At 51.6% G+C, this 61903-nt stretch overlaps 3 protein-coding genes across 10 annotated transcripts; 1 reads left to right on the forward strand and 2 right to left on the reverse strand.

Annotated features, from left to right (window-relative positions):
* Positions 1-7516: 7516 nt before the first annotated feature.
* Positions 7517-23040, reverse strand: HADHB (hydroxyacyl-CoA dehydrogenase trifunctional multienzyme complex subunit beta). Of its 6 annotated transcripts, none has more exons than XM_080616552.1 (16): positions 22928-23040; positions 21292-21374; positions 20887-20928; positions 18957-19053; positions 18303-18347; positions 16713-16812; positions 15417-15504; positions 14683-14870; positions 13493-13673; positions 12452-12573; positions 10888-10967; positions 10751-10798; positions 10276-10363; positions 9351-9425; positions 8717-8881; positions 7517-7637 (listed from the first exon to the last, which is right to left on the reverse strand). In XM_080616552.1, the coding sequence occupies exons 2-16, from the start codon at positions 21356-21358 to the stop codon at positions 7557-7559; spliced, it is 1467 nt and encodes a 488-aa protein (XP_080472678.1). In that variant the 5' UTR covers positions 21359-21374; positions 22928-23040; the 3' UTR covers positions 7517-7556. The 6 variants fall into 6 exon arrangements, with proteins under 6 accessions (XP_080472678.1, XP_080472677.1, XP_080472679.1 ...); XM_080616551.1 differs by lacking the exon at positions 22928-23040 and adding an exon at positions 22800-22849; XM_080616553.1 differs by lacking the exon at positions 22928-23040 and adding an exon at positions 22800-22837 and having other exon boundaries at positions 21292-21449.
* HADHA (hydroxyacyl-CoA dehydrogenase trifunctional multienzyme complex subunit alpha) lies at positions 23012-51923 on the forward strand. Of its 3 annotated transcripts, XM_080616549.1 has the most exons (20): positions 23012-23218; positions 27769-27810; positions 27899-27969; positions 28752-28885; positions 31108-31246; positions 32278-32397; positions 32482-32584; positions 36318-36440; positions 37093-37211; positions 38060-38116; positions 41788-41897; positions 42209-42343; positions 44203-44374; positions 45084-45170; positions 46839-46979; positions 48250-48318; positions 48695-48890; positions 49748-49862; positions 50123-50268; positions 51311-51923. In XM_080616549.1, exons 1-20 carry the CDS (start codon positions 23131-23133, stop codon positions 51454-51456), a joined length of 2313 nt encoding a protein of 770 aa, XP_080472675.1. In that variant the 5' UTR covers positions 23012-23130; the 3' UTR covers positions 51457-51923. The 3 variants fall into 3 exon arrangements, 2 of the variants coding, with proteins under 2 accessions (XP_080472675.1, XP_080472676.1); XR_013956687.1 differs by lacking the exon at positions 49748-49862 and having other exon boundaries at positions 51311-51449; XM_080616550.1 differs by lacking the exons at positions 27769-27810; positions 27899-27969 and having other exon boundaries at positions 23134-23218.
* Positions 51924-52954: 1031 nt separating this feature from the next.
* Positions 52955-59790, reverse strand: GAREM2 (GRB2 associated regulator of MAPK1 subtype 2; the record flags this gene model as incomplete). The annotated part of the gene is made up of 7 exons (XM_080615622.1): positions 52955-53819; positions 53927-54090; positions 54857-55972; positions 56724-56854; positions 57641-57679; positions 58257-58397; positions 59679-59790. 7 exons carry the CDS (start codon positions 59788-59790, stop codon positions 52955-52957), a joined length of 2568 nt encoding a protein of 855 aa, XP_080471748.1.
* Positions 59791-61903: the final 2113 nt, after the last annotated feature.

A 61903-nucleotide genomic window follows, 5' to 3' on the forward strand; every position in this document is an offset into this window, starting at 1 on the left:
CATGCCTGATTTCTGGAGAGGAGAATCATAGCATCATAGAATCAACTAGGTTGGAAAACACCTTTCAGATCATGAAGTCCAACCATTACCCCCGGACTGCCAAGACCACCACTAAATCATATTGCTGAGGGCTCCATCTACACGTTTTTTGAACATTGTTTTTGGTTTTTTTTGCTGAGAGATGGTGATTCCACCATTTCCCTTGGCAGGCTGTTCCAATGCCTCCATTGACCACCCTCTCTGAAGAAATTGTTCCTAATATTCAATCTAAACCTCCCGTGGCACAGTTTGAGGCTGTTTCCTCTTGTCCTGTCACTTGCTACTTTGGAGAGGAGAGCTGCCTCCTTTCAGGCAGTTGTAGAGAGCAATAAGGTGCCCCTTAAGCTTTCTCTTCTCCAGACTAAACAAACCCAGATCCCTCAGCTGTTCCCCATCACACTTGTGCTCCAGACCCTTCACCGGCAATGTTGCCCTTCTCTGGACCTGCTCCAGCACCTCAATGTCTCTTTTGTAGTGAGGGGCCCAGAACTGAATACAGGATTTGAGGTGCAGCCTCACCAGTGCTGAGTACAGGGGTATGATCACTGCCCTGGCCCTGCTGCCACACTATTTGCTGATACAGGCCAGGAAGCCATTGGCCAACTTGGCTGCCTGGGCACAAGCAGCTCATGTTCAGCAGCTGCCAGTCAGCACCCCCAGGTTCTTTTCCGCTGAGCAGCTTCCCAGCCACTCTTCCCCAAGCCTGTAATGTTGCGGGAGGTTGTTGTGACCCAAATGCAGGACCCAGGACTTTGCCTTAATGAACATGAAGATGGCTGCTGTGACTTTTAAAGACTGAGGCAAAGGCAGCATTAAGTACTTCAGCCTTTTCCTCATTCTCAGGATCCAGTAGAGGGTGGAGGTTCTCCTTGGCCCTCCTTTTATTGCTAATATATTTCAAAAAGTACTTTTGATTATTTTTTATGGCAGTGGCCATATTTTTGCCCCAACTTTGACTGCTGAGCCCAGTGCCGTGCGGCTCAGTCCACTCAGGCCACCTATCCTGGTTCTATCCCCTCCCAGCTTCATGCTTGTTGGCCCATTACCAATGCTGTTTTAGGCTCAGATGCCCAAAACAGCATTGCAGAGCTACAATAGCAGACATTAACTCCAGCCCAGCTGGACCCTCAACTAGCACACAGGCACACTTTGAATCATCAAATCCTAGAACGGTTTGGGTTGGAAGGAACATTAAAGCTCATCTAGTTCCAACCCCATGCCATGGGAGGGAACACCTTCCACTAGACCAGGTTGCTCAAAGCCCCATCCAACCTGGCCTTGAACACTTAACCAGGCTTTGAAGTCCCAGCATGGCTTCATACTTCTTCAAGAAAAAGGAAAAAAGGCACATGCCTTTGTGTTAGTGCAGAAAGAGGACTATTAAGTGTATTTCTGGAATAACTCGAGATTGCTTTCTTCCTAGCAAGCAAATAAGGGAAGCAGTAAGGCTGGCAGCATGACCTACAGCAGGACTGCCTGCATTCTGCTTCATGGGAACAGCCCCCTCAAGAGTGGTTTCCCCATCCCTGCCCCAGGGGAGCCGGGCTCTGGAAGAGCTTGTGCCTTTGAGAGGCTGTGCAAGGGACCAGAGCACTTTGGGTGGTGAAATTTAGACTGTAGGAGGGGCTGGGAGAGGTGAATCCCACCATCACTCCATGGCGGGGGGAAGGAAAAATTCTCCCCCTAGCCTTGGGAACAGGGCAGGGTGTCCCACAACTGCCCCTCGTTAGTTACCCCAGTGCTGCCACACTCCCTAATGAGCGGGACAGGAGGCAGGCACCACTGCCCAAGCTGCCCACGCCACCAGCCCAAGGACTGCACCCCAGCACCCATTGCTTCTGCACCCCTGTTAGAGATGACAGAGCGCATGCCACTGAAAAGATTATCATCAGTGATGCTCCCCAAATTATCCGTTTCAGCTTCCTGGGCTATAGGAGCGCCTGCAGGGCTGCCTTCCACCTCTCCTCTGGCCCAGGCACGTCCCTGCCCAGCCGCCTGTCTCCGGAGCCCAGAAGCAAACGTCAGCAGGATGTAGGTGCCTGCCCCGTTCCGCAGCCGCCTCGGCTCCCTGCCCCGGCACGCTCTGCTCGGGGCGAGCGCGCCCATCCTGGCCCACCGTGGGACTGGGTCGTGTTCGGGGTGGGCAGGACCAGCGCTGGGTGCGGAAGCGTTCCCCAGCTCGCAGCAGGGAAGGGGCTCTGCGAGGGATCTGACCCCAGAGCAGGGAGCAGGTCCCTCCCCACCCAGCAGTGCAGCCAGTTCCTGAAACCAGGCTTTGCTCCCCTGAAGGCATCAGTCTACCCCTGAATAGCCCCAGATCCCTCTTCCTTCCCCGCAGGTTCCTGCAGTGACCCCACCGCCTCCTCCCTACCCTCCCAGTTCAACTCCTGCAGCCCACACGGGTCCCCTAAGCTTCTTCAAACAGGCCGGCAAGCAAAGGCTGTTTCCTGCATCCCAGACTCAGAGCAGGGACCATTCATCCTAAACCCCCTTTTTCCCTTCCGTGTCATCTCTCAGGAGATGGTAAAACCCATGAAATATTATGCAGAAGACAGACAAGATCCCTACTTTATGCCGATCCCTTACCACCCCTCACCACCTCCCCCCCAAAGCTTAACTATCAAGGTCCTACCATCTGCCTCCGGTGCTCAGCAGCTCCCAGACTGGAATCAGCCTGTCGGAAGCCCTGCTTTTATACAGCCCAGGTTTATGACATGGTTTCCTTCTTTTTTATAATGGAGATAGCAAGAAGTCTCCCAATTTACTGGAAACCACGCCATTTTCACAAGAGTGCAAAAATGAAACTTGTCAGCTGCTTGGAGCTGAGCAAAACAGCATGGGTGGAGGCTGGAGTGACAGCGGCCCAGAGGAGAAGAACGTGAGCAATTTGACATTAAAGCAACTTCCAGTGCCTAAAAGGGGGAACAAGAAATCTGGAGAGGGGCTTTTGACAAGGGCTGTAGGGACAGGACAAGGGGGAATGGCTTTAACCTGACAGAGGGGAGATTGAGATGAGATCTTAGGCAGAAGTTCTTCCCTGTGAGGGTGCTGAGGCCCTGGCACAGGTTGCCCAGAGAAGCTGTGGCTGCCCCATCCCTGGCAGTGTTCAAGGCCAGGTTGGACGGGGCTTGGAGCAACCTGGTCGAGTGGAAGGTGTCCCTGCCCGTGGCAGGGGGCTGGAACTTGATGAGCTTTTAGATGAGCTTCCAACCCAAATCATTCCAAGATCCCAACTAGTCAGCATCCCCTCCATGTGTTTTGTGCTGGTTTTGCACCACAGCCATTCGAGGCACTCAATGGGCTCCCATGGGTGAGGTCTCTGCAGCAGAAGAGGGTTCCTCTGCCCCTGCGGGACCCCTCCTATAGGCTGCCCAAGGCAAGTGATCTCTTGCTCCAGGCTTGGCTGAGTGCAGGTCAGGCCCTGGTGGCAGTCTGTGCTTTTCTGTATCCCTCTGACTGCCCGGTGGGATATGCTGCAGCCCCACTCACACTGGTCTAGGAGCACTGGAAGCCCCCTGAGGCTGGTTCCTGCAGGAAGACCTGCCAAAGCAGCACCTCTTGGCATCCTCCATCTTCAAGAGAGCTTTGGAGGATAAAGTCTTCACCTAGGAAGAGAGAAGTGAGGCTTTTTGTGTGAAAACACATGAGCCTGAGGAGCCAATTCAGTTTTGTGGGCTGTCTGAGCCCTTTCCAGGAAGATATTTTATTTCTGGGAAACAGAATGCCATTTTCACAAGCCAAGGTGAAAAACAAAGTAAACTTTCAATCTGCCCATGGTCTGCACTAAGATAAGGAGAGAGCAAACTCTGCCCTGTCCCTCGGCTCAACCGAGCTGCTTGCTCAACTCCACCACGTTTTCCAGCACAGGAAGCACGCATAGATAGTGTCAGTACCAGGATGCAGGGTGCCAGACTACGGGGGGTCCACAGGATGCAGCCAGATCCTTGGACCTCATGAGACTTGGGAGACCACAGCAGGGTAGTGTAGGAGGAAGGAGTGCTTGCCCCCTCTTCTTCCCTGGAGAATCAGGTCCTGGAGATGGATCCTGCCCCTCAGCTCACAGCCAGCCCTTTGCACCAGTACAGAAGTTTAGGGCCAGGAAAATACCAGGGCAGAGGAGGCTGCAGACTCCCTGTCCTGGGCTGTGGCGCGGTGGGTTTGGGCTTTCAGCCCTTTTCTAGGTCCTCAGTGTGGGGACCCCTCTGTACTTAACCAGGACACTGTTTATTGAGACCAGCTCTGTGCTGGCCTCTGCTGCCCTGCTCCTGCCAGCCCCAGGGCACCGAGGAGACAGGTTTCCCCTACAGAGCAACTTGGGAGCTTGTCACCCTATGCCCTATGCCACAGACAGAGAGAGAGACAGACTGGAGGGTCACTCCTGCGGCTGGGCTGCCTCACGGTTGCAGCAGGATCTGGGGGGGGCTGGTAGGGTGCCCCCAGTGTGCCAGAGCCGATAGGACCCCATGGGAGCCGGCAGCCACCCTTCAACTTGTGCCACCCAGGGCCCGGTGGCCACCTCTTCTAACCAGCTTTGGGCTTCTCCAGGGGGGACACAGTCACCTCAAGGCACCCTCCAGCGCCACTCCTGTATCAAGTGCTCAGTCCCAGCTGCTGCTTTGTCCTTCGATGGCATCATCTCTCCTCCTGCAGTCTCCAGGACATCCACAGTGACACTGTCTTCACTCTGAGGAGAGGTGATGGTGACCACCATCCACCCAGGGAACCAGTGACACCCCCCCCAATCCACATCTGGTGTGGGGATGCTCACGGCCAACGATGCTCAGCAGCTCCTCGAGCTCCTGCTGCAGCCGCAGTTGCAGCAGCTCCCGCAGCAGCTCCCGGCGCCGGCTCCGCGGGGTCACCCCCATGCGCCGCAGGGTCCCCTCCGTCAGCCGCAGCAGGACCCGGCCCGAGACGTCGTGCTCATGTGCCAGCTCCACCAGCTCCCCGGTCCCGCTGCGCGCAGCCAGCCAGGCGCCCGCCTCCGCCACCGTCCATTGCGCCACCGGGCACTGCTTCTCCTCTGACTCCTGCAGCGGGAGGACAGGGTGAGCTGGGATGTTCCTTCATCCTCTGGCCTCTCCCCCATGGGAACTACAGGGTCAAGCTGCCTCCTCCATATAATCACAGGATGGTTTGCGTTGGGAGGGACCTTAAAGCTCATCCAGTTCCAACCCCCCCTGCCACAGGCAGGGACACCTTCCACTAGACCAGACTGCTCCAAGCCCCGTCCAACCTGGCCTTGAACACTGCCAGGGATGGGGCAGCCACGGCTGCTCTGGGCAACCTGTGCCAGGGCCTCACCACCCTCACAGGGAAGAACTTCTGCCTAAGAGCTCATCTCAATCTCCCCTCTGTCAGTTTAAAGTCATGCCCCCTTGTCCTGTCCCTAGAGGCCCTTGTTCTCCACATGTGTCCATACGACAGTCCCCTCTACCCACTCTGAACATGACCCTCAGTCCCATCCCTGCACTGATGCTGATGGCTGCACCTGCATCCCCATCCTCCACCCATGGGGATCCCCCATCCTCCACTGTGCACTGTGGGGGTCCCCCAGCCACAGGTATCTTTGGGGTGTCTCCTGCCCCCCAAGCCCCTGCCCATGCTCACCTCAGCCATCGGGCATCCCTCCAGTGATGCCTCAGCACCATCCTGCACCCCAGTGTCCATGCAGAGTAGCAGGCAGGGCACAGGGGAAGCTCAGGCTCCCTGCAAACAGGGCTTCATCAGACAGGATGCCTGTGACTTGCCCCCCAAATCCTGCCAGCCAAATACCCCCCTCAGTTCCCCACCACGGCAAAGCACCCTATGCCATTGTCCCTGCCCACCACTGCAGGTGGTGTAGCACCCACCAGGGGCATGCAGGTGAGGGTGTTCATCCTCCTCCATGCCACCTGCTCCGTGCCCCCCAGCAGAAGGAGGCTGCTCACCAGGGTGCCAGTGAGGGACCGTGGCAAATCCCCACAGCCCATCCCAACACATGGGCATGCAGAGCCCGGCACACCCAGGAAGTGAGATCAGCCCTGGCTTGCCCATTTCACCCACACTGTGAGCCCAAAGGGGACACAGCAGCACGGCACAGCTTCCCCAGCCCAGCCAGGGCCCCTTCCCCTTCCTCACCCCTTCCTCCTCACCACCTTCCACCTCACACCTCCACTCCAGGTCAGTGCCAAACACACGGAGAGCGAAAGAAACCTTTGCCCTGGCCCTCCTTCAGCAGGCACAGCCCTATGCATGCCCCAGCAGCCCAGCTCTGCCTGGCATGCAGCACTCCTGGGCTGCGAGTGGCTCCCCAACACAGGTAACAGAGGGTCAGACCCCCCCCTGGTTGGAGAAGAGAAGAGCTGGGGTCCATCTGCACCAAGGGCCAGAGAAGGAGCTCTGTAAAGGTATTCTCCATGTCCCCTCTCCCAGCTCTCTGCAGCCAACCCGCCCCGTTTGCCCCAGCACCTTCTCTGCACAGACGGGACGGACACAACAGAGCGGCTTCGCCTATGATGAGAATGGTGGTGGCAGTGAGGGTCCTGGTGCGTGGTGAGGAGGCAGGAGAGACACTGGGAGAGCAAGCGGAGGAGCAGGATGAACCTCCAGGATGAGTCACAGCCTGAAGACCAGCAGCCCTGCCCCACTGAACATGCAGGAACCCAGCCACCGCCTGCGACAGGCCACAGCACAGCCCCAGAGGTGGATTAAATCCTCCAAAAGAACTATGGAAATGAGCCTCTATGGAATAGGCAACATCCAAACAGGGCCACAGAGCTGCTTGGGCTGCCCCAGGACACAGCAACACACATTCACCTGAGCCATGGAAACATTTCACACCGTATCGGCTCACCTCCCAGCCCAAGCAGCACACAAGCCTTGGCTCCCTGCGGCAACCCCATTCACAGCTCTTCCCCAGCACAGCCACAGCACTCCCCTGGACTGGTAGTAGGGAAATCACCCCCCATGCACCCACTGCTGCAGATAGGCTGGTGTCCACATCAGCAAAGCAAGCAGCTACATGAGGTTATGTTATCTTGAAAGACACACACAGAAGGGAACAGGCCCCTTCACACCTCAACCAGGCAGTTCCTGATTGCCTCCTTTACCCACCATCCATGCAGCTACCACTTGCTCCCACAGCCACCTCCCAGTACAGGATTCCCACTGCAGCACGAGATTTCCAACCAGGAAGAAGCCAGAACCATCCAAGGTCACACCTGTCCCTTATCTCAGGTGTGCCTCCCCCACTGCTGAATCTCAACCGCGTCAGATGCTGGCAGGGTGAGATCAAGGTGCTATGAGAAGCAAGTCACCAAAATACCCTCAAAAGCATCTCCTCTTATGATTCACTGAGTCAGAGTTCAGAGCTGCCATCTCCCATTTCGGAAAGGGGTCACCTCAGAGCACATCCCCCACAGAAACCATCCCCAACCTGTGTCAGGTGAGGGAAGGAAGTCAAAAAGCCAGACTGTTTTATTTCATGATTTATTGTGGTTAACATCAGAGACACTCATTCGTTCAGAAGTGATTTGCTAATTCCAATGCTGTCCGGACATCACGCAGCAAACCTCCTCCTTCAAAACCAGGTCAGCCAACTCAGCCTGAACCCGTTCCTGAAAACAGTTGTTACTCCCCACATTAATTCCACCTCAGCCCACCGACCTCCAGTACCTTCCATTCTCCTTATTCCCAAATTCAATTCTCCATACATGGTTTTGGAATCGTCCCTCTTCTCCATGGTGGGAGAAATCCTGCTTACTAAAGAGTTGCATGAGGAATCACAGAGGTTACAAGGAGCCACAAGAGGCTAAAAGCTACCTTAACTTTTACTCTCCTGGAAGTGGAATATTTCTTAGAGTGCATTCATTAGCTGAAAATTACCAGCTGAGTAGCTAGAAGGGATTTATTTATAAAGGCCACCAAAAACCCTTTCTGAGAAGGATTGTAGGATGTTTTATTAGTGCATTGAAATGGCATTGCCAGGCACAGAATGGATGAATACCCACTCAGCAGCCCCTCGTCTCACTACTGAGGGTAAAGCTCCACTAACATCGCATGGCCCTGGAAGGAGAGAGAAAGAGAGGGAATGGTCACAGAAAAGACTAATCATCACAGACATGCTTGCGATGGGAGATGCCATCTCCCGAGCACCTTAACATAAAAGGGGAGATGAAAATCCAGCACTGGCTCACTGAGAGGATTCTGCCAACAGCAGTTTGATGGCTTTGGGACAGCAGAGCTGCTCCAGGCTGGGCAAGGAACTGGAGTACCCCCCAGACAATGCATCAGGCTGTCCCAAGGGCCAGGCTAGGAACGCCAGGACTCTTGGGATACAGAGCACCAGCTATGCCAGGTCCCTGTGGAAGTGCCACCAGTCACTGCAGCCTGCACCAGGCTCCCATTAAAAGGCCCAGAAGCTGTAGGTAGAGTCTCACCCCCATTTTTCTAGTTAAGTTCTTTCTTCTCAAGGTGAGAAGAATGACATTCACAAACCCCAACTGATGATTCTGAGCTGGGCTGGAGAGTCTCTAAAGAGGAATGAGGCAGAGGGAGCCCACTGAACAGAGCCAGAGGGTGTCAGGGACACCCAGTGCCACCTGGTGTGCCAAGACAGGATTTCACAGCACCACCAGGATCAGAAATGTGGCTATCTCTCCAGTGGGAACAGTGCCTGACCCCAGAGCATCATTACCTGCCCTCCTGCTGCACAGGCAGCAACCAGGCCGTACTGTCCTCCCTCCTTCTTCAACCTGTGGGCAGCAGTAATGACCAGCCGGCAGCCAGTGGCAGCGAAAGGATGGCCCAGTGAGAGGGAACCGCCCCAGGTATTGAACTTCTCCAGAGGAGGGGCTCCAACCTGTGAGGACACAGAGGGACACACACCATCACCTTCCTGCATGGAGACTGCTTGACCTACTCCTGACACCACCAAACCTCCGACATCCCAGGCTGCCCTACAAAGTGTCCGTTGCCATGTATAAGTGTCTGAAGACAGGACAAAGCTGTGCTAAAGGCTTTGCCACCTCACCTGTGGCCCAGCACGGATACTCCAAACTCTCAGAAAGCATGCAGGAGGACTGGCCCCCTCCCACTGTCTTTAATTCCCATCTCCAATAATTTCTATTATGACTTTAGACCTCCACCTCCTGCCGACAATGGGAATGCCATCACTCCCAGAGAAACTGCTCACATCGGGATTTGCTAACTCAGAGGGGACACAACAAAAGCCGTGCTTTGCAGCACCACACACCCTGCCGCAACAAGGGACTCAATAAATCCTAAAGTTAAACTAAACTGAAGATAAAAGTGTCCCGATTGTGTCTTACCTTTGACTTCCTGCCCATGTAGTTTTGTGCAAACCAGTCTGAATCCATAGCCTTCAGGTTAGCCAGGATCTGCCCCTGAGAGAGAGGGAGCGCAATAGTAACAAGGAGAACGGGCAGGCTCTGAAGAAAACCTATGGACCCCGCTACCAAGCGGGAGATATCCCAGGACTTGCTACAACCACTAAACTAACACAGCCAAATAAAGGCTCAGCCTGTTAATGTCAGCTCAACCTTTGCTAGAGAAAGATGCCATCCAGTAAATGAGCCACCTCACCATGGTAACACAGATTCCCAATCCAGTTAGCAGGTGATGTGGTTTCTTTCATCCAAGGGTCCTGGGGAAGTACAACTCTTTTTGTTTATATATTATTTTAGAAGAATCTGTATTCCTTTGGTGACTTCAAGCAACAAAAGCCACTCTTAGCATGGATTGTGTCCACATAAAATGTTATATATTTAAAATATATACAGTACTTCTCTTCAGACATCAGTGTAGAATTACACCTATGTACGTTTAGTGAAGGTCTTATCAAGAGCTTTCACCAACACGAAAGCAGCCACTTACAGAACAGCTTTTTTACAGCTGGAGGTATCCTTAGTGCTCCAGCTGTACCAGCTGTATTGTCGTGGTTTAAAAGCCCAGCTGGTAACTCAGAACCATGCAGCCACTCACTCACCCCCTCCTCCTTTCTCCCCCTGCTTCCGGAGGGATGGGGAGGAGAATCGAAAGCATGTAACTCCCACAGGTTGAGACAAGAACATATACCAGTAACTAAAGGTATAACACAAACCACTACTGCTGCCACAGTAATGATAAGGGAAATAACAAGGGAAGAGAATACAACAGCTCAGCACCCGACAACCGATACCCAGCCTGACCCGAACAGTGATCGGATGGGTAGTGCTTCTAGTGCTCGGTACTTACAGCAAAAGCTTCATGGAATTCAAACACATCGATATCAGCCATGGTCAGACCCGCCTTCTCCAGCACTTTGGGAGTAGCGTAGGTTGGACTGAAGAAGAGTTAAGAAGCAGAAGTCTTACATCAATATGTTTGATCGCATCATCGCTCCCTTTTTCCACAGCAACCCATGTTACATTCCTTAGATCCATGGTACAACTCTCTGCTTGTCTAACCAAAACACAACCCCAAGTAACCACTGCTAGTAACACCACAGAGATGCCTCCCAGCACATCAGGGTGGGTATGTCTGCCACAGCTGCTCTCCCACATTCACTACCCCCCCACACAAGTCACACCTAGCACACCAGCTCTCACACCTCTGCCAGAGCCTGAAGATTAACATCTCATGAGACACTTCACAAAAGAAAAGACATAATGACAAGTCAAGGCTGCTGGGCTAGTACAAACTGTTAGGCCTTTTGAACATCGGCACCTACCCCAGTAGCAGCTGGTCCTTTGGATCTTGGGACACATACACGAAATCCCTACACAGGAGAAATTCTATTAGTAACAGAAAGAGGAGATAGAAGCGAGAGCGGACTTCAGAGGCTATGCAGAGCAGGCCCTTTATTACCTTAGGTAGGCCTTTGGTTTGTAGCCCAGTGCCAGAGCCTTCTCCTCAGACATAAGCAGAACTGCCGAAGCACCATCCGTCTGAAAGAGGCAGACAAGAGTGAGGTATCTGCCTGACAAACAAGCACACCCTGCACCCAAAGGGAGCCTGACAGCCCTTCTGTAGAGCAGCTGGTAGGACAGGACCTGATGTTACCAGGGCTTCCAGGACATCCCCCTGTGTCTCCATGACTGAGTTGACAGATGGGTGTGTGGATGGAACACAACATTGGCACGCACATTGCTGAAGCGCTTCCTTACAGTCAAAACCCATACAGAGGTGCCTAAAAGCCTTTGCCAGTCTTATGGACAAGTTGGTCACCCCACCCACCTATCCACCTGGCTCCATCCCAAACCTAGAATGTAGTTCTGGGATGATACAAGATGTCACAGGCTCACCACGTTGCAAAAAATGAACATCACAGCTTTGGCACACAGTGGCCAAATTAATTTCTGGGATAACAACCTCAGCTGCCTACAGACTGGCAGCAAGAGCACACCAACAGCATTTCAGCCGTTTCTACATCAAGGCTGCAGCCTCATCAGGCTTATGCAAGTCCCCAGAACCACTAAGGAGTAAATAGCAAGCTGCTGAAAGGGCCCCAGCAGTAGTTACTTTCTTCTTTTTAAGTGTTGATCAGAAACTGTGAAACAGCCTTTTAAACACATAGAAATCTGAGAGGGCTGCATGCAGGAACAATGTAGTCACCTCAAGACCTCAGCTGGAGACTTTCAGTGGCAACCACCTTCTGCTGAGTCTCAGGAACTGGGGGGCTCAGAAACACCTCACCTGTCTGTCACAACTACCTTAAACTTCTAAAAAAAACTTCCTTTAAAAATGCTAAGGAGAGAAAAAGAAGCATATGTGGAAGAGAGCTCATCATAATGGAGAAGGATCTGGGGAGACCTTAGAACAGCTTCCAGTGCCTAAATTGGCTGACAAGAAACATGGAGAGGGACTTTTTATATGGACCGGTAGGGATAGGACAAGGGGGAATGGCTTTAACCTGACAGAGGGAAGATTTAGATGAGATCTTAGGCAGAAGCTCTTCCCTGTGAGGGTGGTGAGGCGCTGGCACAGGTTGCCCAGAGAAGCTGTGGCTGCTCCATCCCTGGCAGTGTTCAAGGCCAGGCTGGACAGGGCTTGGAGCAACCTGGTCTAGTGGAAAGTGTCCCTGCTCGTGGCAGGGGTTTGGAACTGGATGAGCTTTAAGGTCTCTTCCAACTCAAATCACTCTATGATTTAAAAATAAAAAAAAAAAAAAAAAAAAGATTGCCTCATGAAAACTGATTCATCAAAAATGTATGCTGAATCCTCATGAGGCAGCTACAGAAAGCAAACAGGTTAAGACAGACCAAAGCTTCTGGGGTTTAGTTACTCATTTAAAAACAAAAAAATCCAAGTTCACCAAAGGAGAAAATTCTTTCCCACAGGTTACAGCAGCTTGATCTACATGCCTGTGTGAGGCAGAGGGTAACCTGGAGAGTTTTCCCCCTAGGCTAACAGCGATGGGAACATGCATTACCAGGAAGGAGGAGTTAGCAGGTGTGACGGTTCCGTAGGGCTTGACAAAAGCTGGCTTCAGCTTGCCCATCTGCTCCAATGAGGAAGGACGGATCCCGTTATCTTTGGTAACTGTTTCTTTGCCTGTTGACAAAAAATAAAAAGCATTATTTCAACTATGAAAGTCAGCAACACACATGAATTTGCACATCAAATGTGTGTGTCATTGTGTCTGTGGCAGGGGAATTCAGAAAATTGCTTTTTATGACAAGTGGGAGAAGGGAAAAAAAAAGGAAAGTCCATTAATCAATTTATGGTATTACCATAAATTCCCAATTTTAGTATAAAGATCATAACCAACAGTCTACAAAAGTAAGGTCTTTCTAGGAAACTAATTATGGTGCAAAAGCGCCCCAAATGAGCAGGTATCATAGAATCACAGAATGGTTTGGGTTGGAAGAGACCCTAAAGCTCATTCAGTTCCAATCCCCTACAATGGGCAGTGACACCTTCCACTAGACCAGGTTGCTCCAAGCCTTGTCCAACCTGGCCTTGAACACTGCCAGGGATGGGCAGCCACAGTTTCTCTGGGCAACCTGTGCCAGGGCCTCACCAATCTCACAGTGAGGATCTTCTTCCTAATATGAGGAATTTGAACCAACTGGGTAGGAAGTTGGTCTCAGCTCTTCCTACCCAGTCCCTGATTCAGTAGACTGAGATTTTACTGGATTTTCTATTTGTTGTTTATAGCTTGGCATATAAAGATGGGTTCTCTCGCCTGACTGGAAGAGCAGGGGGATTCTTGGTTCCACTATCCTGATTTTCCATGCTCTATCACCCCATCAGCATGGATACGAGGTGAGTGCGACAAAATTTAGATGCGTAAGGATATGTTTAGATATGTGCGTTTAGAAACATGCTCTTATGTCAGTAGTTTTCCTGGGAGAAACAGCAGAGAGTTAAAATCCATATTGGATACACAGAACATTATGAATCTCCTTTTCTAAATAAAGTATTTCTTCATTGGACTAGTGCATGCTAGCAATGAAATGTGCAGTTTTACCTGGCACTTTGAAGGGTACCACATCCACTAGCATCCCTCCATCCTGGGCTTTCTTAGCTAGTGTGTGTGAACGGAGGGCATATTCATCCTGCTCCAAACGGGATATGGCAAAGGCAGCAGCCAAACGATCAGCAGAGTGCCCCATGGTCTCGCTGGTGGAGAACTCTGCCACAGCTGGAAGCTACAGAACAGAAAAATTAAAGTTAGCAATCATAAACACCCATCCCTGGGCAGTTATATGGAGTTCAAATGTTGGCTGATCATAGAATCCTAGAATACCAGGTGGGAAGGGACCAGACATTTCTGGCTAAGGTGAAACACCACATCCTGAGATCTTAAAACTCCTTGTCAAATACCTCCTTGAGCAAAACCAGGTGATTTCAGCTTAGTTTTTATTCTTCCAGCAGCACACAAGAAATCCCTGCATGCATTTAAGCCTGCAATTTTTATATCTACTCGGACTTTGGATCTCTGCTGTGTGTACATTGTGCTTCCTGCGCTCCTGCTAAAGGCAGCCCAGACACAAGCAGTCTTATTGTGGTGAGGAGGGAAGCGCTTTCCCTTCCCATCTTCACCATGTTGTAATTCACCTCTCTCATGACCTCTGAGACAGAAAAGAGTGGCTCCCTCTGTAGCAGAGTCCTGACACCAATTAACCATCAGACTCCTGTGCCCAAATATGGGAGCTAAACACATGCAGTACCTGGCAGGACTTGGCCAGGAACAGTAGTCATAAAGGCATATTTAAGGTGCATTAATCAAACAGTTTTATTAATACACTGAGGATATTCCTCTCTGATATTAAGCACATTACCTCTATTACCTAATAAAGTTCTTCTGACCCTTTAGGACCCCTGTAAAAGTTTTATATTTATGGGGAAAAGCTTCTGCTTCTTTAGTTTCCCAGCACAGTTTGTCTAGGAGTTGAAGAAGGAAGGAGGTTTTGAAAGATGGTAGGCTTACTGAAGACCAACATGTAAGAAGACAAAGACAGGAATGCTATGAGATGCATTAATCAACTGCAGGTTTAACCCAAAGTACAGGACAAAGATCCAATACAGGCAAACCACAGGCAACCACCTTTTTAAATCCTCTCTGCTGGGGCTAAATAAATTACCTAAGCCAACCTGTTTTGCACCTCCATGAGAAACAGTTTAGCTGAGTATCTTAATGCCTGAAAAAAAGATTACCTCAGGAGCAAAGTAGTCGGGGCGAATTTTGGAAATCAGGGCGAGCTTTTGGCCCAAGGTCTTGGCTCGGTTAAGAGTCAGCATTGTCTTCCTCATCTTCCTACTGTGCCGAATGGGAACATCTGACATTAACTCCACACCCCCTGCTACAACGACATCGCACTGTCCAGCTGCAATCATACCCACGCCTGCAGAACGAGACAGAGTTGCCTGTGAGAGCTGCAGGGAGAAGTGACACTGACCCATTAATGCCTTGGATAATACATTTTATTTCCTTTAGCCTCTGGCTTTGGCCAGGTTATACAACTCTGCTTCAGTGACTGAACGGGCTGCACAGACATTTTCTGAATCATACTACTTTTGAAACTTTGCTTCCACTTCTGTCTGTCACACAGAGCAGTTGGGAGAAGAACACACCCAGCATTCTGAGACCAGGTCTCAATTTATTTTTCTCTGTTTAGATGAAAGGTGAACTTCCAGATCATGATGCAGCCTTTGCCTCCCAAGCTATCACCGTCACTGAGCAGGGACTACTGCTGAATGCAAAAGCTATGAAGCTGCTGGCAGGTCTACAGCAGACATCCAATTCATAGAATATTTTGTTGGTTTTTGAACAAAAAAGCATTCTTCAGATGCTTACTTATACACATGAAGCACTGCAAGTTAGATGCAGGATGTAGAGGAGTTGCTGAGCTCCTCCTCAAACCCACAGCTTGTTCTTCCAGCCAACATACCTGTGGTCATAGCCTGGTTTGAAGAAATGCAAGCCATGGTGACTGTATGGGCTGGAGTTTTGTCAGAGAAACCAGCTCCCAAGGCAGCCTATGAGCAACAAAGACTGGCTGTTAAAACCTGCACCTTTTGCTCCACAGGTCAGAGCTACCTTCTGCCCAGCAACACACCTTTCCAGACTAAGCTGAAAATAAGCACATTGAAGTTTCATTCAGCCAGTCCCTGCAGCCGCTCATTCCCTCCCCAGATGCTGGGAACAGGAGGAGATGGCAGCTGCCCAGGCTCTCAATTGCATTATGCAGATAGTCGCTGCCCCCCCCACTAATAAAGAGACAAACTAATCACAACTTCACACCACACAGTTTGAATTTTCCAACTACTTGACATCATTTTTGCTTCAGCTTATTTGCTTAAGGCAACACGTGAAAGGATTTTACATCCCTCAGTACAAGGCACCGTGAGTCATTTTGCACAGAACAGAAAACATTTCCTACAGTTCAGAATGCAGCATCTTACTTGACCCAACTGAGAGCACAGCCGCGCACTGCAGAACTGCTCCCAGCAAGACCTGCCTCAGCTGAGACGTGGCCAACTAGTTTAAAGTTCAACAGTTGTTCCCAAGTTAAAATTATACCGCAGCCTCATCTGACTGGCACATGACCAAAGCAAGTATTTGCATATACAAGGGTAAAATGGAACTGGAGAGCTTCACAATGGCCTCTTTACAGCCCAGGTTACATCATGGTTTTGTCCAGTTGCAGAGAACAACAGCAGAGGTTCGAGGTTACAGAAAAATCACATGCCACCTCTGTAACATTACTTCAGGGGAGTATAATATGCATGTATAATATGTGAATTTTGTTTTCTGACTGCCAACGAAAAGAGCAGCTAAGCTACTCCCTTTCAAATCACTCAAGAGCCTCATCTAATGGCCAAGTAAAATAAATAAATACCAAAATACCACAGTAAAGCAATCTATCACAGCACACTCTGGCCCTTCCAAGTACCTCAGGCAAGGCAGCATTTGAGTCCCATTGGTAGTTAAAAGCTGAGTGATCAACAGTCCTTAACAAAACCTTCCCCTTCAGGGAAGAATCAAGCATTAAAATATATTGGTCTAAGGCAGATTTCAACAGGAGACAGGATCCCACACAGTTATTTGACAGACAGAGCTGCCCAAGTCTCAAATCACATTTAAATGAACAATAATACTGGAATTTTCTTTTTTGCAAGCATTTGTCATCTTCATACTAGCAGCAGCAATCAGAATCACAGGGGAAATGCTGCACATAACCCACCTCTCTGGCCACGTTACTTGTTTTCACCTCCTGGATAACTGTGCCATAAACAATGTAGTCCACAATATCCCTTGGGACACTGGTCCGGTTCAGTAACCCCCTAAGAAGATTACAACAAACAATATTTGCATCACATAAGCAATAAACTTATCGCAGCCCTCAGACATCCCCTTTCCAGCAGCTTAGCTGGAGAACAGTGCAACAACAGAGCCACGTCAGGAGGAAATCCTGTGTTTATCTGTACTTAATGAAAATGTAACTGACTACAGACTGCAAGTAATCATGGCAATAATATCACTACAAATGATTACAGAATTTTATGAAAACAACTACACTACACCCTCGCCCCTCCCTAAAATGGTTGTTAGTATTTTCCCCAATTTGGGGTATTCTGACATCAAAATTAAAGGAAGAGGGCTTTAAGAGATAATAAAGCAAATTAACTTTGATGTAGGAACACATAAAACTGCAATAAAGGTGCACAGAAAAAATAAGCAATGTGAAAAGTATTAGAAAACATATTGTATGATTTGACAGAAGAACTCAACAAACAGGCCAGCACAGCAAATCCCACTGCCAGCAGCGATTTGAGGCCCCTAGGATTCAAACTTGTTTTCATGTACTACATGTTCTACTACTTGTTTTCATGTACTACAAAATACCAAAGAAAGATGAAACTAAAGGCACTCGAAACCTAGACTCCTAGAATGGTTTGGGTTAGAAGGGACCTAAAAGGTCACCTAGTCCAACTCTCCTGCCACAGGCAGGAATACCTTCCACTAGACCAGGATGCTCCAAGCCCTGTCCAACCTGGTGTTGAACACTGTCAGGGATGGGGCAGGCACAGCTTCTCTGGGCACCCTGTGCCAGGGCCTCACCACCCTCACAGGGAAGAGCTTCTGCCTAAGAGCTCATGTAAATCTCCCCTTGGTCAGTTTAAAGCCACTCCCCTTTTTCCTGCAGCACACTAAAACCCCATCATCCAGGGCACAGGCCTCACATGTGACTAACACAGTGCCTGTTAACCAAATCAGCATTTTCCTTGGGCCTCGAAATCTCCTTCCCCATGCACCCAGTAAAGCCTCCTCTCATTTTAACAGCACTTTGCCTTGCTCCCCAACCAACCAAACTCACAGCTAATGGCCTACAGGTTTTGTCAAATCACTCCAGAATGGAAGAGACAGGCAAGATTATAGAATCTGCTTGTTATTCTTGTTGCCATTTAGTTTTCTCTAAATGGCAGGGGTTTTTTTCAGGTTGTTTTTCCCATGAGTTATAAGTACACCTCAACAGACAGTAGCTATGATCTCTGTATTTAGGAAACTACAGAGTTCAAATTAACTAAAATTTGCCAAGTAGGAGAACAATATCAACTCTTTGTAACAAGACACTTTAGAGCACAAGTCTGTTGTAAGCCCTACTGCTTAAGCTACCTATGAAGGTTGTGGTGGACCATGAAAAATGAAGTGCCTGGATGGTTTTGTTTAGAGACAAAGCTAGAGCCTTGGCTTTCAAATCTGTTGAAGCTACTGTACCAACACTGGGACCCCAACGAGTTTTCTGGGCCCTTCAACTATTTTATTTACTTACTGCAGTGCTGCTCTTGCTAGGTCATGTGGCATAAGATCCACGTACCTGGAAGTTAGAGGAGAACATACTTAGGGGTGTCAGAAACCAATTCAGAGGTCTACTTCACTGCAGTAAGCACACATCAGCAGCAAAGAGCCAGTGACATGCCAGAAATGCTCTACTGCACTCATAATCAAACAGTTCATAACCCAGGTTGTGAAGACTCTATATAGGCCACCAGGTAATTGCTGTACTAAAAACATTGAAAAACAGCACTAACAGAATAAATACTCTGTCCATCCTAAGAGCTAGGTCTGGTCTTAATTCAGTTAGGAATCTGGTGGCATAACAGTCTAGGAAGAGTCTACAGCAGACTCTGCACATGTCCTGCAATTCTGTGAAATGCATTGCTTTATCTGCTATAGATTCATCAACAGCTTCTTCTAGACATGCAGCATAAATCCTCACTCAGAACTCATACACATGGACAATCTTCTTCAGACCATGTTTTTTCATTAGCCTAAGCTGGAATAACCACAGCAGCCTGACTTACTGCCTCCTCAATACCTTTAGGCATAATAACTACATTAAAATGAACAAGTCAGCCAACTCTTTTCACAGAAAAGAATATACTATTAATCAAGTCAGCATTTATCTTCTTATTTTCATACTTACGTGGTGCCAGACTGCAAAAATGGAATACGGACACCCTCCACCACAACAATATTCTTCACACCATTTTTGGCTAAGGTCTTCTTACTCTTAGGCTGGACTAGTAAGAGAAAAGCAATGTTAACAAGAATACCAGCAAGCTTAAATTAAGACCCTGTAAAAAGTACTACAAAACTAGGGAAATTAGTCTCTTTTGGTGAGTAAGCCATTAGCAGAATAGGTAGGTCACCTGGCTGTAATCTTGTCTCTGGCTAATTATGTAATCTGTGAAAAAAGATTTAACAGCATTCCCCATCAGCAGATGGTACATCCCTCATCAGCAGATTCATCTGCAGCTACACTGACGCAACGGTACTGCTCTCTAGGCACCTAACTCCCAGTCTCTGCTACCACTGACAAGAATAATGCATGAAGCAACACCTCTGAAAATGTTGCACAGCTTACAGTACAAATGACGCAGGCCGAATTCAAAGTCTGAATAAGATCTCTTGCTTGGGGAGTAGCAAGAACTGCAAAGGGCAACCTACCTTCCACAGTAACCACCTATGTGCGTGCTCTTGCTGCATGGTAAAGGTGAGAAGGTGAGATGATTCAAGGGAAATCAAAATACAGCTCAAGAAGTTAACTAACTTTCACTCTCAGAGGAAAGCATTAAAAAGAGTAGTGTGTATAGTTGCTGTGGGTAACTTGCTACTTCTCCATAAGGTGTCCAAGCACCTCAGGTTCAAGTTAAAGCATGTCACGACACAGTGTTGCTCAACAGGCCACTGCCAGAACTCTTCTGGAGTGATAATTAACAAGGAGTTTAATGAGAATGTACTAATGCAATCAGGCCTGCATATCTTAGCGAGCGTATATGGCAGCATGGGGGCAGTTTCTTTTCCAAGCAGGAAAAGGATGGAGACACATAAAAGCAAATTAAGTGCAGCTAAATACTTTGCTTAAGGAAGTGAGGATGGAACTCTGACACTGCTCTTGGTTCTCTGTGTAAAGCCAAGAAGACGATGGGGAGCTACTGTCTAGGCCTGTTTCCAAAACCCACCCAGCTTAGAGTATGTCACCTGAGCAACAACCCCCAGTGAACCCCAGAATGCTGGATCACCCCAGCCACTAGCTAAGGGCCACAGCTAAAAACCTGTGTAACCGCGTGTGCTGAGCAGCTCTGACAAAACCTGAGCCTCTTACTGGTCTTGCTGGAGTCCAAAGCTAATTCCACAAGCTTCTCCTTGTCATGGACAATCTCCTCCCCTCTGGGTAAGTGATCTGCTTGTGCCCAGACGGATTTTACACTCTGAGCTTAGCATCTCAGTTTAAGTTCTAGAAATAGCAAACTGACAGGTGATGATGGGGCTGAGCTCTGGACTGGGCAGAGCTGCTGAGAATGAGCAGTATGCAGAGGCTGAGAGTATTCTGCTGCAAACAACAGTTTACCTGCAATTTTACTTATTTGCAGCTTTTGTGGAGCACTAAGACTACTTACAGAATCATAGAATGGTTTGGGTTGGAAAAGACCTTAAAGCTCATCCAGTTCCAACCCCCCCTGCCTTAGGCAGGGACACCTTCCACTAGAGCAGGTTGCTCCAAGCCTTGTCCAACCTGGCCTTGAACACTGCCAGGGATGGGGCAGCCACAGCTCCTCTGGGCAACCTGTGACAGGGCCTCATCACTCTAGCAGGGAAGAACTTCTGCCTAATCTCTAACCTAAATCTCCTTTCTGTCAGTTTAAAGCCATTCCCCCTTGTCCCATTGCTATGCACCCTTGCCAAAGCACCTCCCCAGTTTTCTTGTCGGCCCCTGGTCCTCCCGGAGCCTTAAGGCAGTCTGCACTGCACTTCTGAGATTTAGGTAGAATGAGACTCTGAAAAAGGACGCAGCTTTAAAAATCATCTCCTCTAGCACAGACCCACTGAGATTCCTGGTGGTTTAACTTTACCTGCTGCTTGTAACGGCAAAGAACAGCTGAGTGATCGAACAACTGAAAAACGAGAAACAAAAAAATAGGGCATGTCAAACCTGAAACGTTTAAAAACATTTCTAGTTTCTGTAAGAACTGTTCGAAACATATGATAAGGTCATAGTAAGACAACTGCACCTAAACACCCCTGAGGTATTTTTTAGTTTGCTCACAAAACTAAGACAGTTCATATTACATGATGTTCCTCCCACACCTAATGTGGGAACTGACAAATATGACAACACTGAATTACTTTTAAAGAAGTCATCTCTATGATGACAACAGAACAGAGATTCAGATACAGCATCTGTCCCAACCCCAACACTTAAACCAGAACTGTATGACCTCCCAAGTCAAGCTTTCCATAAATGTAAAGATACTTACAGCCCCTGGCAGCCCATGCTGAGGAAGCAGGGAGGTTCCTGATGGCGTAGGTCAGCATGCAACTCATTTTGCTATCTAGAGAGCTGGAGAAAGGCTGGTATTAGTCCAATCTGGTCAATTCAGAATAGTTTCAAACAATCTGCCTGCTTCACACAGAGCTAAAAAGTGAAGAAACAGAAGACACTCTGAGGGCAGCAGCTGGGAGAATTACTTCCTTCTGCACTTTCTGAATGCACGAAGAGCCTGGCTTATGACCGTGGCCTTCAAATGTTCCTGTAAATAGTCACCTCCACAGTGACCCAGCACTATATGAACAGCAGCTGGCGCAGTTTTCAATTCCCCTCCCAGTAACTGTTTCACCTCTTCTCTACTGGAAAATTGTCCAAGTGCCTGGCTAATCTTACTGCCAGTGTGACTCTCCTGACACGCTCTCCTTGGCACATTATGCCACTACCCCTCGTTTTAACCTCAATAACTTCTGCTGTGTATCCCCACGGGAAGCAGAATGAGTTGGTACCTTTTCCCAAAGCTCATTCCAAAATAGAGTTTTTCCTACAAAAAGATCCTTATCTGAAGTTCATCAGCAGAGATCTAGAAAACAGACTTTCTCACTGCCATCCTTCTCTGGATCAGTTCTCTGCCACAGCACTCTTCCTCCACATGTGCCAGGCTTCCTCCCCACACCATGCTGAAGATTTTCAGAGAATCACAGAATGGTTTGCATTAGAAAGGACCTTAAAGCTCATCCAGTTCCAACCCCCTGCCACAGGGGGCAGGGACACCTTCCACTGGACCAGGATGCTCCAAGACCCGTCCAACCTGGCCTTGAACACTGCCAGGGATGGGGCAGCCACAGCTTCTCTGGGCACCCTGTGCCAGGGCCTCACCACCCTCACAGGGAACAACTTCTTCCTAAAATCTTATCTCAATCTTCCCTCTGTCAGGTTAAAGCCATTCCCCTTGTCCTGTCCCTACAGGCCCTTGTCTAAAGCCCCTCTCCAGCTTTCTTGTCAGCCGCTCTGGGCACTAGAAGCTGCTCTAAGGTCTTCCTGGAGCCTTCTCTTCTCCAGGTTGAACAAACCCAAATCTCTGCCCAACCAACAGAACTGGTCCTCTCCAGGTTCCCAAACCAGACGCACTACCGCACAGCCGCTCTCCTCGCAGTGCTCTCGCTGACCTCCCCCGTCCCACGCTCTGTCCCCCGCGCTCTCAGAAGCCAGCTGCTCCCCAGCATCCCGAAGCGCCCTCCACACGCAAAAGGAACCTGGCCAAGGCTTTCCACCCCACGCAGAGCCCGGACCCACGACGCACCCACTCCTCAGCCACGAACACCCCACTCACTCACCGGACACCCCGAAACTCAGCAACAACCACACATACACACCTGTCCCTCACATACAGCACAGCTACAGCCCCCTCCACCGGGGGCGGGGACACACAACATCACACGATACCACACAACAACACATTTGACCCAATCCCCGACCGCCCCACACACACACGCTCACCTCCGCCCGCACTACCACTACCACCACCACCGCGCCGCCACTCACTAAGGACCCCGCGCTCGCCCCACCCTCTGGCCAGCACACCAGCCACCCGCCTGAGGAATTCCACCTATCCCATAGCCCCTTACCCGAGCTCTCCCGCCCGCCGTTCCCGCTCGGTACATAACAGAAACGTCCGAGACCAAGCGCTGAGCGGCGAAGAGAGAGGAAGGTGGGAGCCGGCGGTGGCGGAGCGGACAGGCAGCTCCTAAGGCAGCCGCGGGCAGGGCGGGGACGGCGCGGCCAAGCCCCAGAGCGGCCTCTCCCTCATTCGACCTAGCGCGCAGGAAAGATGGCGGCCGCGGTGCGTGCTATCGGCAGCCTGGGGCGCTTCACGGCGGCCGCCAAGTACAGCCCGTCCTGCCGCCCACCGCCCGCGGGTGAGACGGGGCCCCGCGGCGGCTGCTGCCGCCTCCCGCGCCGGGAGGACGGGCGCGGCGGCGGGGGAGTGGGCGCGGTCTCTCGGGGTGGGGTGCTTTCCCATGAGGGTGGTGGTGCGGGGCGCGGTGTCCCAGAGGGGGGCACGCGTGAGGACGGGCCTGTGATGGGGCGCGTCTGCGGCTGGGCAGGGCAGGGTGTCGTGGGGTGGGGGTCACCGGGCGGTGCGGCCTCGGTGTCAGCGGGGAGCGGCTGCGAGAAACGGGCTGTTACCGGGGAGGGGTGTCTGAGGTACGGGTGGGGGGCGTTCCGGTCTCCGCCGCAGGTGTGAGGTGGGGCTGCCGCCGCGGAGCTCTCCCTGTGTCTCATGCCAGGGTGTTTTCCCCGCGGCCCGTGAATCGCGCAGGAGGATCTCTGACATGTCCATATCCCCTTCCAAGGTTTCCCCAGGGCACGTGTCCGTGCTTCCGTGTCTTGGCGACCCACCGCGGTGTGGGGGTGCGCCCACGTGGGAGATATTCTCATGCCTGTCCCCAAGGCAGGCTTGTCTTTGTGTGCTCTGCCATGGTTCCCATACCTTGCACAGGGGTACCTTTTAGGAATCCATCTGTGGCCTTGGGGAGGGGGATCCTGTGACCCTGCTTTAGTGAGAGGCAGGATTATCCTCGGTGTATGAACTGATCCTCAGGGAAAGAGCGTCCTTGTCTCCATGTGTGCGTGTTCCCGATGCCCCTGAGGGGGAGAATGTCCCCATGTCCTTGGGTGTCTGGATCTTGAGGCTGTCCTCCAGGCATACAGGTGTGTCTATGGGAAGGGGGGATCCCGTATGGGTGGGATGCCTCCAGGCATATCAGCATCTCCATGCATGCCAGGATCTGGCTTTACTTTGCTATACAGATGTCTCAGCTGTTGGCTAATGCTCCTTTGTGATCTGCCAACCTGGGTAGAGTCTAGGCACTCTCCTTGTTTGCAGTGCTGGGTCGAAGTGCTTCATTGCAGAGCCTCCAGAGCTGGAAGGCACTGTTTGCCCCTAGGAAGGCTGAAGGGCAAGGCTGAGAGCCGTTGGGAAGCAGTTCTTGTTTCTGTGCTTTGAAACCTGGCAGTGTTTTGTTTAAGCCTAATACCTGTCCTACATGCAGTGTTGAGCGAGTTTGTACATGAGCCGGCTGCTCCAGGAGCAGGGTGCTGCGATAGATTAACAAGCAGAACTGTTTCAGTGTGTTTAAAGGGTCAGTACAAAGAAGACAGAAAGTCCTTTTACAGGGAGTCCCATGGAAAAGACAAGGGTTGATGGGCACAAATTCTCCTGGGGGTATCCCAACTGGACACAAGGGGAAAATTTTTCACCATGGGAACAACCAGCTATTGGAATAATCTCCCAGGGAAGTGGTGACTCCCCAGTGTTGGACACTGTTAAGGTTCAGCTGGACAGGGTGCTGGGCCATCTAGTCTAGGTCATGCTTTGCCTAGAGAAGTTGAACCAGCTGATCTTTGAGGTCCCTTACAACCTGGGATTCTAGGAGTCTGTGAAGTGTGGCAGCTTCAGGCTGTTATTTGTTGGACTCCTTGTTACAACTGACAAAATTCTTCGTCACAAACAGTCCCAGAGCTGAGATGGAGGCGCTGTCACTTGCCCTAATTAGCAGCATTGCTCTGCTGTAACAAAGTGTTTGTTAAACTGGATGCAAACCTCGCCAAGGCAGGCCAAAGAGTATGCAAAAGGCAGCAAGCAGGCAGAAGACTGTGAGCTGAGAGCTGGCTGTACCTGCTGAGCCACATGCTGTGTGCTGGCAGGTCCCCACAGGGGATAGGGAAGCTTAGGTTGTTAAAAGTTCCCCATCTCACAGCTTGGCGCTCAGTGCCGTCAGCTTGCAGGTACAGGCTGGAAGCAGGGGCAGTCATCCTGAGCTTTGGCTGGTTTGCTCTGCTGACACTTGGCTCGGTCCAGGACTGCAGGAAGCCTTTTCTCCTGAACAATGGATGCTGTTCCCACTTCAAGTGGCATGCCATGTCTGGGTGAGTGGAAAGGTGGGAAGTGCTAAGGGAAGCAGCTGAGGAAATAACCGGGAAAAGAGAAAGTGAGCAGAAACAGGTGCTGGCTACAATGTGTGAAAGGAGTGTTTTCCATTCTCTGCTGCATCCAAGTTCCTGGCCAGGTCCTAAGAGCATCTGTCTGAAGTGTTGGTGGCCATGTTTAGACGTTCTTTTAATTGGAGTGCAGTAGTGAAAATGGAATCAATATTCAAAGCTTTTAATTCTAGAGTGACTGTCAGTGGAATAGCAGAAGCATAGATCTGGCTTGCTGCTGCTTCCTTCGGCATTCGGAGGGAGGACTTTTCTGACTCTAATCTTGGCAAGTCACCGTTGTGCTGCTGAATGAATCCAGGCCTGAAGCAGATGCGCTGTGACTGTGACCAAATAACTGTGCTTTTAGTTTTAAATGTGGAAGGTGTTTTCCACAAGTATTCTGGGCTGTAAAATAAAATACTGTCAGGCTAAAGAAACCTCACTCAAGTATTAAGCAGCTGTTACTCTGATGACAGAACCTCAAAAGAGTTCGTATTAAAATGTAGTGAGATTGTTTCTTTCGTGCCCTTGATGTTGGAGGGGGTTTTCTTACTTCATATCTTTTGTTTTGCTTGAACTGAAAGGCAAAGTGAATTCAAGGTTTAAGCTTTTCATGGAAGCAGTCTGTTTGGAAACTGATATGAAAGAGGAAAGCGTGCTAGATGGTAGAGAGAGAGAAAAGTTAATCCATTCCCTTTTTATTTGGAATTGACATTGTTTTGCATGCAGTATAGTTTTTACTATCCCATCAGTGCCTTGCGCTCAGCCTTAGCAGGTGCCTGACTGAGAGGAGGGAAGGAAAACATCACTTCCCTTGCAGCTGAGATTTGTTTGGTCTGATTTTCCTGGCTATGCCTAGCCGTGGGCAGCAATATGGAAGTGAAATGAGGGAGTTCAGTGAGATATTTCAGTCCTTGCCTTCATTTTTAAGGTAGTAGGGCTGTGTGGCTTTTATTGGGTTAAAGTACTGCCATTAACAGTACATCATATTCTGGAGGGGAGTATTTATCAGCAGAGAAACCATGCCTGGTTTTGTAGGACAAGAACGTTGATGCTTATTTTCAGGAGTACTTGACTTCAGTGTTCAAAAAGTTCAGGGAAATTAATGTTGGCTACAGCAATGGCAATCTGGAGATTGTCCTCATCAAAAAATACTTTAAAGCAGCTTTGGAGTGGAAACCAGTTCACTCTTTGTTTATAAAATGGTGTGGTGAGCACATGACATGCACACAGAGCCCCGTTTGCCAGAACAGACTGACGCTGAATTTCCATCCCCATAGCGTATCACAGTGTATCCTGGGCTCAGGGAATGGAGAACAAAGGTCAATCCCTACTGCCAGCACTGGAGACAAAGTGGAAAGAAGGCCAAAGTTTAGCAGAACTCTGTCCCTGGGCTCATGTCACGGGGCTGTGGGAAGGGGGAACCACCTGTTGGTGAGATGCAGGCTGAAGTTTTAAGCTTGTTTTCCCTGTAATGGATTTTCTGCCTCCTTGCTGCTGGGAATAGAAATGTTTCATTCCTAAATATTTTATCAGCAACAAGCAGTAAACCTCTCCAAGCTAAATAACACTGTTCCAGTTGTAGATGTGCATGTGGTCCTCAAGAAGTAATGCTTTTACTAGATTTCAGACTTTAAGTAGCTTTGACAGGAATTCAGCCTAGGATCTGTTCAGAGGATCCTCTTGGTCAAGATCAAGGTCACTTGAATGGAACTGAGATTCATTCATATACTGAGAGGTCATCAGGCCAAATACAGTTTCTCAGCAGAAAAAGGAGGTCTGGGATTTATGAGTGAGAAAAGTGGCATTTCTCTTGTGGACAGAACTTGTTCATACTGTGGTCTGAATTTTGAGTGCTTTGAAACAAGACAAGTTTGTCTCGGGGCTTCCGTGTGTAATTAATGGACACAGACTGAGTATTTTGTTGAGAGAGGAAGGTGAGAATAAATATTGTGTGCTCTTCTTGTGTCTCACCAACTGTGCACCCTGAGCTGTGTGGAGAAATACTTTGGGTGGCACAATTCCTTGGCACCAGAGCGTGGTTTTGCAGAAATATTCCAGGGCAGTTGTGTTTGATTTGCAGACAAGTTAGCTCATAGACTGGAAACCCTCCAAAGTGCAGCAAGGTCTCTGGTTTAGCATGTGAAAAAATGTTGAACCGTGCATCCAAAAGGCAGAACACCCCTGTGTGCCACCTGCTACCTCTCATCAGCTCTTTGGGAAGAAAGCTTTGATTGTTTTCTTTGCTCTCAGTCTGGCATTGCCAGCATGGACTCTGCTGTGAAGATCACTTCAGTAGTGTGTGATCTGCTGAACTCTGGTGGTACCACAGGTCAAGCTGTAAGGGAAGGAACTGGCTCATACTCAGGATTCTCTGAAATGCTGCCCTCAGTAGATGAGGGGAGATGGGAGGATGCATTAATAAAGGAGAGTTAAGTGGAGACTACTGAGAATTCCTTTAATATCTGCAACATCTTTTCTTTAGGTTATGCTTGCCGTAACATCTCCACCTCCACTGCTCTTCAGAGTAAGTGTAAAGCTTTACTATGTAATTTAGCTTTCTTTCTTGGAATCCACTGAGCATAAGCTGATAACATGTTTCTGTTTGCTTCCAGCTAGAACCCACGTTAGCTATGACATCAAAGGAGATGTTGCCGTTGTACGCTTCAACACACCAAATTCAAAGGTGCTGTTTTACCTGGCTGTGGTGGATGGGCATGTCAGTGGAAATGACAGGAATAGCGGTGGTACAGAGAAGACATTGAAAAGTCTAATATAAGTCTAAGAGCTGTCCTAACCTGCAGCCTTTCAATGTTACTAGCAAAGCAGATACAGGAAGATGAGTATTGGAGTGTTTAATGAGAGGTCTGAAAATGCCTCATGGAAATGTTTTGTGTGTACTAAGCTAACCACTGTGAAATTTTATTAAAATCATATTAAGTTCTTGTATTCAAGATGGTTAAAGAGACTATATGTTGTATAGAGAGAAAAACATCTCATAAAATCTGTGTTTGAGGTCACAAACCCACGGTTGGAGAGGTTAAGGAGGAGCTTTTAATAGCAGATTACTTGATGATCTGCTGCAGGGTTCATCTTGGAAGGTTTTTTTCTCATTGTATTATGACACAGGGTGAATTAATTTTTATAGCAAATCTAGGTTCAGTTTAAGCACCTCAGAAATGTTATAATTGTGCCAAGCAATGTGCTGGCTGTTGGGCAAATTCCTGGGTAGTTTAGTCCATTTTAATTTTTTTTTTCCCAAAAGGCAAATCTTGAAAGACCATAGAACTGCAGCTCCTGCTGGCTTGGAAAATCCACTCAGAGCTACCATTGGCTTTGTAATTTTTATTGTCAGTCTGTCTTCGGTGCAAGTTTTCTGATGATATAATGGAGTCCAGTACTTAATCAGAGACTAAACTCCACCATCATCTGGTTCCCCTATTTATAATTCTTATTTGCTGTTTTCAGGTGAACACTCTCTCCAAACAACTAAACTCTGAGTTTAGTGAGGTAATGAATGAGATCTGGGCCAACGAAGCTGTCAAAAGTGCTGTCCTCATCTCTTCAAAGCCAGGCTCTTTCATTGCTGGAGCAGATATTACGTAAGTATTGGGGCATTGGAAGTTACACTGGAGCTTTCTCTGAAGTCTGGCATCCAGGTCAGGTACACTGTGAAGGCCAAGCAGTTTGTCACTGATGTATCCCCAGGTGTGAGGCACAGGCTGCAAACAAAATCATAGAATCATAGAATACTGAGAGTTGGAAAGGACTTTAAGATCATCTAGTTCCAACCCGCTGCCATGGGCAGGGACACCTCACACTAAACCATGTCACGCAAGGCTCTGTCCAATCCAGCCTTGAACACCATCAGGGATGGAGCATTCACAACTTCCCTGGGCAACCCATTCCAGTGCCTCACCACCCTCACAGTAAAGAACTTCTTCCTTATATCCAGTCTAAACTTCCTGTTTAAGTTTTAAACTCCCGGTTTAAGTTTTAACCCGTTACCCCTTGTCCTGCCGCTACAGTCCCTAATGAAGAGTCCCTCCCAAGCATCCTTATAGGCCCCCTTCAGATACTGGAAAGCTGCTGTGAGGTCTCCATGCAGCGTTCTCCAGGCTGAACAGCCCCAACTTTCTCAGCCTGTCTTCATAAGGGGGGGGTGCTCCAGTCCCCCGATCATCCTCGTGGCCCTCCTCTGAACTTGTTCCAACGGTTCCATGTCCTTTTTATGTTGAGGACACCAGAACTGCACACAATACTCCAAGTGAGGTCTCAAATCTGCTAAAAAAAAAATGCCTAACCTGCTCAAATGAAGTTAGGACCTGTTGGAGCGTGTCCAGAGGAGTGTCACAAAGATGCTCTGAGGTCTGGAGCATCTCTGCTATGGAGACAGGCTGAGAGAGCTGGGCTTGTTCAGCCTGGAGAAGAGAAGGCTTCGGGGAGACCTTAAAGCAGCTTTCAGTGCCTAAAGGGGCAACAAGGAAGCTGGAGAGGGGCTTTTGATAAGGGCCTGCAGGGACAGGACAAGGGGGAACAGCTTTTAAGCTGACAGAGGGGAAATTGAGATGAGGTCTTAGGCAGAAGTTCTTCCCTGTGAGGGTGGTGAGGCCCTGGCACAGATTGCCCAGAGAAGCTGTGGCTGCCCCATTGCTGGCAGTGTTGAAGGCCAGGCTGGACAAGGCTTGGAGCAACCTGGTCTAGTGGAAGGTGTCCCTGCCCCCTGTGGCAGTGGGTTGGAACTGGATGAGCTTTAAGGTCCCTTCCAACCCAAACCATTCTATGATTCTATAAAGGGGAACATGGCAAGTCATGAAACCCCATTTGCCTATAACACTTGGTCATTCCTTCCTGCGTGCTGGGGTTCAGCCAAAGAAACCCATGCTGGCTCTGGGGTGAGCATTGTCCTTTGGTCTGGGACACAACAAGAGCAGATAATTTACATTCAGGACTTCATTTAAGCTGAGTTTGAGTGCCTGGCAGTCTGCCAGCGTGGCCCCTTGATTGGACAGGATTTGGCGCTGTGCTGCGGGGAGCATGAGCAGCCTCTCAGGCAATTCAGCCTGGGTAGCCTTGGCAGGGTGTGGGGCAAACTGTGTTGGTGTTCTCGCTGGGATCTGAAGCATCGCTGCTCCTAGTCCTGACATTGGGCAGGACAAAATAGTTGTTTAAAGTGATTAAAAGCCAAAAACCTCTGAGGAAAGTAGGTAGATTGGAGAGACACCCATTAAAACCTTTTTGGCTGGCCTTATTCAGGGCAGAGACTTGATATATGATGTAGTGGGAAGGAAGCAGTGCAGGTAAGCAGATCAAAAGGACAGGCTGTGTTTAAGAAGGGTCTGATGGTCTCAGTGCTAGGAGCCTCCTGAACTGCACCAGCTTGGCAAGCAGTGTTGACCTTCATGAGAATAACTGGCACAGGGAGCCTCTAATTGACAGAGTGCAACATCAGAGCCCTGGCCATCTGCTCCTTTAAAAAGTGATCCCGGGCTCTCCCCTCCACCCTTTATTGCAAGTGCTTTGAGACTTCCTATGACCCTTTCTCCTTTTCCCCAAAGTCTTTCAAAGCTCTGACACAAGGAAACTCATTCAGTGCCTGCAGGCACAGCCCAGTGTCAGCGTGCAGTGACTTAACCCACTGAATTTAGTAGTCTTCCTGTATTGTCTATTAATCTAAGGCTGGAGGACTAAATAGCTCTTGTCTGTCTGTCAGTCACTGAAGCTTTGTGGGGAAAAAAGGAACAAACTCCTTGAAGCACTCTCATTTTACTGCCATTTTCACAGTGCCTTTCCAAATCTCATCAGTCTTTCTGCCTCACTGCAGCATGATTGAAGCTTGCAAGACTGCTCAGGAAGTGACTCAGCTCTCTCAGGAAGGACAGAAGATGCTAGAAAAAATTGAGCAGTCTCCAAAGCCCATAGTTGCTGCCATCAGTGGCCCCTGCCTGGGAGGAGGACTGGAGGTACTGCACAATTCTGGGTCTGGCAAGCAGGAGAGGAAGTTGATAGTGCTGATTCTCTAAAACTAACCAAATGATGCCTGCAGGACTTACTGTGAGAGGGATTTGAGACCTGATGAGGGTTCATTACATCCATTCCAATGAGTTGGTGGCAAGTTAATGGCTTGGTTGTGCTTCAGGACTCTACCATGCTAATTTTTCTGCTTCTGTTGAGAGCTAATCAAATATGAATCCATGTGGGCCAGGATGGACCCTAAATATAGATGAGAGCATCGCAGAGAAAACTGTCTGTTTGCCATCAGGCGTTGGATCTGGATAAATGCTGCTGCCAGAGCTCAGGCTGGAAATTGCTGCTTTTCAGATGAAGTGAGGCTTGTATCCCAGCAACTTCTGTTCTTTAAGAGGTTGTGGTGAGCGGGATGAGCATGGGTAACCTGGCCAGGCTCCACCCTGGCCTGTGTACTCTGCTCACTCTCTTGCCTCTCACTTCGGCTATGTGCAGTGTTTGCTTCGTAATCTCCATTAAGGGTTTTGTAAACTGAAGGACTCTGGGGTAATTCTTCGTGCAAAGCTGTTACTAAAACAGAATAACCTTGTGGGAATGGAGTCTCTTCAGTTGCACTCTGATTTCTCAAGCAGTCACAGCTTTTACCAAGCACTATGGTGAGGGATCTGGACCTGGTGATCCAGTGATAAACCAAGTATCATGGCTGATCTGCATATGGGACTATGCTGTCAGTATAATGAGTGAATTTAGCTCTTGATGGCCTAGATGAGATTTAAAAGTAGCTTGGCTTAGCTTGGTATTTCATGTTCATGTCATAGTTGCCTGCTATCATCTGCTCATGTGCACTTATGCCAGAAGCAGCCATCAGTGAGCACAGAGAGAATTGGGGCAGTTGAATTAGGAAGTTGGGGTCGGGGTGGGAGGAAAGCTGAGGCAGTGTGTAAAAGAGACCTTTGTGATGGATGGCCACCCAGTTCTTCTGTGGTCTTTCACAAGGAAACCTTTATTTTTCTTTTACATTCTTAAGGTTGCCATTGCCTGTCAGTACAGAATAGCAACAAAGGACAAGAAAACAGTCTTGGGAACACCTGAAGTGTTACTGGGTCTCCTGCCAGGGGCAGGGGGTACTCAGAGGCTGCCAAAGATGGTAAGTAAGAGAAGAACTTTACTCAGTAGCCCCTTCTGCCACATGGCATGCTCCCATTCTGAAATCCCGTTTCTGCCCTTCCAGGTGGGACTTCCTGCTGCCTTTGATATGATGCTGACTGGAAGGAACATTCGTGCTGACAAAGCAAAGAAGATGGGTCTGGTTGACCAGGTGGTCGACCCGCTAGGTCAGACATGATTCCTCTCAGTTTCTTGATCTGCTGCCCATCAGTTTACCACCTTACTGAAGTGGATGAAGAAGCCACTGATGCAGCCAGCAGTGTAGTGAGGGCAAAGCATGGACTGCACAGTCCTTGCCATGCGTGCTGTGCAGTGCAATCTCCATTCCCGCTTCAGAAACGTGTATGGGAACCTTGAAATGTCAGGTTCGTGCTAAAGCTAAGTGAGTAAAGAAAGGTTAGTGTAGAGGGCAGCTTGCTGATGGCTCTCTTGCATGAGCTAATTATACAGATAAGAGCCTGCATTCCTCATTTATCATGTCAGGGGTCAAATTACAACCCATAATGAAAGGAGAATAGATGACTGATGTCTACGTGTATGCAGCCTGCAGATGTTAATCTCTGTGGCAAGATCTTGAGAAGAAGCCAACCCCCATGGCTTAGGTGCTCTGAATTGTCAACCAGCTTTCAGTTGGATGGAGAAATTCCTTGCAAAATGCATATTTCCAAGTGCTGAGTGGGCTACTGAATAATTTCTTGCTTCTGCTTTTCCTTCCCTAGGGCAGCTTTCATGGAAGGCAACTAAATGTAGGGGCAAGCCCTCCACAACCTCCTCTGAAAGGTCTGAGCAGCTGCAGCCAGGAGTTAGACTGTCAGCTGGTACTGCCACAAAGTAGCAGGGTACTGAGCTTGGTTTCCCCAGGCAGAGCATGGCCAGAGTACCCTGGTAGCCCTTTGCTCCTGCAATAGGAGAAAATGAAATAAACAAAAAGGAAAGGTGCTGCTGCTTGCCCTAAGAAATGCCATGGAAGCCTTTGTGTGTGTTCTCTCGTATGCCAGTGTTCAGCTGGATCCTTAGCTGTAGTCTCACTTAGGAAACAGATCAGGAGTACCTAGGCTTGAGTTAAAATTGCCTGAATAAACTTCAGTGCTGTATACTTGCTCAAATGTGAATTGGCTTTTAAGAGACAGCCAGTGTGGCTTTTTATACCAATGATTACAATGGCTTCCTTAAAGGAAACCTGAACTTTCTGAAGAGCTGTTTGCAATCCTAGCTCAGACCAGATAAGCACGTAGGAGGAACACAAAAACCAATTTATGTGCAAGCATTAGAGGCATTTCTTGCTCATTCAAATAGCAGCCAGTGCCAGAAGGCTTTCTGCTGAGTATTTGCATGTTCGTTCTGAATGTCTGGGGGAAAGCAGCTTTAAATGGAGGATAATGCTTTAACTGATTATACAAAGCTTTGAAAGAGAGAGACAGCATTAATCTGGAGGCAATTTCATGGGGTGCAATCAGCTCTCCTTCAGTAGGGAGCTGTACAGCATGCTGTTGATGTATTTACTACTGTGCCCAGATCTGATTATGGCATGTGCCATTTATATAGGAAAGCAGATGTGAGTCAACCACTTGGAGTTCCCGGGTTAGGACACAGCAAGATGTTGGGAGGTAACTGCAAGTAAAGTAAAGCCACATACATGGGTTTGACCACCTTGCCTGAGTAGTTTTACAGCTCAGACTTACAAATAAACAGCTTTATTCTTCAGCTGTAGTATCAAAGTTCAGCACTTCCAGCTAATGGAAGGGGGAAATCAGGTATTTGCATCTGGTGGTGGGAAGAGAATTTGGAAGCAAGTAAGGTTGGAGCTCAGAAATCCATTCCAAATGCTCTTCAGATTTCCAAGAAATTCTCTCAGATCCCCTGGGCATTGCCGAAATGTAGATTATGCAGCAGCTCTGGATTAAGTTTTTATGTGCTGCCTGTAACGCGAAAGATGTTGCTTTGTTTGGACTGTTTTCCTCTACACTGGCTTTGTCATACTGCCAGGGCATGAGTGAGACTTCCCAACAGCAAGCTTTTGTGATCTGGTCAAAATGTATGTGCTGCTTTATTTGCTTCTTGCTGAGAAGACCCTCCAGCAGGCAGCAGTGTCTGTGGTTTGCTAAGTATATGCTCTCAAGATTTATGTGCAAAGAGATGAAACTTGAAATTGTTTTAGCGAGTCCAGGGCAGGCTACAAAGATGCTCCAAGGGCTGGAACACCTCTGCTGTGGAGACAGGCTGAGAGAGCTGGGCTTGTTCAGCCTGGAGATGAGAAGGCTTCGGGGAGACCTTAGAGCAGCTTCCAGTGCCTAAAGGGGCAACAAGGAAGCTGGAGAGGGGCTTTTGACAAGGGCCTGTAGGGACAAGATGAGGGGGAATGGCTTTAACCTGGCAGAGGGGAGACTGAGATGAGATCTTAGGAAGAAGTTCTTCCCTGTGAGGGTGGTGAGGCCCTGGCACAGGTTGCTCAGAGAAGCTGTGGCTGCCCCATCGCTGGCAGTGTTGAAGGCCAGGCTGGATGGGGCTTGGAGCAACCTGGTCTAGTGAAAGGTGTCCCTGCCCCCTGTGGCAGGGGATTGGAAGTGGATGAGCTTTAAGGTCCCTTTTAACCCAAACTATTCTGTGATTCTTTTAAGACACCAGCTCATGGTAGACAGAGGGAATAGTGGGAGGTGAAAGAGGAGGGGGTTTCTGGTTTAGTTTTGGTTTTTGACTGTCTCCTGTGTCATGGAGTAGTTGTCTGTTATGGTGGTTTCTTTGCTGTGAGGACTCTGTGGAGCATCTGGGTGTGGTTGGAGCAGTTTACAGTGAAGGTTAACAAGGTTGTGCAGCTGTATGATAGAGTTGTAACCTCTACAGATTTGTTCTTCTAGTTCAGAGGCAGCCCAATGCTGCAGGTTTACCTGCAGGCTCTTCGTGGTGGCCCATGCAGAGTCACTGGGCATTGCTCTTTAATGACTCATTGTGCTTCTAGCAAGTTCACACACCTGCCTTTTCAGCCCTGCACTCCGTCCTCTTGTCTGATGATACCAGTTCTGTGCTCGGAAATTGTGCCGCCCACCCTCAGAGATTGCTAAAACTCATTTTGTGGTGGCTTGCTTCGTTGTTTGTGGGACAGCTCTGAGTTAGGCTGGGTGTTGCACTAGCTAAAGCAAGTGAGAGATTTCTTGCAACTGAGGCCAGAGGTGAAGGTTTCACTGGACATCAGCTCCAGGACAGGTAATTTTCAGGGATGCACTGCTTTGCAACTGTCATCTGTATGTTTAATACCAACAGTGTTGTACAGGCTTACCATACCATGTAAGAAAGGAGAGGTGCAGCAAGAGGGAGGGCAGGCAGCACACTGGAGTTCTGTTGGGATCCAGGAGTGCCTGCAATTAAATTAAGTAAAAATTTGAGGAATAAAGGGTACAGTTTGCAAAAAAGATGGTCAGGTGCTGAAGCAGGGGTCCTGAGAGGTGATGGGACCTCCACCCTTGGAGTCCTTCAGAGACTGGCACAACATGTCTTTGAGCAGCCTGATCTAATTCCAGAGCTGGATTTAACTTTGAACTTGACCTCACTTTGAGCAGCAGGTCAGAGCAGATGGTCTCACGTCCCCTTCCAAAGCTATTCTATGGTTCTGTGAAAGTAGCGCTGATGTTTAAGTGGCATAATGCTATCTGCTCCCTTTGGGAGCTGACGTTTTGGCATTTGTTTATAAAGCCATGTATAATATATGCCTTGGGGCCTTGGTATAGTTGTCTGAGCCTTTCCCTCATTGTTCATCAGCCAGAAAAGTCATGCAGGTGAGAGGAATGGAGTGGTGATAATTCAAAGGAATGTCATGTTGCTAGTCTCATCCTTGCTCTTCTGCATCCTCAGCTATCAGTGATAACTTCTGCTGCATGTCCTCACGAGTTCCTTTTTTATTCACAGGGCCAGGTGTGAAGGCTCCAGAAGCACGAACAATTGAGTATTTAGAGGAGGTAGCCATTGGCTTTGCCAGAGGACTAGCCAACAGGACTGTGTCTTCCAAAAGATCCAAAGGGCTAATACAAAGTAAGTCTGTAGGCACTGTGGCAGATCCCAAGGGATTGTAGGGAGTATAATCCAGCTTTCTTCACATGTTTGTGTTTGTGCTCCTACTTAATTCCATTTGCAAAACAAAGTTATTTCATGTTGTAGTCATCTCTTGAGCCTGGTGGATTAGTAGAGAAAACATTGCTCTGCATATCTTGAGGTGGCATTGCCAGAGCTGCACATGGTCCTGCTCCTGAAGAAGAGAGCCAAGCCTCAAGAGAACTCAAGCCTCAATAGCTGCCTCCAGAGGACTTACGCGTCTTCAAAGTTTTAGTAGCAAGTTCTGTACCAAGCTCGTGTAATCAAGTGGGAAGAGGCACATGGGTTTGCTCCACACTAATCCTCGTTAGTGTAGCCCTTACATGTTTAGAGCCCAGAAAAGGTGACATTTCTGTGCAAGTTCTGCTCCCCAGAGCTCCGTTTGTCACCAGTTGTATTAGGAGGCTACTGTAGCCCTTAAAGAGACTTATCTGTGAAACAAGCTATAGAAATCCTTCTGAGCAGACCCTGCTACCTGGGGCTGAGGTTCTGGTGTAGAAATGTGACATTCACACATACACTCCTGGTTAATCATTTAAAGGCTGATTGTGCATGTAGCACTGTGCTGAGACATGTTTTGTCCATCTTGCAGAGATAACAGACTATGCCATGGCTCTTCCATTTGTGAGGCAGCAAGTCTACAAGACAGTGGAGAGCAAAGTTCAGAAACAAACCAAAGGACTCTACCCTGCTCCAGTAAAGATCATTGAGGTAATCCCCACTGTGAGGTGTAAGAAACTACAGTGATGGTAGACCTGTGGGATAACATGGCAACAGATGGAGGGAAGGTGGTTCATTTCTCTGAGCCAAGCCTTAAATCCTGATCTTCACAGATCAGCCTTGCTGCGTGCTGGCTGTGTGATGCATCAAGCAAGCATGGTAAAATTCAGAATAGCTTCCCAAAATACAATCACCAGTCTAGGTGATACTGGTGCCGGTAAGGGGTAGATCAAGAATCCCAGTTGAGGGGAGGCTTATCTGAAATACGTTGTCTGAATGAAACTTTCAGCTGCAGTTTTAGTTTCCAAAGAGTTGGGTGAATCTGTTTGAAGCTAAGAAAATAAAAATTGCTGCTTTCATAGCATGAACCACACCATACTTGAAAATTTAGTTTCCCAGGTTACACAGGCATTGTGTTACTTACAGGCACAATCCATGGTTGAATCCTTACTGTTTTAAAATGAATTTTCACTATTAAGTTGTTGCCAAGACTTCTGTAAGACCTGTGAATGTCCCCCTCTGACTCTGAGAGCAGGGTCATTACAGGAGCACAGTCCTACTGAAAAACAATTCCTGAAACCACAAGGTATGTGTAAAAATGAACCTGATGGAAACCCCCTTGCCATCATACCTGTTATGTGCTAGAAGGACAAGGTGTTCCGTAGCTCTGCTTTGAACAGCATGGACAGGACCCAGAAAGTCTGAAGTGTTACCTGAATATTGGAGAGGAGTCACATGTGAAAGCAGGAGGTACAGCTAAACAAATGATCTTGTTAAAGTGTAGATGTTGGCAGATGTGACTTAACAGTGTCATATCCTTATTGTTCTTCTTTGACTAGGTTGTAAAGACTGGTCTTGATCAGGGGCGTGACGCTGGATACCTCACTGAATCCCAGGTAAGGAGATTAGATCCCTGTTCACTACAGTGAATTCTGTAGTCAGGGGGATTTGTGTCTAACCACGCACAAAGGATAATATTCATCCCAGGCTGCTCAGAATGGTATCTCACTCCCTGCCCCTTTTGACAGTGGGGCTGTGAAAAAGGCCTGCTTAAACAACAGAACTGCTTTTCAGGGTTCATCTCTGAAAACAGTTTGTGCCTTTTCTCATACCTGTCTGTGTTTCCTTTCTGAGTAGCGAATGACCAGGGGGAGTTCACCAATAGAGGTTTCATGGAACAGGACTGTGATTTCTCCATGTCTGAGCACTGTTTGTTTTTTCTGATTGTCACACGGGACAGGTATCCAGAGGTGTGGGTGTAGTGCTCTTGGTCTCCTCATTGTTTCCAGACAATTTGGTGCAAACAAGCCATTTTCTCCAAGAATTAGGTTTAATTTTTACCAGTGCTCTGTCAACTCTGTCACACTTTTTCACCATTATCTTTGTTCAGGGTGCTAAGTCTCCAATATTCTAGGTTTGCCATTTACCCTGTTTCCTAGTCCAGATACTTCGTGCTGGTCCTTTTTTACCCATTGATGATTTTGGGTGCTTCTGAAAATCAGGTGGGGTTTTGTTTTCAGTGGTAGTTTCTCACCCCAAATAGGACTTCTCTCTCCTTGTCTATTGGTCAAACTTACCTTCCTAGTAGACACTCCAGTTCAGTGTACTGGCTGGTACTGGCCATGCAGAGAGACCTCAACAGACCAGAGAAGAGGGTGGAAAGGAACCTCATGAAGTTGAGTGAAGGGAAATGCTAAGTGCTGTCCTGGTGAGGAATAACCCCATGCACTAGTCCAGGCTTGGGCCAGCTGATGGGAGAGAGTCCAGCAAAGGGCCGCAAGGATGATTAAAGGCAGGAGCCTTTGGTGCACAAAAAGCTACTGTGAGACCTGGGGCTGGAGAAGAGAAGGTTTTGGGGGACCTTATCAATGTGTATAGATCGTAGAATGGGTTGGGTTGGAAGGGACCTTAAAGATCATCTGGCTAGAATCCAACTCTCCTTCTTTACAGGAGGGTTGGAACCAGGCTCCACTTTTCCATTCTTCCTATTCTAGTGGCAGAATAAGAGCACAAACAGAAATGGGAAATTCCACTTAAATTTGCAAACCAACTGTTTTACTGTAAAGGTGATGGAATGCAGGAAGATTGCCCAGAGAGACTGTGGAGTCCCCCTTTGTGGCAGTGCTCAAAACCCAATTACACACAGTCCTAAGCAGCCTGTTCTGGTTTGAGCAGTGGGGTGGGACAAGACAATCTCCACAGGTCTCTTCCAACCACAACCATTCAGTGGTTCGGTGATTCTGTGAAGCAAGCCTCTATATCATTCTTCCTTTTCTTTCAGTTCTTTACTTTCCTGGCACATCATTTGAGTTTAGCACCAATATCAACTCTTAAGGGTAGTCAGGTCTTTTGCATTTAAGACCCAGAAAACTTCACCTCTTGCTCTGCTTGCTGCTTTTCCCCTTTGTAGGTCCAGCCAGCAGTGAGGCTGAGCAGCTATTACAATCATAAAAGAGATATTGTACTGCAGAGGTGTAGGTACATGCACACGTGTGCTCACAGACAGCATAGTGCCTTTACTGGTGACACCCACATAAACACAAACAGCTCATGGGCATGGCCAGTGTGGGTGATTGATGCTGTTCCTCCTGGTCAGCTGATCAGAATTGAAGTTCACATGTGCACACCCACCCCTTTATTAGCTGTCTGTAGATGTTTCATCCGTCAGTTGGCCACAGCGCCCAGTCTGACCAGCTGCTGGCACATGGACCTCGTGCCCTAAATGCCACCCAGTCCTGCCTGGGGTTTACTAGTGACATACGATAGGCATAGAGTTTAATATGGAGGTAGGACAGACTGTGGTGGGCAGGCCTAGGGCTTGAGCAGGCGAGTGTCCTCACCGGCAGCTTGCTCATGCATGACCCTTTTATTACACATACACACATATACACACAGAGTCTTTGTTTTCCTGTGCTTCTTCATCTTCAGCCATCCTGATCCCTCCCTTTCTCTGCCCTTGTCTTTGTCTTAATAAACAAGCTGTCCCTGATTAGTTTTTCCTCACTCAATCCACGCCCAAATTTGCTACTTCTGATACTGAAGAGGTAACTCTGGCTGTGCATAGTGTCACTCGTGTGGGTCCCTTGACACTTAAGGCTCTGCCAGACCTGACTCCCCAGAAGACCCACAACGCTCCCTTCTGGTTACCTCTGCATTTGGGTCATGCTCACATTGGTGCCCTGTAACTGCTGGTGAAATCCATCTGTCCCCCACAGTACTATCTGTAACTTTCGCCAGCTTCTCACACTGCTATCTGTCACATCCCACAGTCTTTCCTGCCGTGCTTAGTAGCTCCTTTTGTTCTCTCCTCGTGACAGTGTTCTGGTCTGAGATGTAGCTGTCTGCCTCCTACCTTAACAGTGATCTCCTGGGTATACCCCGTGTGTTCTGTTTATGCATTCCACCCACATTTGGTCTGGTGCTGAATAAAAGACTTGGGATACTCTGTTCCTTACTGAAAAGAATGAGTGTTTTTTCCTGAGAACAGCAGCAGGATGGAGATCTTCCCAGAACTCTAAAGAATAATAAGTGTCAGTGTTGTGTCTTTTTTAATGCCTCCCTCTTTCCCCTAGGATAGGAGATTTGTAGATTCTCTTCCAGGTTCTGTGTTTTTGATATTTTAACAAGCCTCTAAGTCACAGGAATGTGGTGAAGGAAGACACAGCCTGCTCCAAACTACACTGATTTGGTGGCTCTCCTTAGCTGACTTGGCTCAGACAGCATTAGTTTTCTGTTACATTATGCTGTCTTTTGTCTTCCTGACTACTTTCCTGTTTCATGCTGAGTGCTGGGAGGTTACGCAGGCCTTAGTTTTTGTTGCCCGGTCTATGATCCTCTGAAAATAGTGCCAGGGTACTGCTGTCAGTAAGAATTGGCCTATTTAAAGATTTTTTTCGCAAAGCCTGAGGGCAGAGCCATTTCACTTGGAAGCCACTGGGGCAATGGTCCCAGCTACTGCAGGATGCACGCAGGGGAGAAGGAGTCCCGTGTAAGTGAAATACAGTCCTGCTGCTGGGGACCTAGAAGTCGCTGCTGCACTGAGGGACCCTGCAGCTGCTGGCTGGTCAAGGCAGCTGTGTCATTTCTGGCCTACCATCATGGCAGTGAACTGCCAGACAATGCTTCTCACAAAGCTGTGCTGAGAGAGTGGAAATGAGCTGTGAATGATTCAGTGGGTAGGAGATGGACATGGAACTACGATGGCTGTTTTTGTTCCCTGGCAGAACCCCTGTGCCTCCAGATGCGAGCCTTAGAGGTACAAACTTTTTCAGGTGCTTTAAATGGTAGTGTTTAAGGGAAAGGCCATTGAACAAGCAGTTCACTACTGCTCTTTGGCAGCCTATGTGGAAGGCAGTGGTGCAAAGCAGGCCATGCTTAGCACAGCAGGTGCCTTGCTGCAGAGGATTCATATGCTCTGTCCATTCTTCCTTTTCTAACTTGGCTACTAGTCTGTGCAGTTACACAGGTGGCTGTGCTCTCCCCTTGCCATGTTCTTGATATGTGTGTGCTGGAAGTGAGACAGATGTTATATGCCAAACTCTCTGCTTCCTTCTTCCCTTTCTTCCAGAACTTTGGCGAACTTGCAATGACTAAGGAATCCAAAGCACTGTTAGGACTTTACCATGGGCAGACACAATGCAAGAAGAACAAGTTTGGAGCACCTCAGCGAGAGGTCAAGTAAGTGCATGTGTGGGATGCCTGAAGGAGGGATTGGTGGACCTCTGCTAAAGAGAGAGGACCTCTGGAGGACCTCCGTTCTTGGAGTGAGTGGCCTACAGTCCTGAAAAGCAGTGTAGCAGTGCAGAGAGATTTCCAGCCTCCCAAAGGCTAATGCTCTGCAGCTGGGAGGTCTCACCCACAAGTGAAATTTTGCATGACCTCAGTAAAAATAGTGCCTGAGTGGACAGGAACTGTGGGAATCTGCCAGCAGCAATGGAAATTCAGTGATTTCTAGCTTTAAACGTGTCCCCTGATCCTTTTCTGTGCAGGACTCTGGCAGTGCTGGGAGCAGGGCTCATGGGAGCTGGCATTGCACAGGTTTCCGTGGATAAAGGGCTAAAGACCATTCTGAAGGACACAGCACAGCAAGGCTTGGACAGAGGACAGCAGCAGATCTTCAAGGGGTACGTGAACTAAAAGGAATTTGCTCGGGATGGAACAGGGCTGCTGTCAGTCAAAATACTCCTCTGCTTTCAAGTAGTCAGGACCTCCTGACACCTCTGTTGCTTTGGAGTCTTCTACCATCAGATGTCAAGAAGTGCTTTCTTTTAGTGCTTTCTTTTCTATGCAGTGTGCTGGTATATTGCTATGAAATAGGCCTAGTGTATTCAGCCTTAGCGCCTTAGGCAGATAGATGACCTAACAGACCATTGCTTTAGTTTTTAGATACAGCAGTAGCTTATAGAGCTAAGGGGGGAGGGAGTAATCCTGGCTGCCTAAAAGCCCATGTTAGGAGAGGCATTGGGTCACACTTCTGAAAAGCTGGATCTCCTTCCCCTGTCCTCCTGGCTCAGCAATAATAGCACTCAGCTGTGCATCATCAGGAGTATCAGTAGTGATTGAATCACAGGGTGGTTGGGGTTGGAAAGGTCCTCTGGAGATCATCCAGTCCCACAGCCCTGCTAAAGCGGGTTTACCTAGAGCAGGTTGCACAGCACTGTGTCCAGGTGGGTTTTGAATCCCTCCAGAGAAGGAGACTCCACAGCATCGCTGGACAGCCAGTTCCAATGCTCCATCACCCTTATGGTAAATAAGTTCTTCCTTGTATACAGATGGAGCTTCCTGTGTTTCAGTTTGTAGCTGTTACCCCTTATCCTGTCACTGGTCATCACTGAGAAGAGTAGCCCTATCCTCTTGACACCCACCCCTAAGATAATTGTATGCATTGATGAGATCCCCTCTCTGTCATCTCTTCTCCAGGCTAAACAGGCCCAGCTCTCTCAGCCTTTCCTCATAAGAGAGATCACAAAATCATAAAATAGTTAGGGTTGGATAGGACCTTAAGATCATCTAGTTCCAACCCCCCTGCCATGGGCGGGGACACCTCACACTAAACCATGTCACCCAAGGCCTCATCCAACCTGGCCTTGAACACCGCCAAGGATGGAGCACTCACAACCTCCCTGGGCAACCCATTCCAGTGCCTCACCACCCTCTCAGTAAAGAATTTCTTCCTTATATCCAATCTAAACTTCCCCTGTTTAAGTTTTAACCCATTACCCCTTGTCCTGTCACTACAGTCCCTGAGGAATAGTCCATTCCCAGCATCCTCGTAGGCCCCCTTCAGATACTGGAAGGCTGCTATGAGGTCTCCATGCAGCCTTCTCTTCTCCAGGCTGAACAGCCCCAACTTTCTCAGCCTATCTTCACACAGGAGGTGCTCCAGTCCCCTGATCATCCTCGTGGCCCTCCTCTGGACTTGTTCCAACAGTTCCATGTCCTTTTGATGTTGAGGACACCAGAACTGCACACAATACTCCAAGTGAGGTCTCACGAGAGCAGAGTAGAGGGGCGGGATCCCCTCCTTCGACCTGCTGGTCATGCTCCTTTTGATGCAGCCCAGGATACGGTTGGCTTTCTGGGCTGTGAGCGCACACTGAAGCTGGCTCATGTTCATTTTCTCGTCGACCAACACCCCCAAGTCCTTCTCTGCAGGGCTGCTCTGAATCTCTTCTTTGCCCAGCCTGTAGCTGTGTAGATGCTCCAGTCCCTTAATCATCTTCATAGTCCTCTGCTGAACTCCAGTAGATCCTTGTCCTTGACCTTGACCTTCAGGCTAGTTGACTTTCAGACTAACGCACACAGCTGAGTTGTGTGAGCAGGGCTCTCCTTTTTCCAGGGGGAAGGAGGGGTCAGTGGCAGTCCTTCTGGATTGGAGATGGTGTTTTGAGTCCAGGAGGGAGGCAGGGATCCCCTTGTTGTCGTGGTGCACCTCCAGCTGCCTGGCCTGCTCAGGAGCTATGACAAAGCTGTCCTTCCCTAGGCTGAACAGCAAGGTGAAGAAGAAGAGTTTGACATCATTTGAGAGGGACTCCATTCTCAGCAACCTTATGGGCCAGCTGGACTACAAGGGCTTTGAGAAGGCAGACATGGTGATTGAGGCAGTGTTTGAGGACATCAACATCAAGCATAAAGTGCTGAAGGAAGTGGAGGCTGTGAGTATTGTTTCTGAGCAGCTTGTGCTAGATGTGGCCCCTGTATGGTAGAGACTCAGGGAGTCCTGCCCTGCACTGCTGGGTTTGTCACATCTCCTTTGTGCTGCAGTTTAGTGCTTGGTGCAAGTTATGTCAGTAGAGGGGTAAATGTTAAGGGCAGCCTTCCTGCTTCCTAAGGATATTTACTGTTCAGTAAGGAGTCACTAGTTTTTAGCTGAATGGGGCAGTTCTGACATTTGCTAACTCCTGGGAACTACTCCAAAACCACTTCCATTTGACAACATTGACATGATAGTAATGTCTTTTGATATCTCCACAATTTATATTCCTTTACCTGCTATCTCTAGCTTCCCACCACTGCACTTCTCTGTTCAAGTACACTTGGGGAAGTAACTGGATGGTAAAAGATCTGGTCTGTGCACCTTTCTGAGTCCCTCCCTGCCATGTGTAATGCCATTGTGGTGGTCTGGCAGAAACATGGAGGCTCTGAGACTTGCAGACCTGTGGAGAGTTCAGGGCAAGTCAGATCTGGCTGACTTGGGCTGCTGCTTTAGAATTGGTTTCTAATACTGACAGAGAAAATCAAGTTTGCCTTGTTTGTCAGGATTGCCAGGTGCTTGTGCTGTTCTCTCAGGGCTCTGCACATCACACTCTGTACCTGTCTCTGCAGCCTGTGCATTTACAGTATCTCTTCCACCCCCTGCCACAGGTGATCCCTCCTCACTGTATCTTCGCCAGTAACACATCTGCCCTCCCAATCAGCCAAATTGCTTCTGTTAGCAAGAGGCCAGAGAAGGTGAGTACCCAGTGCCAACTGCCTGTTCTGCTCTGCACTGAGCTGCCTGTTAGGGGCAAACTGTCTTTGCTGGAGGTGAGCGCTGGGAACTTCTGCTTCCTCCTCGAACATGAAACAGCTCATTCTCTGCCCCCAGTGCAAGCATTGAACAAAGAGCTTCTAATCTTTGGATAGGTAGGAAGTGGGTGAAGGTAGACTTGCCCTAAGTGTGATGTTATCAAGGCAGGGTGCAGAAGGGAGGTCAGTGCACTTCCAGGAAACGTAAATGCACATGGGGGCAGGGAAGCTGCGGAAGGACTCGAGTGATTCCAGCCAACAACTTCAGTTAATTTGATAAGCTGATTAGACCTAGGAGTGATTTGCCATGATGGGAGAATGCTGCCGCCTTCTTGGAGAGGACCGTAACCTAGCAGCAAAAAGGGAAGGAAGGTCAGTGACTGGAAGCTGAACTCAGAAGTGCTGAAATCACAGCGTTGGTCAGCCATGGAATCAGCTCCTGCAGGGATGTTGGGGGGTTTTTTCTGGCTCCAGATGATCTATGTGAACAGGATGCCAAGAGCAACTGTTGGAGGTTCCTCTGATGTTCATGAGCCTCTTCCTGGTTTATTGTCAGACCTTAGTTGCATCGGAAATGCAAACTGAGTTTTATTTCTTCATACTTGCAAATAACTTCCTCTTGCTGTGTAAATTGACTGAGTAATGACTTTTTATAGGAAACTAATAGGAAATCAGTTAACTGATTAGTGTATTTTCTTTAATTAGTTTTTCATTCTGCAGCTCTCTCCAGCAGGTGTTCCTCTGGTAGATCTTAGTGCCAAGTGTAGCTTCCCGGAGGCATGAAGGTGACAAGCTGATTACATGGTTCATGTTAAGAAAATGAATCACACAGCCGAATAATCTCCACTTAAATGCTGTTCCCAGAGGAAGGCTGCGCTTACCTCCGCATTTAGTTTCTCGAAGCGTGCCTTCTCATCCTTCAATTCACTTCATTGCCAAAAAAGGAAGCATAGACTATCAAGTTGGAAGGGACCTCGGGCATCATCTGGTCCAAACTTTCTAGGCAAAGTATGACCTAGATTAGATGTCCCAGCACCCTGTCCAGCCAAATCTTAACAGTGTCCAACATTGAGGAGTCACCAGTTACACAGGGAGATTATTCCAATGCAGATTCTTATGGTGAAAACCTAGGAACAAATCATTGACAAGCAGAACACAGGGACTTTGATCAACATCTGTTTCTGTGGCTGCTGTTCCACTCTCGATGCTCAGCAGAAGTGCCACCCAGGCATGTGGCTGCCCAGCCAGCTCACACAGTGCCTGTGATTTGCCTGGGGACTGAGATTCCCAGACAGCTTTTGTTGCCAGACTATTAACAAGCATAAAGAGAGCTGAGCAGCACTCTTGGTCCTGTGTTACCCCTTCATCCTCACTGAGGCAAGAACTGTGGGGCGTGTGATATGTCCTTGGAAAAGCCAAGGAGGGGAGGGAGTTGGGGAGCATTTCTGCCGGAGAGGGATACAGTGGAGTGTGTGGCTGAATGGATAGTGCACTGTGGTGATAGTGGGTCTTGCAGCCCTGCTTCCCTCTGCACCTGGACACTTGACTTGCATAGCAGATTACTCTGGGAGCCAAAGTCTGTCTTAACCCTGAGCTCTTCCTTCTGCCCAGGTGATTGGGATGCACTACTTCTCCCCTGTTGACAGAATGCAGCTGCTGGAAATCATCACCACAGACAAAACATCCCAGGACACAGCTGCTTCTGCTGTTGCTGTCGGCCTCAAACAGGGCAAGGTCGTCATTGTGGTAAAGGTGAGGGAGCACTGCACAGAATATAAGCTGGGATAATGAATAAAAGGGCAGACTTGTGCACTGAGGAGGCTGAAACATGGTTGTGAGTACACTGGCATTAGCTACTCATGCTGAGAAGTAAAAATGGAGGTTAGAAGGTGGCAGGTGCCCAGATAATCCCTGAAGTGTCCTTTGGAGCAGCCATGGAAGGCCACGAGGCACAGGTGCAGTCTGATCAGCCAGCACGAGGAGTTGGCAGTCCTGCTCCACACAGCTTCCAGGAGGCTTGAGTCTGTAGTGGCATCTGAGATGGAGCAGAGGCGGGGCAGGATTCTCACCACCTCTTCTGCTTGGCAGGTGGCAAGGACAGAGGGTCAGTGAGCAGTAACCCTCCTCTTTCTGGATTTAAAACTTGTGTGAGAGGGAGCAGAAATACGTATGTAAGTGTGGGCAAAGATCTATACCAAGCAGAGAAAGAAGACTGAGCACAGCAAGGCAGCAGCTGAGAACAGACTACTGTGGTCTCTAGGAGGAGGTAGCAGAGCCTCAGAAAAGCCATGGGCTTCAAGTGTTTGATCAGGCTGACAGCTGCTGTTGAACTCATGGTCCTGCAAGTGGAGCTGGTCTCATGCTCAGCAGTGCTGCTGTTTGAGCTAGGTGGGAGGTTCATCCAGTAGGCTCAGGGCAGTTAGAGGAGTGTATTATTGGATTGGTGTTTTCACTGATGTGAGAGGTTGCCAGCAGTGGTGAGCAGGCCTCTCCAGTGGTGCTGGGAAAACTGGCTTGTCAAAAAGTGCTCTGAAAGCAAATGGAGATACAGTACTGCTTCACTAACCCTCGTCCCCACATGCCTCCTGGCATGGCAGTTTTCAGGTAATCTCCTGCTTCCTGACTTCGTGAGCAATTTCAGAGCTGAAACAACCAGTTTGTGCCAGTTCTGCTTGTGCTGAGCACCCTTTCCCTTGTCAGCCTGATAGGCTTGATGAAGCAAGGGGACTTTTGCAGCCTGCTTGGAGCTTCCAAGCACTATTTCAAATAAAAACACTCTGGTGGGAACTTCCAGGGAGTGAGTTCATGGAGGTCTTCAAACATTGCGGAGCCCTCCAGGATAAAAAAAACATGTCCTAGTAGTCTATAACATACTGTTAGAAATGGAGTTCAGTGTGCTTGTCCTGTGTGTCAGTGCCTAAGCTGCAGCTTGGGCCATGAAATGCAGTTCTTGTGCTACCGAGAGGGGCCGTGTTCCTGCAGTTTGTACTCACCTGCCTTCCTGCTGCATTTCTCTTCATAGGATGGGCCTGGCTTCTACACCACCAGGTGCCTGGGACCGATGCTGACAGAAGTGGTCCGAGTTCTCCAGGTGTGTATCCCATCAGCTACCGAGCCTCTGCCAAATAGTCGTGTAAACTCTGCTTCTTCCTTACCCTCGATCAGGCTGACCCCAGCCATGGCCAGGAAGGGGCATGGGTAACCAGCCCCAGTCCTTGTGGTTGTCCGCAGACCACTATTGGCTGAGCTGTGGTTTGATGGGATGTGGTAACGAGGGTCTCTCCTCCCTACACAGCACCAGGGAGAGTCAGGAGTGGTGTGAGCACGATGACACTGCTTCTGTCAGTCATCAGATGGCTAATGGGACTGGTTGCAGTCCATGGCCCAGATGAGTGAGGGATTTCTGCCCCACACTGGTTTCAGACACTCGCCCAGAGATACCATTGCTTCCCCTTCTATTCCTGCAGGAGGGCATTGATCCAAAGAAAATAGACACCATCTCTACAGCCTTTGGCTTTCCTGTGGGTGCTGCCACGCTGATCGATGAGGTGGGCATAGATGTGGCTGCACATGTGGCTGAGGACCTTGGCAAGGCCTTTGGCGAGCGCTTTAGAGGAGGCAGCATCGAGTTGCTCAAGCTCATGGTGCAAAAAGGCTTCTTAGGTGAGACACTAGGATGTTTTAGTCTTAACATATTTTGCCTTTGTTCAAGGAAAAAGCGCTGGTACCCGTCAGCTTCTTCTGCCCTCAGGTGTGAGCAGTCATAAAGAGTCCGGGGAATGGGTCTGGAATCCCTCCCAGCTGTACCCTGGGTAGACCTTTGGCTGGAACCAGACCTTCTTTTGCAGAACCAGCAGCAGCTGGCAAAGATGCTGCCCAAAGCAAAGGCAGCAGACAAGATCTCATGAACCTTTCTGTGGCCCCTTCCTGAAACCTGCATTCTCTCCACACAGAGAGCAAGTGGAAATAGATGTTCTCAGGTGAAACAAGCCCTGAGCTGAGCTATAGAAGCTCCATCCACATGGCAGAAGCCATGCCACTGGGTGCCAGAGGCAGCTGTGGCTCTGAGCATGCAAAAACAGAGTAGTGTCCATCAGTGGGACCTGCACATACACCATGATAGCTCTCATCCTCCAGTGACCCATGCTGTGACCAGACTCCTGGCAGGAAGAGTTGCTCTTTAGATCTTGTCATCTCTGTCCCTTGCTCCCAGGGTCCTTTTGCTGCTCTAGCCACAGAAATTGTGGTTTTATTTGACTGTCCTCTAGTAGTAGTGAAGACATTAGGGCCTGGCACAGTGGCAGCGTCTTGTCAAAGATTTGGCTGAACATGGGACCTCTTCACTCTGTCCTTGGTGAGGCAGTAAACAGGCTTGCTATGAAGTGCAGAGGAGCTGCCTGTGCTGGAGGGATCTATTTGTGCTAACAGCAGCAGGGGTCACAAGATCATCAGTGACAAAGATGTCAGGAGCAAATGGGATGTGTGGCAGGATGTGACTCTCTTTTTTTTATGCCTGGCAGGTCGTAAGACAGGGAAAGGTTTTTATGTTTACCAGGAGGGGGTGAAGAACAGGAGTGTCAATTCTGGCATGGACGAGGTTTTAGCGCAGTTCCAAGTGCCAGCCAATCCTGAAGTGTAAGTAGCTGTGCGTGTTTGAGTGGTGGTGTGGGCTGGGTCCCACCCCTGACCTGATCAAGCCTTTGCCATTCTTATGTGCCTGCTCTGGGACATGGCACAGAGCATAGTCGTTATCCACATGTGGATAGGGACACCCGCAGTGTGAGAACCCATCCTCTCCCCCTGGTTTTAGAAAGTCTCCCGTGCATGCTGGCATCATGTGCTCCTCCCTCCAGCTCCTGTTACCTGCACAGCCCTTACAGGCTCTTTCCTTGCAGCTGCACAGAGGAGGACATCCAGATGCGTTTGGTGACGAGGTTTGTGAATGAGGCAGCCATGTGCCTGCAGGAAGGGATCCTCAGCAACCCCGTGGAGGGAGATATTGGTGCTGTGTTCGGCTTGGGCTTCCCGCCGTGCCTGGGAGGTAAGGGGCTTCAGCTGGGCTAGGCTGCATGGCTTGGTTCAACAGCTTTGTCGTGGGCTTGCCTAGTGAGCTCTAGCACCAGAGGCAAGGCAGCTGTTAAGGCCAGGTTTGAGCTGCAGTCTGACAAGCCTAAGTGTCTTTTCCCACATAAAGCCTGAGCCAGAGAAGATTGCTTCAGCATTCCCACCCTAAGAGAGGTAGCAGTGAGCCTGAGAGCTGCTGTCAGATGTTTTGGCAAGGACTCTGTGGAGTTCCTCTACTTGTAACAGCTGTTTAGCAGAGCTGTGGCTGGTGGGGTCAAAGGACTCCAACCAGGTCATTTGCTGTGTCTTCAGATTTGAATAAGAAGCCAGAGCCTTGCTGGCCCCAGCCTCATCAGCACTTCCTAGGAGAACTTCAAAGGAAGAGCTTTGACCATGCCTGATAGCATGGCCCTGCAATTTGAGAAAATCTCTGGCTTGCTTTTGTGCAGCCATATGATGCTTGGTGAAAAATGAGGCTCTGGTGTCTCATCTCTTGCCACTGCTGCTTGCCTGGCTGGGCAGGCACACATCCAGCACTGCTGGAATGCTACTCATGCTGCACATAGAATTCAGAAATTGTGCCCCAGGACACAGATAAAGCTGAGTTGACAACCTCAGCCATGGTGCACAGCACATTTCAGGCCAAGATACTTGCTGAGCCCAGCCAAGAGCGTCAGCAAAGTGCTCCTGGACCCATCTGCAACCTGGCTGGGTGGCTGTGGCCATGGATGAGGCATGAGCTGAGTTTGGGGTTGCAGCTGAAGGGTACCAAGGGCTCTTGGGCCATGAGATAGTGCTGCTGCCCCATGCCTCGCATTCCCCCCTTTGAGGCAAGGGAGCAGTCCGAGCAGTCAAGTGTGTCCGCTCGGTGCAGGTGGGCAGGCAGGGACCAGGTACTGCCTTGCCCTGCTGAGAGCCTGGGGCTCTCCTTTGGAGAAGGATGGAGTGGTCAAATCCAGTGCTCTTGCCCTTGGCACTTCTCGCCTCCTTGGCACAGCTGTGTCCCCCTGTCCCTGCAGGTCCCTTTAGGTACGCAGACTCATACGGAGCCAGGGAGCTGGTGGACAAGCTGCGCAAGTACGAGGCCGTGTACGGCTGCCAGTTCACGCCATGCCAGCTGCTGCTGGACTACGCCAACAACCCCAGCAAGAAATTCCACCAGTGAGGGTGGCCCCACACCACCCGCCCATGACGCACCGACAGCTCTAGCTGAGGCAGCCGGCTCTCCAGCGACACCCCCATCTGTAGGCTAATCTCCAAAGCACCCAGGGGAGGAAGGAGAGTGGCAGCGGATCTCCTCATGGCTTCTACTCATTTCAAGTGCCTTAGCAGCAGCTACTGTGTGTTGGGCATGTCCGTCCTGTGCCACCATGGGCCTGGTGGCTCCTTGCTGGAAGAGAGTTTCTTTTGTGTTCACCTCCATGCTGTGACCTCCAGTGCTCCCCACTGGGCAGGCTGCACCCAGGATGGCACTGGCCCCGCAGCCTTGCCTTTCCATAAACTTCCAACAGAATAAGCCCTCATCTCCTGGGTTTGGACTCCATACCTATTTCTCCTCCCGTCTCGCTGGGGCAGCCTCTCAGCACCAAGGAATGGAACTGTTCAAGTCGGAAATAAAGCGTTCAGGCAATCCTCTGGGGTCCTCTCTGCTTTTGCTGCCTGAGCCACCCACCAAGAGGCTGCTGGCAGTTGCTGGAGGTAGTGCAGAGCAAAGGCCGCCTCTGTCACCTCTGCCATCAATCAGGGGCTGTGAGGAGCCTCCAGTTCTTTTGTCTGGCCCCTGAGCACTGCCGCCAGGGTTATTCTGGCAGATGGACCCGTCTGTAATTGCAAATCAAACAGCCAAAGACCAGAAGGGACCCCCGTGGGGAGAGCTCAGTTTAAACTAAAAGGCTTTAAATCTCCATGCACCTGTCACTGATTTCAGGTCTTGGCCTGGTCTCACTTTCCTGGGCTTGCTGTGATGCCATGCATTGCCTCCCCAGCTTCAGCCTTTATTCTGCACCCTGGCTGTGGGAGCAGGGCCATGGGTTGCTGCTCCATGGAGAGCTGTGCATGTGGGTACTGAGCTGTGGTCATGGGGCTGAAGTCAGGGCTGGGGGTATCTTGCCATTGAGAGAGTGGGGTGCTTTTGGCTGGGGGGTGCAGCCCTGAGGGTAGGTCTCTGCCTCCCTCCCCCAAGATAAGCTGTGTCCAGCAGGCACGAGCTTCCTTTCCGTCCCTGAACTCACCCTGGCGTGCAGGCAGCCCAGAGCAGCTCCAGGAGCACCATCTTCCCAGGCCGGGGGATCACAGATCCCAAGAGATGGGCAGGGTGTGCATGGATGGGAGAGATCCCCAAAGCATCCTTACCAGCTGACAGCCTCTTTCCCTCTCCCCAAGCAAAGGCCTTCTCTGGTGGCTTGTTTTTCTCCCGTACCTTTATTACGCTAATCCACAAGGATTAAGTTAAACCAGTCAACGAAAACTCCAGTATTTTCCAGCCCATTTGGGCCAAAATTACTGTCCAGTGTTAAAACAGAAAAGGGGGAGGGCCAGGTCATGGGGCCAAGCTGCCAGGGAACCCACAGCCAGTGGGCTCTGCCGGAGTGTGGCAGGGGACAGGAGTGAGGACATTAAGACCCATGGTCTGGGTGGCTGCCCAGGGTGTCCCCAGCGTGTGGCTAGATCTTGGGGCGCCAGCCCTTGATGAACTGCATGATCTTCTTCACCTGGAGCTTGGTGAGGCGGAAGTCGTCGGCCAGGATCTCCTCGCTGAGCTGCACGAAGATGCTGCCATCGATGCGCTCGCGGGCGAAGAAGCTGACCACGTCCTCAGAGAGGCCAATGAAGCGCAAGCACTTGGACACCTCCTCCAGCGAGAGGGCCGAGAGGTCAGCGGGAGGCAGCCAGGGTGAGCTGTCCCCACTGGGCCGGGGGGCAGCCGGAGGGGCCCCCCCATCACCCCGTGCTGCTGGTGGCACCTCGATGACACCTTGAGCCAGGTAGAGGTGGGTGACACCGCCCTCGGCCCCACGCAGGACAGCAGGAGAGAGCGGGGCTGCCCCATGGATGACGATGCTGTCCCCATCAAAGCCCTTGGGTGGGCGAGGGGGGAGCACTGGTTCCTCGATGGGCGCAAAGGGCTCTGGCGAGGAGGAGGAGGATGGGGCAGCCGGGGCTGAAGGCGGCTTGGGCCACTCGGGGCTCTCTGGCCATTCAGCCGGGCCGGCGAAGGGGTTGAGCGCCCCAAAGGGAGCAAAGCGCTTCTGAGGGTGCAGGGGCTTGAGGCGGGGGCAGCTGCGATAGGGCTTCAGGGGGGGCTCAGCCCCTGACAGCGGGGTCGAGCAGCTGCTGCCCACCCCAGCGCCTGCCTCAGCGTACGCCCAGGGGTCCGACCAGGAGGTCTGGGTGGCAGGGGGCAGCGTGGCCGGGGGCAGCGGGCGCCCAGGAGCCTCTCCGGCCTTGCAATCACCCCATGTGCAGGGGTAGCAGTAGAGGGAATAGGCGTCGGGTGAGGGTGAACCGCTGCCGCTCTGCGGGACCGACCTGCTGGAGGAAGAGCAGCATCACCATCACCCCATCCCTGCTGCGGGGACATCCCACCCCGGAGTGCCATCCCGCCACAACACCCCGACCACACTGGCGCCACTCACCCGTCGTGGAGCCCCGAGGAATAGTAGGAGAGGCTGGGGCTGGGCGAGGAAGCGGGTGCCAGCTTCGAGCAGCGTAGGGCAGCTGGGGGACTGCAGGGTGCTGGGGGGCGGCCGCCCCTGGGTGGCACAGGGGGGGCATTCAGCAGCCGACATTCCTCCTTCACCTGGAAGGGGGGTGCAGTCTGTCAGGACCCAGTCACCAGTGGTGGGAATCTGCCCCTGGGACCCTGTGTCTGGATGGGGTGATGGGGGGGCTTTGGGGGCAACCAGCCCCAGTTGATCCAGGAAGCTCTGAGTACCAATGGGGAGCTCCACAGAACTGTGTACTCCGTAGTGCCAGGGAGCCCCAGAAGGTTTGGGGAATCAAACAGAGGTGGGGAGGGACTCCGAAGGCAGGGGACAGCACCTCGGGTAAGAATTTGGGTACCCCATGATGAGGAGGCGAGAGGCTGAATTTTTGCATACCCCATGGTGCAGGGGAGACCAGAGGATTTGGTTACCCCACAGTGCTGGGAAGCACAAGAGATTTAGGTACCTTGTGGTGCAAAGAGCCCCGGGGAACCAGGGACTCCGTGGCAGAAGGGTGTCCTGAGGATTCAGGGACCCCCCTTGTGATGGGGAGCACTGGAGAGCTATGTACCCCATGGTGCCAGGGAGCACAGAGGCTTTGGAGGACTGAACAGAGCTGGGGAGGGACCCCAAAGACAGGGGACAGCATTCCAACACCCCTGCAGGGGGTCAGATTGGCTGTGCCATGGGGCTGGCAGCATGGCCCTGGGCTTTGCACCCCTGCCCATGGCACAAGGCTGCTGGTGGGATCGTGCTGCAGCTCACTACCCGGTTATCCCGGTGCATAACCCTGCCCAGGGCGGCAGGCGGGACCCTAAGTGCATCATTCCCCGTCGCTGGGGATAGGAGCGTGGCTCTTACCGCCTCCGACTTGGGTGGCACAGGGGGTGGACTACCCCCGCGGGGCTCGTCCCCGGGCACACTGGGACGGTGCAGGGACCCCAGCGGGGCCACAACCCCGAAGGAGACAAGGTCCTGCCTGCCGGCAGCGCTGCCCGGCTCACAGCAGCCCTCCAGGCTGGGGTTGCTCCAGAGCTCCTCGTACGGGATCTCCAGCGGCTCCTGAGTCCTGAACTCGGGCTCAGCCCAGTCGGGGGTCATGTATTCCCGGTCGGGCTCGGGGAAGTCGGGCAGCGGCGGGCGCGGGGTGCCCCCCGCGATGCCGCGCGGTCCTTGGCAGCGGGCGGAGGGCTCCCGGGGCCCCGTGGTGCTGCAGGAGCAGAGGGAGAGGCGCTGCAGGGGCTGGCTGAGCTCCTCGCGGGCGCGGGCGGGCAGGCAGAGCCGGAGGCGCCGGGGGCTGGCGCACTCCTCCAGGAAGTCAGGCTTGGCCTCCCGCACGGCCCGCGAGTACTCGTCGGGGTTGAAGCGGTCGTGGCAATAAGCGGCGCTGTCCCGCAGCAGCTTCTCCAGCTGCGGGTCCCCCGCTAGCAGCCCCTCGGGCAGCTGGAACCGGGGCATGTCGGTCAGCAGGAGGAAGTGGAAAGGGACCAGCTCGTCCCGGCGGAGGATGCAGCAGAGCACCACGGTCTTGGAGATGATGCTGACCAGCTTGTAGCAGTGTCCCTCGCGGATGGCGTGCAGGTCGTAGGGGTTGCGCGCAGGGCGGCTGGGCACGGCCACGTTGACGGGCAACCGCACCTTCTCGATGATGCTGCGGATGGTGTGCTCGCCCTCCTGCAGCCGCAGCTCCAGCGGGCTGCGCGTGCTGAAGCGGCCCTTGCACTGGAAGGGCAGGCTGAGGCTCTCGTTGGTACGGTGGTTCATGCAGATCAGGCAGGGCATCTTGCCCTTCACCTGCCTGGCGCCCGCTGCCGGCGCCGCCTTGCCCAGCTTCCGCAGGATGGTGTTGAAGCGCGACTTCTCCTTCACCGTTTTGGCACAGAGGATCTCCGCTTGGCCCATCAGCGTCAGCTCGTCCCCAGCGTTCAGCGTGAAGTTGTACACCTCGCTGTCCTCACTGAATTCCCCCGACACCACCTGCCCCGGCACAGTCCCACCATGGGACCCTGGCACTGTCCCCTGACATCCCACCACTGCTCTGTAGTGTGCCACCACCATCCCCTGATGTCCCACCACCATCCTTTGCTGGCCCAATGTTCTCTCCTGATGTCCCATTACCAAACTCTGCTTTTCCTCCACACCCTTCTTTTAATCTCATTGCCATACCTGTGTGTCCCACCACTACCCTCGATGTCCCACTGCCATACCTTGCTGTCCTACTGTCCTCTCCTGATGTCCCACCACTGACTCCTTTTGTCCCAACACCTATCCCAATGTCCACAACCATCTCCTGATGTCCCACCACCACCCTGTAATGTGCCACCACCATACCCTGATGTCCCACCACCAGCCCATGAAGTCTCGCCATCATCCCCTCATGTCCCACTGTCCTGTCCTGATGTCTCCCTACTGACTCACAATGTCTCACCACTATCACCTGATTCTCACCACCACCCCCTGATGTCCCATCACTACTCCTTGCTGTCTCATTGTCCTCTTGTGATGTCTCATCACTACTCCCTTAGTCCCGTTATCACCCCCTGATGTCCCACCACTACCCACAATGTCCCACCACTATCGCCGATGTCCCACCACCATCCCCAATGTCCCACCAGCATCCCTTACTGTCCCACTATCCTCTTCTAATGTCCCGCCACTGCCCCTCAATGTCCTCTGACATCCTATTCCCTGCTGCCCTACCAGTGTCCCCTGCTGCCCCCATACAGACCTTCACACTGAAGGTGATGGCCTCCATGACGAAGATGCGGTCTGGGAAGATGCTGGCCACCTCCTCCACGCTGTTGAAATACTGCACGGGCTCACGGATGTCCCGGTCCTGGTCCAGCAGCTTGAACTTCCCTGTGTGGGACAGCCAAACCCATGGTGGTGAGAGGAGCCCACCTCCAGGGCTTGGCCCAGCATGGCCCTTCACTGGGGGGCAGGCACCCTTGAGGACATCCTGGGGTCCCCATCACATTCTGTGGGGACATTCTGTGGCCTTCACCCAGGGTGTCCAAGTGCTGCACAGGGACACTAGAGCAGCCCTCATAGCTCTGCCCCACATACACAGCATCAGGGGGGGTGGTTTGGGTGGAACAAAGCACACGGGCTCCTCAGCAATGCCGCTCCGGCACTGCTGGAGCTGCAGGAGCCACCACAAAGCAGCCACAGAAATGCCCCATGGACGGAGGAACCCACCCAGGGCAGAGCCAGTGGAGCCACCATTGCCCCCCCCATTGCTCGAGCCCCACCAGGGCCCCGTGACACCCCCCCCGCCTCCTGTCTTGGGTGGGAGACCTGGTAAGGGGCTGGGCAGCAGGGACCGCAGCAGAGGCAGAGGCTGGAGCAGCAAAACTGCCGCCATCGGCATCGCCTCGGCGGGGACAGACCTGACGGGAATATTAATCCCGCGGCACCGGCTCCAGCGCCAGCCCGTGCCAAGCGGTGCTGGGGCCGCAGTGACAGGGGCACAGGGCTTGGTGCAGGCTCCACATGCCAGGGCAGCTCCAGCACGGCCAAGCGCCCTCGAAACAGGTTAACACAGTGCCCCCCCTCCCCTCTTCTCCCCCCCCCCCCCCGGGACAAGCGATTAACCCCCTCCCCCCCTCCATTTTCCATTATTTATTCATTAGCAGGACTCATTACCGACATGGCGAGCACTTAGAGTGGTCATTAAGGCTCTTGCTATGGGCGGCCGCCAGCATCTCCGTCTGCATCACCCGCCCCAACCCCAGTCCCATCCCCATCTTCATCCCATCTCTGTCCCCATCCCGATCCCTACCCCATCCCCAGCCCATCCCATCCTCATCACTCTCCCTGTCACCATCCTTTCCCCATCCTCATCTCTTCTCATCCCTGTTCCTGTCACCATCCCATCTTCAACCCTCTCCCATCCCCAGCCCCATCTCCATCCCTGTTCCTGTCTGCATCCCATCCCGTGTGTCCCTATGCCATCCCATCCCCATTCCCGCTCCTATACCCTGTCTGCAACCCTATCCTGTCCCTGTCTGCATCCCATCACATCCCCACCAGTGTCCTCATCCCATCCCACTCCATCCTCACCAGCCCCGCTCTGAAGCCCCCCAGCTTTGGGCACTGGAAGGGTGCGAGGGGCTGAGAGCAGCCCGCAGACCAGAGCATTTGCTTCTCCAGGCCAGCCCATCCGGGAGCACCCCAAATCCAGCCACTTGAGCTGAGCAGGGTCCCAGCCCTGCTGCCCCAAGGGACCCCAACACCCTTGTCCTCACCCCTCGCACCCCACCTGGGTACTGGAGCGGGATGTCGATCTTGGGGCCAATCACGTAGTGTCCCTCCTCCAGGCTGTGAGCCGTCACCGTGGTCCACTGCCGGCACGAGTGGACCAGCAGCACGTCCTGGGCACTGACACCCTCCACACGCTCGCCTGCCAGGGGACGGGGCTGTCACCATCCCCAGGACACCACCCCCCCCCCGCGTGGAAGCAGGGACGGGCTGACGGACGGACAACCAGCGGCGGGATGAGCGGGTTCCCGCTGCCAAGAGCCACCAGTTGCCCGGGAAACAATTTCTTTGTCCCCCCTGAAAAGCTGCAGCCGCCGCAAACAACAAGTTTATTGAGCCGGGGCCAGCCCAGGGGCCCCCACTGCTGCTGCACCCCCCGGCACCCACCCCAGCACCCACCCTGCTGCGGAGGGATGGACCCCGCTCCAGAGGGGACACATCCTGCACGGCCACCCCAGGATGACGCTGTGCATCCAGCTGTTCCCCACCCAGACTGTGTGTGTGGGGCAGTCACAGCCCGGCCCCCCTCCCAGCCAGGGAGGGTGGTGAGGGGACATGGTGACGCCAAGCCCCTGCCAGCCTGGTGCCACCTCCTCCAGCGTGGCACTCGGAAAGGGTGAGGAAGGCAACCAGCCCGCAGGTGGGGACCAGGGGCAGCCAGGGACCTCCATACACACATACACACAAGAGTTTCTCCCGGCCCCCAGCCTTCCTCCCTCCCTCATCATCATCATCATCAACATTCCAACCTTCCTCCCTCCTTCTCACTCCAGCCTCCCTCCCTTCTCCTATTCCCTTTGGTCTTCCTCCTTCCTCCTCCTCATCCCTCCAGCCTTTCTCTCTACCTTCTCCTCACTCATCCAGCCTTCCTTCCTCCTCCTCTTCCTCAACCCTCCAGTCCTCCCCTCCTCCTCCTCTTCCCTCCAGCCTTCTTTCTTTCTCTTCCCCATCCTTCCAGCCTTCCTTTCTCCTCCTCACCCTTCCAGTCTTCCTGTCTCCCACCTCATCCTTCCACAATCCATCCCTCCAACCCTCTTCCTTCCCTCCTCCTCCTCACTCTCAAGTCTTCCTCCCTCCTCCCCACCCTTCCATCCTCCCACCCAACCTCCTCCCTTTAAGCCTTCCTCCCTCCCTCCTCCTCACCTCTCCATCCTACCTCCCCCCTTCTCCTCCCTATCACTCCAGCCTCCCTCCCTCCTTCTCCCCATCACTCCAGCTTCCCTCCCTTCTCTTGGTCCCTCCAGCCTTCTTCCCTCCTCGTCCCCATCGCTCCAGGCTTCCTCCCTCCCTCCTCCTCACCTCTCCATCCTTCCTCCCTCCTTCTCTCCATCACTACAGCCCCCCTCCCTCCTCCTCCTCGTCCCTCCACCCTTCACCCCCCTTTCTCACCCCCAGCCCCCCATCCCGCCCCGGCGCCCCTCACCCTGCCCCAGGCACACGAGGGTGGGCAGCCGGCACTGGCTGACGATCGCGTCGAGGGGCAGCGCCGCGGGGCTCCAGCGGAGCCGGGCCAGCCCCGCCGCCAGCTTCTCCATCGCATCGCGGCTCAAGCCGGGCCCGGGCCGGGCTCCATCGCCGCCGCCGGGCCGGGGCAGCGGCGGGGCCGGAGCCGGGGCCGGGCCGGGGAGGGCGGGGGGCGGCGGGAGCGGGGCAGCGGGAGGAGCCGCCCCCCGCCCGCCCTCAGCCCCTCCCCGGCAGGCGGGACCCCCCCGGGGGCGGGGATGGGGCGGGGACCCCGGCGGGACCCCTCAACCTTCCCCTCTGCCCGGCCACCCCGGCGGGGACCGCTCCGGGGCACAGGGGGAAGGAGTCGCTGCTCACCCCGGGCTACCGGGGGAGTCGCGGGCTCAGCCCCAGCGCCCCTCCGGGCTACCGGTGAGCTCGGCTCGCTTTGGCCCCAGGGGGAATAGGCGAGGGAGCGCACCCGGAGCCCGCCCTCCAGACACCGCGTGTCCCGCAGCCGGAGCCAGCTTCGGGTCTCGGAGCCGCTGGGACCCCGCCGGGGGTTCCCCAGGAGAGACCGACACTGGAGGAGCCCAGACAGGGTCGTGCTGCCGGGGGGACCAGGAGGAGGAGCCCGATGGTTCCCCAAGCGGGGCGGGGACCCCCCGAATGGCACTAGGCACCCGAGGCACGAATGGCACCGGCTCCGGGAGCGGGATTCCCCTATCTGGGACATCACCATGATCAGCAAGGACACCGCGATCATGGGGACTCCCCGGCAGGGATATCACCATCACAGGGATCCCCCGATTGAGGCATCTCTGTCAGGGAGACCCCCGGGCCGGGACACTATCGTTACACGCAGCAGGGACACTGCACCCTGGAGGCTTACAGCCACCCTGAGCTGGGACACCAGGTGCAGGAGTCTCCGCACGCCTTGCACTACGGACACGCTCGCTCACAAACCCGTTTTGGGGTCTCCTCTGGCGAAACAGCAGAGGCGAACACGGGACGCAGGGGCGCTGCAGGCTCCAGCCACCGCCCCGGGGTGACCTGGGAAGCGGAGGAAGCCTTAAGTGCCCGCAGCCCTGGGGGTGTGCCGCCGTGCTGGGCCCTGCTACCCGCTGTTTCCCCGACAAACACTTCAGGCAAAGCAATGGGTGTTGGAGACCCCGACCCCTCCTCTAGGGCCTGATTCAGTGTGGGGTCCTGGTGCGGGTTAGAAGGGCACCCAAAAGTGCCATCGGAGCAGCAGTGGGGTCCCCGGGGGCAGAGCCCAAATCTGTTGCGACACATGGAAAACTTGCCGAAATAAACATAGATGGGGTTGGAACAGGGAGAGGGATAGAGCAGGGAGAAGGATGGAGCAGGGAAGTGGAAGGTGCAGGGACGGGGATGCATCAGGGATGGAGACGGAGCAGGGATGCGGATGAAGCAGGCACGGGAACGGAGCGGGGACACGGATGGAGCAGGAATAGGGAAGGAGCAGGGACAGGGATGGAGACAGAGCAGGGACAAGGATGGAGCAGGGATGGGGACAGAGCAGGGACAGGGATGGAGCAGCGACGGGGACAGAGCAGGGACAAGGGTGAAGCAGGGAGGGGGACGGAACTGGGACAGCGATGGAGGCGGAGCAGAGACGACAGAGCGGCAGGAGGAGGATGGGGAAAGGCTCAAGACTCCCTGCGGGGGGTGACAGCGACAAGCGGGACACCGGGCGTGGCCGGTGGGGGAAATGTCCCCGCCGGGTCCCCTCTCGCGCAACCACCACCGCGATGGCGACAGCTGCGAGCCCCTCGCCGACAGCTTCCTCACCGAGAGCAGCACAACCCCTCCTCCTCCCGGCTACCGGCACCATGGCAGCGGGAGGGCAGCGGCAGAAGCATGTCCTCCCTCCGCCATCCCATGCCGCGGGATGGCGGATCGCCATGCCTGGCCGAGCTCTAGCAAGGGGTCACAGAGGCTGCAGGAGACCCGGGAGCACCCACTCTCTGCGGCGAGGGTAGCTTGCAGAAAGACCGGAGAGGGCAAATGGGCCCTGCTCCATAGGGAAGGATTCACCAACTGCTCTTGGAGAGCTGGAAAACTCACCTATGCTCTTGCATGAGGGAAGGGCTCAGACAGCTACTGCCCTTAAAGGCACTTCCAAAGGTTCTCTCCAACGAGCCAGGGATCCCCGGGGGTCTGACTTGCACCGCGAGAGAT

Source organism: Psittacula echo (assembly GCF_963264785.1).
Source record: "Psittacula echo genome assembly, chromosome: 4".
NCBI classification, from domain to species: Eukaryota; Metazoa; Chordata; class Aves; order Psittaciformes; family Psittacidae; genus Psittacula; species Psittacula echo.

What these genes read in the sequence shown, in the direction of transcription:
- HADHB (XM_080616552.1), bottom strand. Translation starts at nt 21,358, where the DNA reads ATGAGTTGCATGCTGACCTACGCCATCAGGAACCTCCCTGCTTCCTCA. An exon ending in CAAGTAACGTGGCCAGAGAG is followed by an intron (nt 15,505 to 16,712) that starts GTGGGTTATGTG and finishes TGTTGCTCATAG; the next exon opens with GCTGCCTTGGGAGCTGGTTT. An exon ending in AATTCCATGAAGCTTTTGCT is followed by an intron (nt 9,426 to 10,275) that starts GTAAGTACCGAG and finishes CCTCTCTCTCAG; the next exon opens with GGGCAGATCCTGGCTAACCT.
- HADHA (XM_080616549.1), top strand. Translation starts at nt 23,131, where the DNA reads ATGGCGGCCGCGGTGCGTGCTATCGGCAGCCTGGGGCGCTTCACGGCG. An exon ending in GCCTGGGAGGAGGACTGGAG is followed by an intron (nt 31,247 to 32,277) that starts GTACTGCACAAT and finishes TACATTCTTAAG; the next exon opens with GTTGCCATTGCCTGTCAGTA. An exon ending in GCACCTCAGCGAGAGGTCAA is followed by an intron (nt 41,898 to 42,208) that starts GTAAGTGCATGT and finishes TTTTCTGTGCAG; the next exon opens with GACTCTGGCAGTGCTGGGAG.